General features: G+C 30.2%; 6 protein-coding genes and 1 pseudogene across 9 annotated transcripts; 4 read left to right on the top strand and 3 right to left on the bottom strand.

Annotated features, from left to right (window-relative positions):
* Positions 1 to 796: 796 nt before the first annotated feature.
* On the top strand, positions 797 to 1865 carry LOC124831273 (uncharacterized). 2 transcript variants are annotated; one of them, XM_088106989.1, is made up of 3 exons: positions 797 to 1002; positions 1108 to 1172; positions 1467 to 1865. In XM_088106989.1, exons 1-3 carry the CDS (start codon positions 915 to 917, stop codon positions 1635 to 1637), a joined length of 324 nt encoding a protein of 107 aa, XP_087963115.1. In that variant the 5' UTR covers positions 797 to 914; the 3' UTR covers positions 1638 to 1865. The 2 variants fall into 2 exon arrangements, with proteins under 2 accessions (XP_087963115.1, XP_047161164.2); XM_047305208.2 differs by having other exon boundaries at positions 797 to 1172.
* A 2521-nt stretch (positions 1866 to 4386) lies between these two features.
* LOC124831272 (uncharacterized) lies at positions 4387 to 6675 on the top strand. The gene is made up of 3 exons (XM_047305207.2): positions 4387 to 4676; positions 5674 to 5735; positions 6133 to 6675. The coding sequence occupies exons 1-3, from the start codon at positions 4580 to 4582 to the stop codon at positions 6340 to 6342; spliced, it is 369 nt and encodes a 122-aa protein (XP_047161163.1). The 5' UTR covers positions 4387 to 4579; the 3' UTR covers positions 6343 to 6675.
* A 6233-nt stretch (positions 6676 to 12908) lies between these two features.
* On the top strand, positions 12909 to 14916 carry LOC148204843 (uncharacterized). The gene is made up of 3 exons (XM_088107021.1): positions 12909 to 13121; positions 14001 to 14062; positions 14305 to 14916. Exons 1-3 carry the CDS (start codon positions 13025 to 13027, stop codon positions 14497 to 14499), a joined length of 354 nt encoding a protein of 117 aa, XP_087963147.1. The 5' UTR covers positions 12909 to 13024; the 3' UTR covers positions 14500 to 14916.
* Positions 14917 to 24260: 9344 nt separating this feature from the next.
* On the top strand, positions 24261 to 30011 carry LOC124831266 (QWRF motif-containing protein 2-like). 2 transcript variants are annotated; one of them, XM_047305201.2, is made up of 6 exons: positions 24280 to 26037; positions 26486 to 26605; positions 27145 to 27261; positions 27381 to 27470; positions 29234 to 29341; positions 29464 to 30011. In XM_047305201.2, exons 1-6 carry the CDS (start codon positions 24685 to 24687, stop codon positions 29545 to 29547), a joined length of 1872 nt encoding a protein of 623 aa, XP_047161157.1. In that variant the 5' UTR covers positions 24280 to 24684; the 3' UTR covers positions 29548 to 30011. The 2 variants fall into 2 exon arrangements, 1 of the variants encoding a protein (XP_047161157.1); XR_015782245.1 differs by lacking the exon at positions 29464 to 30011 and having other exon boundaries at positions 24261 to 26037; positions 27385 to 27470; positions 29234 to 29297.
* A 5155-nt stretch (positions 30012 to 35166) lies between these two features.
* Positions 35167 to 36935, bottom strand: LOC124831275 (LOB domain-containing protein 39-like). 2 transcript variants are annotated; one of them, XM_047305211.2, is made up of 2 exons: positions 36611 to 36935; positions 35167 to 35695 (listed from the first exon to the last, which is right to left on the bottom strand). In XM_047305211.2, the coding sequence occupies exons 1-2, from the start codon at positions 36792 to 36794 to the stop codon at positions 35397 to 35399; spliced, it is 483 nt and encodes a 160-aa protein (XP_047161167.1). In that variant the 5' UTR covers positions 36795 to 36935; the 3' UTR covers positions 35167 to 35396. The 2 variants fall into 2 exon arrangements, with proteins under 2 accessions (XP_047161167.1, XP_047161166.1); XM_047305210.2 differs by having other exon boundaries at positions 35168 to 35722.
* A 5598-nt stretch (positions 36936 to 42533) lies between these two features.
* LOC124831268 (zinc finger protein ZAT6 pseudogene) lies at positions 42534 to 43530 on the bottom strand (annotated as a pseudogene).
* An 8700-nt stretch (positions 43531 to 52230) lies between these two features.
* LOC124831274 (uncharacterized) lies at positions 52231 to 54591 on the bottom strand. Its single transcript, XM_047305209.2, has 5 exons — positions 53908 to 54591; positions 53055 to 53300; positions 52900 to 52965; positions 52714 to 52779; positions 52231 to 52601 (listed from the first exon to the last, which is right to left on the bottom strand). The coding sequence occupies exons 1-5, from the start codon at positions 54505 to 54507 to the stop codon at positions 52503 to 52505; spliced, it is 1077 nt and encodes a 358-aa protein (XP_047161165.1). The 5' UTR covers positions 54508 to 54591; the 3' UTR covers positions 52231 to 52502.
* Positions 54592 to 58814: the final 4223 nt, after the last annotated feature.

A 58814-nucleotide genomic window follows, 5' to 3' on the forward strand; every position in this document is an offset into this window, starting at 1 on the left:
AATCAATCTAAAACTTTATTTTCTCTAAATCCTTTTAAATATCAAAGAATAACTAAGATATTTTCTATACCTCAAATATTAGTATTTCAAAAGAGAAAGTCTTAAATTGTTCTGTTTTCTTACATTTAAAACTATTTATAAGACACTTTATATCTCTTTAAAATGGATAATTCTTAAGGGCACTGCTTTTCTATATCTTAAAAACCATATTCTTGGTGTTCAAGGATATGGATTCCAATTATTAGGTTATATGTTTTGTTTGTGAATTTGGAGTTTGGTTGAAATGTTTTTTTTATACAAAATAATATATTATAAATGTATTTAATTTCATTAAATTAAACAAATGATTTTTATTAATTTAACCAAGGTGAAAAATGAGACTAATAAAATACTCCAGCTTCTCCAAGTAATCCTTTTGTTGATGCATTCATTCATCGAGACTCTTCCATAACAGGCATTGAATGCACAAGAATCTTCTGTTTCAAAAGTTTTTTGCATTGAAATTGAATTGAGCAGGTTTGAATTTAATGCAGTCACCAAAGGTTGTAGCGGAACGAGAGTCCCCAAGCACACTGTCATAACATAACAGAGAAAAAGCAAATTTCTTAAAATAGGTAGGTTTTGTTTTAATAAAAGAAAATGATATAAATTTACACATTACGAGGTAAAACAATTATAAAAGAAAAATAAAAAGTAAAAAAATATATTAAATTAATATAAATAATTTGTGTGTTTCAAAGCATTATTTCTATTTTTTTTAGATTCTCATTTTTTTTCAACCCCTTCAAACTTATCATCTCAAAACACTGTTCCTCTCTTCCTTCCAAGAAGAGTTATTTATCAGTAATTCACGTGAAGAACATTGTTCTCTTCAGGTTTATTGTGTTGGTAACTGGTTAGAGCAACTTGAAAACATGAAGCTTTCTTGCCTCTTTGCTTTGCTCTTGGTGGTTGGAGCAACCGTGATGTTCCTTAACATCTTAAGTCCTACCAGGGCCTCCGGTGCATATGTTCTTCTGCTACTTGATTTTGTTACTCTTTATTTCAATAAAGCAAATCTTCAAACTCTTTTTGTTTTCATTTGGTCTTGTTGTGCATGCATATCAGATTTGATTGAAACCAACAGTGGAGATAAAGCCACACGGATTGCAGCAGTAAGCAGGAAACTGAAGGTATGAATGTTTTACAATCCTTGGATTTAAGCTCACGACACTTGATAATGCTGGTGAAAGCAATCAAAACCTAGTTATAATGATGTTATTATTACATGGTAAATTTGATGTGTTAATATTAAGTACCTTGGAAGTAATAATACCCAGAATGAATGTTGATTACTTGTTGAATAATTGATGTAAAACCTCTTACACTTACAAAATGAATGAAAATTTAAACTTTTCTTGTCAGCTTATTTTAATTTCAGTTGAATTTGTATCTTACAAGTGTTTGTGTTTGGTTTGAAATTTTAGGAAAATGGGAATCGTAACAACATTGGTGATATGGGTGAAGTGAGTCTGACTGATTATGATGTTGATCCAGTGCCAACTTCATCAAAGTTCTTGGAACCTGGACCTATTCAACATGGAAGCCCTCTGAATCCTTACATTCCAAAACCTCCACCTCCTGGAGATTATGACTAACTTTCTACTCTCTTGAACCATGTTATGTTAAGTAGATATTATGCTCAGAAGAGAAAGCTATTAAAACTCTTTTAACATATTTCTTTTGATGAAAATAAGAAATTGTTCTTTTACCAGTGTATTTTGTGCCTTTCAGCATCTATGTAGTTATCAATGGACATACTAGGATCATGCGAATTCCTACTTTTGTTGTTCAGTGTTTGTGCAACTCAGAATTTTTATGTTCCTTATGTCTATCCTTCTTACTTACGAAGTATATGAATTTATTTTTGTTACAGATTCTTTATTATTACCAGTCTAAATTCTCATATGGAATAAATAATATATATTTTGAAGATAAAAAAACTATCAAAAGAAAAATCAAAGTTTTAAAATAAAATTAGGATGAGATAATCAAAAAGGATAATTGGTCAACAGCAAGCAACATTCATTCTTCTTTCATTGATATTCATTTTAGCCTATAATGAATAGTAAAAGATATCTTGGAACTTTGTGACTAGCAAATTTTATCACTGATTTATTGGTCGGTTCTTTGAATGTTTTTTTAGTGAATGTTTCAATGAAGGTTTCTTCATTATTTGCGGTGGTGGCTTAAGCAATAGCTGCGCAGGCATTATAAGAATACTGCCATATTTAAAGAAAATGACAGTGATGCTGTACAAGAACTTCATAAGTCAACTCTACGGTTTACAAAATGCATGTATATGGGATATTTATGAATATGGAAGGAAGCATCTAAAGAATATCTATATAGCAATAGATGTAGTTAATATTGTAAAATCTGAGGACATATTTTATCTTTGCAATACATTTTGTTTTACAACAATTCCCTTCGTGTTGAAAAGGATAAGATATAAAAAATAAAATAAAATAAATCTTAATCTTATATAATTGTTTGTCTAATTTGATATAGTATTTTTATTATATGATACTATTAAATATATATTTTAATATTTTTTAAGAACCGATATTTAAGAAATAGTATTTAGTTAAAATAACTTATTTATGTCAAACTTAATAATATATTATGAATAACTGAAAAGCTATCGGTCTTTTGAGATCCATATTTCAAAATGAACTCTAATCTAAGTAAAGCATGATGATGATAACAAGTTATAATTGATGCTTTAATATTACTAAATTTTATTCGTGTACTTATAAAGTTAAATATTTTTAATGGAAATAAAGGATTAACTAAAACATAAGATATAGTTAAGGGTAGCTTTAATTTACAAAAAAAAGTTTATTAAATTATTAATATGACTAAAATTAATTTGTACATAATAAGGTTTTCTGGTGTATTTTGGAGTCGTTCATAAGTTTGGATTAGGGTCAAGTAGAGATGACAATATAAAACAAGTCATATAAGTTAATTCGTTAGTTTGTAAGAATAAGTGTGAGACGTGTTAACATTTGATTTCGTCTGAAGTAAATAAAATTTATTTTAAAAAAAATGTTTGAAAAATAGGTGGTTAAGTAATTTTTTTCCTTTCTTTAATTAAGTTTGTTAAAAATATTTTTGATGAAAAACTTGGAGAATCTCTTTTTAGAGAAAATAATTAAAAAAACTAAAGAAAAATAGAAAAAGAAAAAAAAAACAAAAGAAGAAAAAAGAAAAGAAAAGAATGAGTTGAGGCCTTTTCTTTTTTCCCAACTCTCTCTAAACTATTTGCTATTTGCAATCCCTTTTACGATTTTGAAACCTTTATCTTTCCTTTTTTCTTTACCTCTATTTTCAATCGACCAACTCATTTTACTGTCAACACCCCACCATTTTCATTTCTACAACCTCTCTAAACAAAGCCCATAACATTCTTAATATCCCCACCATTCTCTTTTGTTTTTCACACCCTTTAGACCAAATCTAATATGTTTTAAAACTCTCACTCCCTACATTTCATTTTCATACCCCATTCTAATGACCCATCTCAACACTCATTCACCTAAAACTTTTTCCACTCATGTGGTGACACATGACACTTTATATTTATGTTCACGAGTAAATGTTTTAGGTGTTTTTAATCTATTTTATACTATAGTTTAAATTATATTTGAAAATTAGTAGTTAAAGAAATACAATTGTATGCACCATCTCTAATCTTAATTAATTGTTATAATATTTTTTAGCTTAACATATACTTGTAAGGCATAACAAAGATAAATCATTAAAACAAGAATTTATTTTTATTGCCACATGTCCACAGACCAACAAAATTAGTCCAAATTTTTTATATGGGTTAGACCAACCCTCACCATTTTTTGGCATGTGTCGAGGGTCTCTAACTTGAATAAATGAACCTCAAAACATTAATTTATAACCAATTTGGCATAGCCACTATTAAAGCGATCACTTATTTATTAGATGTTCTCAAAACACTTCAAACTAATCTCATAGATCTAAAATTATAGTGAAAAAATTGAATCCACCATTTTCTCTTATTTTTCCTTCCAATTGTTATAACATATTGGGAAGTGTGTAGAGAATTTATTATGATACCCCAATAATAATGTGTCAAGTTTAAATGAAAGAGGGCAGCATGGAAGTTTCATTGCATTATTCACTCTGCGGTGCCTGCTGAGATTTTATTGCCATTGCTGTAGCTGTAAATAGAGCATTGGGGAATGAAGAGGCTGATGAGTGACGAGTGATGAGTCTTTAATGCAGTCACTAATGCTTGTTGTGGAATTCGAGCCCCCAAACACGTTATCATCACAGAAAAAGCAACTTCACAAAAGTGTTTGATAATAAAATATTGGGAAATAATTATAGGTAGGTTTTGTTTTAGAACCTCATCTTCTCATTATCTTTGCGCGTTTTGAGGTAGACTTTTTGATTCATCAATCAGCAGTGACTAAAACCACTTTCTTCCAAATAAGAGTTATATTATATCAGTACTCCACTTCTAGGACATTGTCCACTTCAGGTATATTGTGTTGGTAACATGAAGGTTTCTGGCTTCTTTGCTTTGCTCTTGGTGGTTGGAGCAATTTTGATGTTCTTTAACATCTTACTTCCTACTAGTGCATCTTGGACACCTGGTATACACATCTTTCCTTTATTATTTGAGAAAATTTTAGATCTCTTCCAGTAATGCAAAAATCTTAGATTTCTTTGTCAAGTGTTTTGTTCTTATCACCATGCAAGACAAGCTCATCTGTTAAAGACACATGGGGTGTTTTGAATTTTGTGTTTGAACTACTTATGTCTCTTCTCCTTTCAGCAGTTTTTTTTTCTTCCTTTTTTACTTTGGATATCTTTGAAGAGATAAAGGTATGCATGCATTAGTGATGGCAGCTTCCAATCCACAAACTCTTAGAAAAAATCTCATTTTTTTTTCTTCTGTACGATTTTCTGCAGTAGACAAACTGTTTTTGTTATTACTCTGTTGATTGTTTTCCCACTACCAACATGATCCACTGAGTTGAAATTAACTTGGGACAACTTGGTCGCGTTGCTCTAGAATTGTACGACTAATTCATGTATTTAAAGGTTTCAATTTCCAACTACACTATTGATAAAGAGAAAACGGCAACATGCTTTTAAGTTTTAAACATGCAGTTGTAATTTTGTGAGCTAAAATGCATTCGTGTATAGAAATGTAACCCATCTAAATAGAGAATTTTCCCTGTAAGCATTACAAAAATGAAAAAAAAAATATAAATTAAAAGTAGTTTATGTAAATGTTTCTCTGATATTGTTTCCAATTTTTTTAATGAAAAATGTCTGTAAAGATACTCAAAAACCTAAAATGGTACTTAGTACATTTGCTCTGAAAATTAAATTGATTGTATTAACGTGTTCATATACTAGTTGGTAAAAGACACTGATGATTGAGTTCCTATCTTCATCTGCATTTTGATGTTGTGTGTGGCAGCATAATTCAATCATGCATCAATTAATATTTCTTCCCCAATTACATATTACTTTTCTTAATTTTCTTCTCTCATTTTGACTAAGGAGATTATCATGCAGATTATACTGTTCAGATTGTTGAGAACTTAATGTATAACCTGACATTTTTTAATACCATCTCAGATTTCATAGGGACCAATTATGGTGATAAGGCAACTCCGATTGCAGTGAACAGGAAACTGAAGGTATGAATGATTTATAATCCTTGGACTTAAAAGCTCTTGCCCTTTACCTTTCTGGTTAAAGAATCAAAACCTTATTATAATGGGATAAATTTGATGTTAATATTAATCACCTTACAAGTAAAACTAAGATGAATTTTACTTGTTGATTATGTAAAACTTTGTACTCTAACAAGATGCAGAATTAAACTATTGCTGTGAGATGACAGTTTATTTCAGTTGAATTGTATCTTCTAAGTATTCTAATTTGGATTTACTAGACTTTTCTATGGTATTTCTGATAAACACTAATTTTGATGTTTTAAAATACATTAAAAAGATTTTTAAAGTATCAATATCAGAATAATGTTAGTGTTCAACTGAGATTTCAGGATTCTAAGCATTCCCTCTGAAATTTCAGGAAAATGGAAACAATATGAAAAGTGGTATCAAAAACAATGGTGACATGAGTCAAGTAACTCTGACTGATTACTATCCAGCTGATCCACCACCAAATTCTAGAACAAAGGCCTCTTTATATCCTGGACCTATTCAGCATGGAAGCCCTCTGAATCCATACATCCCAAAACCTTCACCTCCTGATCATCCTATACCTGGAGATTCTGACTAACTTTCTGATCTCTTCAACTACGCTAGTAGATGCTATGCTAAAAAGAGGAAGGCTATTCACACTCTTTGAACATATTTCTTTTCATGGGGAAATAAGAAATTGTTCAAAGTATGTGTTGGTAGCATTTCTCATGCTGAAAATGAATATAAGACTCATTCTCACACGTTGTTTAGTCAGTTTTTTGTGCGTTGTTTTGCTTATATTCTGTGTGCTAGTGTTGTGAAAAAACAGTTGTGCCTTTGAGCAGCCTATGCAGTGGCCAATGTACGTACTTATAACTAAGGATCATGCAAATTTCTATTTATATTAGTTTGTGTAAGTGCAACTTGAGTATGTTTATTTTTTCTCTTAGATCGATATATATATCGATATATATATATATATATATATATATATATATATGCCCTTCTTCTTATGTGATGTTGAATTTACTCTGATATATATATAGCTAGCAAGCCTAGACCCTTTTGGTTACTATTACTTTTGACTGGAATTTTGTCAACATGAGACAGTTATTTTAGCTTTGATTGTTTTTTTCACTCATTTTGCACCAGAATAGCAAAACTTCAAAGAATTTATATGTTTCCTCGTATGACAGTAGCCTCAACTTTGTACTTGACATTTGTCTTCCCCCACCACTCCTTGCACTTGACTAAATCTGCAGATGAAATGTATAGAACTTGAAATAGGTATGTACTCCAACAAGGAATTTTTGAACTGTAATGTTGCAACGTTGGGACAACATCTCACTTGTATAACTGCAAGATGTAACCCTCTAGGCTATGCCGCCTGAGTTTGGTCATGTATCTCTCTGCAATCTCTTTCAGTTAATTCAGTTAGTCCACCTAGAATCTTGTTTGTGCTATCTTGTTTTCTTATTTATAGGACAAAACCACCAATCAGAATATGAAAAATTTACTTTTTGATATTTGCTTCTAATCCATACACAAAATCTCATCTGGGTTGTATAGTATTTCCTTTGCATCCGCCAGTGAAGAAGTCCTTCGATTCGTGTCCCAACAACTTCATCTTTTTCCATTTCACTTTTCTTCACTTCCTAATAATACCTAGCATGTCATTGTAACTTCCTTTCAAGCAATGCATATAATAACTTTTTTAAGCCCCATTGGGAGGTACGAGTTCTTCAAGTGAGCAAATATTACTTAATTAGCATGCTTGGTGAAAAGTTAAGCTTTTAGAAACCTATAATTATTGTTTGAAGTGTTTCTCAAGTGATGATTGTAACTAGTGCAATTTTGTAGTGTGGGTTTGGTTAAATTTAAGTCATCATAAAAAAATTAACATCACACGCTTTTTAGTGGACCTCTTAACCAACCATGCCGCATATATCACTTTTTCTCCCCAACGTCATTCGATACTCTCCGTTTCTTACAATGTTCTCAACCAATCTTTTGGTCAAATTAGACCACCTTCTCTTCTATCATGCTTTCAACTTCAATAAAGTTATAATCACTCATGCTTCAATAATCAAATTTACCTAAGTCTGCAACATTTTTCAGAAAACTTATATTGTATTATTTTAAAAAATTTAGTTAAAAGTAATAATAATTTCTTATATAAATCAAGTCTAATTATTGTTGAATCACTTGATATGTTATTAATTTATCTTCCTTAATACGGAAAGAGTTTGGTGGTTATTTAAGAAAATCATGGCTACATGAGTTGGTCTTATCCTTTTGGTCCTACCATGAGAGATTCTCTATAGGTAATGTATAACTGAATTTATGATTGTATCAACAAAATTAAATGGTATGAAGTTATAACCAATTTTGAATTTTTAAAATTTCTCCGTAATAATTGTGTTCTTCCTTCAAATTTTACTCACACGACAGAAATTTTCAAGAGGTAAGAGAAAGTGAGTCATATGCAGGACATATCGATAAACCCCATGATAAGATGTGCCGAGGTAAGAGATAATAAAGAGAAAAAATAGAGATTATATAAGTGCTATAAGTAATATGAAAAAAAAATAGAGATTTTATATTAAAATTTTCATCTGAGGAATGTTATTTAAAAAAATATTACAAACGTGTGTTTGAAATTGAAAATTTTCTGTTGTACTACTTTATCATGTGATTGGTATAGAGAAAGGAAAATCGAGGAAAGAGAAAATTGAAAATTTAGAACAGACTAAAAAATAAAATTTTATAAAGTTTTTATTTTCTTCAATGAAAAAAGTATATATATTATTAGCGGCATTCGAGCGTTGCCCATCCAGACGTGGACAACCCCTTCGCACAATAAAATTATGCTCGGGCTTGGGGGCTTATGTACTAACAGGACCTCCCGGCATAAACCGAGCGCACAGCCATTCAGTAAATGGACGCCCGCCCAAGATGTCAATCAGGACGAGCGTCCAACCACTTGAGAGGGGACGTCCGCCCAAGATGTCAGTCAGGACGAGCGTCCATCCGTTCAAGAGGCGGGCGTCCGCCCAAAATGGGACGTCCGCCCAAGTTTACTTTCACTGAGCTGAACATCTTCCCAAGGATGGGACGTCCGTCCGAAATGGCGAGCGTCCACCCATTCAAGAGGGGACGTCCGCGCCCAAGGATTGGACGTCCGCTCAGGAGCTGGACGTCCGCCCGAGATGGTGAGCGTCCAGCACTTCATGAGTCGAACGACCGCCTAAGAGCGTCCGTCCAGTGTGACAAGTAGATCCAGGCGGACGCTCACCCAGGGTAACGTCCCTGGCCGAACATCATTCTCAACCGACCGCACTTTGCTGATTACACGGTTAAATGCTAATGACACGTTAAAGTCCTTAATAAGGATTAAGGCATTATTGGGCCGTTCCCAGGCCCCCAAAAGGTAAAAGCCCATTACGATCAGTATAAATAAAGGTCTCAGGTATGATTTCTGGACAGATTGCTTAGAACGCAACACATGCATGTATTATATAACGCTCTGCCATATTACTAACTTGAGCGTCAGAGTGCCTTTAGCAGGTACCCGGCCCCTCCCCAACTGGGAGTGTGGAGCAGCGCCAGTAGAGGAAGGACGCCCGTCCAACTTGGAGCGTGGAGCAGCGCCAGGAGAAGGAGGACGTCCGTTAGCAGCCTCTCACTCCGCATTAACAGAGAAAGCGTTCACCAGTCGGTACTGTTCGTGTTCGACCGTCCGTTCTTCAACAGCGTTCGTCTTGGAGTACGAGGACGTTCGTCCAGCTTGGATTGGGGAATAACGTTCGTCCATCACTGTATCGTCCGCCCGGTCTGCATCAGTTGGAGAGAGCTTCATGGAGAAAAAGCGTCCGCCAAATCCGTAGCAGCAGCGCTCGTTATTGTACGTCCGCCCGGTCTGCATCAGCGGGAGAGCAAGCGTTCGTCCGACAGCCTCTACCGTACGCCCGCCTGCACCGTTCGTGATCCTTCGTATGTTTTAACAGGGTCCGCCCTGATCCAGTCGAAACAGTTTTTGTTGAAATTGTTATTGTTTTAATGTATCAAACCAATGACAAGTCATGAGACCTAATCGAACATGGATGTTACAAAGAAAGGATTGATTTGGGATGATAAGGGAAGAATTTAAAAATGGAGATGATGATTTCATTCGAATAGGTATTAGAGACCAAACATTTGCTGATATAACAGGACGCATTTCCTGTCCTTGTACATGGTGTAGAAATGGTTATTGAAAGACATCATTTGATAACGTTAAAAATACGATGACGCAACATGATATTTTTTTAAAGAAAAATGATTATTTAACCTTCATAGTTGTAACTTGTAAGAAGGTATCAACTCTGGTACTTGCATATCGTTATTATACTGAGAAATTGTTATATCATAATACAATTAAAGCAAATAATTGTAGTCGGAGGCGTCAATTTTAAACTTCATTGCAGAATCCTCATCATGGGTTAATTCACACAAGCTTTTGGAAATAAAGTTACACAGAAAATGAGTTAATTCACTACATGGTCCTCATCATGCCACAATCCCAATGAAACAACTTATTCCGTTGTATATTTTTGTAATATGCACTGCCAAAATGTTTTTTGAATAGGTATTAATATAGTTTATTATACTAATATATTGTTATGTCTGCTACGTTAATATATAATAACACACTGCACAACACATCATATTTTTCTCAATTAGTATAATAAGAAATAGAGTCAAATAGAGTCAATTAGTATAAAAAGATTGAACCTTGAGATAAGCTATGCAGAGAGTGCAACTTGAGTAGTGAGTGAGCCACCTGTCACTGAGGGTTGCGGTGTCTAGTCTTTGAGATTGCGGGAGTGACAGCGTAGGCAACGACAAAAAACATTGTGGTGGGAAGAGGCTTCTGTTAGCGACAGACCTGGTGCGTACATACGAAGAGAACTGTGACGAAAAGGATAACGGAGAAGAGTATGATGAAGAAGAACAAAGTTCTTTCTCGTATCTCGGGTGACGAGGATATTTAAAAAAATATTTAAACAAAACTATATTATATTTCGGTTATAACCGTAATCAAAACATTAAGGGTATTTGTCTTGGGTTATAAGCTCAATGAAGCTAAATCCATATTTTTTTAATTTTTTAGTTTTTATTTATGACTTAATCCTTTACTTCTTAGTGAATCAAAGCAAAATATTGAACTTATAACTGAGATCATAAATCTATCATTTTTTACCTTGTCTTGATATGTTTGGGTTATAGAATGGAAACAAATATCTAAAATAATCTTTATCATAGTCATTTGTTACACTAGTGCCACTATCCCACGGTGGATTGAGTTAAATTGTAAAATTTTTACACCATCCCATGGTGGATTGAGTTAAATTGTAAAATTTTTAGTTCACCATAAAGTTAGCCGGGTTGGACTCACTCTTTTTCAACCCAACATGTGGTGAGCCAACCCGAGTCACTTTAATATGTCTAGAAGAAAATAGTTAATGAATTGGGATTAGGATACAAGAAGATAAATGCATGTGTTAATCACTGCATGTTGTATAACAGAAAATGGTGACAAGAATGTTTGTTGTACAGTAAAAAAAACCACAATTTAAATTGAAGACATCTACAAATAAGAATGATTTTCCTTACTCAATATTGAGATATGTTCCCTTTGTTCCCAGACTTCAATGCCTATATATGTCTAAGAATACTTCAAAATATTTGCATTGGCATGTAGATAGAGTGCATCAAATATGAACTAGTGATGACACATCCATTTGATGCATAGGTTTGGAAGCAATTTAACCATACAAATTTATTATTTTAATCATGTATGTTGGCAATTATGATGTTAAAAGTCCATTTTCATTATGTTCTTTACTTTGATTATTTTGAATGTGATAAATTTGACATGTATCCTATAAATTGTTTGGCAAGATTTATTATATTTTTAATATTGTTATATTTATATTAAATGCGTTTTATAAGAGTATGGAATATTTTGGCCTAATGCATTTTGCTATGATTTTGCTAGAGATTAGCTAATAATAATCTATTACAATTTGCTACGCTTATAGTAGAGATTAGCTAGAGATAAGTTTATAATTTGTTAAGGATCAATTGTTTCACTTTGCTACGGATTAGTTAAAGATTAGCTAGAGAAGAGTTGCTATAATTTGTTACATATCAATTATGGATTAGCTAGGGATAAACTATTATATTTCGGCAAGAAATTTGCTACAAAAGTTTGTTACAGATCAATAAGAATTTGCTACAACCAGTTTGTTATAGATCAGCGAGGAATTTGCTACAAGTTTACTACGAATTAGCTAGGGATTCAGTACAACCAGTTTGCTATTTATTAGTTAAGGATTAACATGTTTTCTTTAGTAAGGCTTTAAAGAGCATTTGCAACGAAATTTCAAAGCATTAGCAACCGAGTAGTTCTTTGCTACTTAACTACCCTACATTTAGCTATGACATTATTGTTTCTTTGCTGAATTGTTTTGTAAGGGATGAACGAGAGATTAGTTAAAGATTATTCCATTGCAACTACGTGATTTTCTTATATTGAAATGTATAATTATGGATATCATAAAATAAAAAATACTTTAAAGATCTAAATAAATTTTTTCATATATCAAATTAATCAAACTATTGAGAGATAATAAAAATTGATTTAGCAAAATAAAAAGAATTTTTCAAATAAAAAAAATAAATATTTTGAAATCTGAATTAATTTTATAGTAAGTCAAACATTAAAAAAGAAAAAAAAATAAGAATGTAGGTAAAAAATTATAAAATTGAATACTAAGAATACTATATATATTACTATATAATAAACTGTGAGTTTGTGGTAATTTAAATTAGGACAAGAATGGAAACGAGTGTTAATGTGGCAAGTTTAAATGATAGAGGGCAGCATGGAAGTTTCATTGCCACCATTCACTCTGCGGTGCCTGTTGAGATTTTATTGCCATTGCTGGAGCTTTAAATAGAACATTGGGGAATGAAGAGGCTGATGAGTGATCAGTGATGAGTCTTTAATGCAGTCACTAATGCTTGTTGTGGAATTCGAGTCCTCAAGCACGTTATCATCACAGAAAAAGCAACTTCACAAAAGTGTTTAATAATAAAATATTGGAAAATTTTGAGGTGGACTTTGGTTTCATCAATCAACAGTGACTAAAACCACTTTCTTCCAATAAAGGTTATATTATATCAGTACTCCATTTCTAGGACATTGTCCACTTCAGGTATATTGTGTTGGTAACATGAAGGTTTCTGGCTTCTTTGCTTTGCTCTTGGTGGTTGGAGCAACTTTGATGTTCTTTAACATCTTAATTCCTACTAGTGCATCTTGGTCACCTGGTATACACATCTTCTTTCCTTTATTATTTGAGAAAATTATTAGATCTCTGTAATGCAAAAATCTTAGATTTCTTTGTCAAGTGTTTAGTTGCTATCACCATGTAAGACAAGCTCATCGGTTAAAAGACACATGGGGTGTTTTGAATTTTGTGTTTGAACTACTTATGTTTCTTCCCGTTAAAACTCTTGCAAAAAATCTCATTCTTTTTTTTTTCTTGTGTACGATTTTGGGCATTAGACAAACTGTTTTTGTTATTATTCTGTTGATTGTTTTCTCACTACCAACATGATCCACTAAGTTGAAACTTCCGACAACATGGTAGCTTTGCTCCAAGGACGAGTTCTTGAATTGTATGAGTAATTCATGATTTGACATAGGTAAAATCCATTTTTAAAGTTTTAAAGTTTTAAACATGCAGTTGTAATTTTGTACAAGCTAAAATGCATTCCTGCTTAGAAATGTATCCCATTTATACAGAAGTTTCTCAGTAAGCATTAAAAAAAGAGAAAAATTATGAATTAAAAATCATATATCTAAAAGTTTTTCTAATATTGTTCCCAATTTTTTTATAATTAAAAATGTCTGTAAAGATACTCCCTCAAAAACCTAAAATGTAGTCGTTGATTTACTCTGAAAGATAAATTGATTTTATTAATATGTCAGTGTTCATATATTAGTTAGTAATTTAGTTCCTCTTGATGATCTGTGTGACAGTATAATTGAATCAAAATATTGCATCAATCTGCCATAATTACATATTACTTTTTTTTCTATCATTTTGACTAAGGAGATCTGGTAGATTATTTTGCATATTATATTGTCTACATTGTTGAGAACTTAATTTATAATTAGGCTTACATTTTATAATACCATCTCAGATTTCATAGGGACCAACAATGGTCATAAAGCAACACTGATTGCAGTAAGCAGGAAACTGAAGGTATGAATGCTTTATAATCCTTAGACTAGAAAGCCCTGGCTGGTCCTTGACCTTTCTGGTTAAGAAAATAAAAACCTAATTATAAGGGGGTTTTACATGGTAAATTTCATTATAATATTACTACCTTGCAAGTAAAACTAAGATGAACTTTACTTGTTGATTATGTAAAACTTTATACACTTACAAGATGTATAATTAAACTCTTGCAATGAGATGACAGTTTATTTCCTTTGAAATTTCAGGAAAATGGAAACAATGTTAAAAGTGGTATCAGCAACAATGGTGATATGAGTCAAGTGATTCTGACTGATTACAATCCCGTTGATCCAACACCAGGTTCTAGAACAAAGGCCTCTCTATATCCTGACCCTATTGAGCATGGAAGCCCTCTGATTCCATACATCCCAAAACCTTCACCTCCTGGAGATTCTGACTAACTTTCTGCCCTCTTAAACCATGCTATAGTAGACACTATGGTCAGAAGAGGAACGCTATCCACACTCTTTAACATAATTCCCATTATGGGAAAATAAGAAATTGTTCAAAGTATGTGTTGGTAGATTGCTCATGCTGAAAATAAACATAGGACTGTTCTCACGTTTAGTCAGTTTTCTTTGTTGTTGTGCTTATATTCTGTGTGCCAGACAGTAATCCTAGTTTTCACGTTTGCTATTGTGAAAAAACCTGTTGTGCCTTTGAGCATCTATGTAAGGATCATTGTACGATCTTTAACTAAGGATCGTGCGAATTTCTATTTTTGTTGGGTTGTGTTTGTGCAGCTTCAGTATGTTTATTTTTTCTTTTAGATCGATTTGTATCCTTCTTATGTGATGTGAATTTACTTTTTGATCATATATTCTTTGTTATAGAATTGCATATAGATGTGCTTGTATCTCATTGAAACATGAGGTAGTTTGTGTCAAAAGAAATAAAATATGTACTTTAAAACTGGCGAATATGTGGTATATATATAGCAAGCCTAGACCCTTTTGATGACTTTATTTTTAACTGGAATTTTATCAACATGAGACAGTTATTTTAGCTTTGCTTAATTTTCACACTCATTTTGACCATGAGAGGGAGTTAATAGTTACTGTGATTCTAATAACCATGAGAGGGAGTTAGTAAATGAGAAGGCTGTGAAAGACTAATCTCGTTTATCTATGATAATTGTTTCTTTTAACTCCCAGTATCAATCTTACTTTTTATCTGTAAGAAAGAATTATATATAAATAGAGTATTTGATGTCAACCCATGTATAAAAGAAATGTACATATAAAGGTGTTGGGAATCTAAATTTGAATATAAGTCATGAGATATAAAAATCAGAAAATTAAATATCATATGTAAGAAATATCTATAAATCCGTTCTTTTAAAGTTTTTTTTATTCAAAGTGTGGTAAAAGTTGATAAAATATAAATAAAAAACTTCTTGAGACATGTAAATTTACCATCTTTAAAAACTTATGTGATATATATAGCATAGGTCTTTACGATACAATAAAAAATTTCCCAATTTTTTTTAAACATCTCATAAACTAACAAGATTATCTCTTAAAAGAGTATACCTAGGATATAGAAAGTGTTTCAAAGGTGAGCAAAAGCCTCCATTTATGGATGAATGCATATAGAAATCCACAACAGATATTTAAGTTGTTTCCGATGAATCCCGTGAGTTATGGAAGTGGTGCAATAGATTGCAAACGAGGGATCGTTCAACAACAAATTTGTTATAAAAGCCTTGGTCAATATCCGAAAAAGAAGCAACGTTATGGTGGCAACTTATATATATTTTGCAATATATTTATAACATTATTATTATAATAATCCCCACATATTGCAAAAGATGAGAAAAGAAAGATTGAAAGAAGAGAATCATAGGTCTCATATAAGATATAATGCATTTAAGTTGGTATAACAAGTTATATAATCAATCTTAGATGGAAGAACTTAACACATAACATAATTGGTAACAAATTATATAAACCAAAGAGACTTTATGTGTGTTAACAGTTTATCAATCACAATACATCCTCATTATTCTTGTTTTTGCTCTAAAAGTGACATATGTGTGTGTTTCAATTGTTCTTTGTAGTCCGTCCAAGATGACAGTAGTTTCTCGATATGAAGTTCTGAGACGAACACATCCGATTGAATTATTTTCTCTGTTTTTATATCTTCCTACAACTTGTGATGCTCATTGACTTGGATTTTGATGTCTTTATCCTTAATCATCTCCATACGATAACAGTTCCCTACGACAAATCTTGGTCGAACGATGTCTTCATATGCATATTTGATAATTAACGAATGTCTTTCGCTTTCTTATCGCTTTCTTATATAAGAAGTACACATTGAACAACTAATTAGACAAAGAACTAAGTAAGATGTGTCAGCATACCTTTTTCGCATGAATCCAATCTTCAACTTATTTTGAAGGGAAATAAAGTCAGGTTTTGAAGATGTGAGAACAATAACAACTTCATACATGTCTAATAGGATAGACACACATTCTTGCTAGTATCAAAAGTTCTTACTATAGAAGATTTTGATTCTTCACACATCCGAGGACAATTTCGCAAAGACCATCTGAGTTCCAAAAATGATGTTTTAATTCTACAAATTTGGGTTGTTGAGATTAATCATAAGTCCTTAAAATTATTGTAAAAGCTAACAAAATCACAAACAAAAGGACTTTCACAGACGTGTAGATTCACTATCTTTAAGAACTTATTGCGTAAGCTTCCAGGATACCACTACAACTTTCCAAATTTTCTATGAATCTTAAAAATTAGCAAGATTATCTCTTAATAGAGTAAATATACACAGGATATTATAAAAAAGAATATAAGAGAGAAAAGAGAATGCCAGAGTGACACGAAAAATAAAAGAGTTTTAAGTGTGTTTCAATGGTGAGCAAAAGTCTCTATTTATAAAGGAGATGGATCAAAATCAACAGCCCATTGAGAAATCCACATCAAATCTCAGTTGTTCCATATGAATCTCGTGACTTGTGGAAGTAGTACAAGAGCTTACAGAAGAAAAATTGTTCAACAAAAGTTTTTTATAACAAGACCAATATTTGAAAAAGAAGTAACGAAACTTACCATTACAACAACTTCAATGTATATATATCTTTTCCAATATATTTATAACATTGTTATTATAAAAGAAAGTGAAATCAATCCCTTATATAAATTAGTCATAGTTCATATAATCTTCTTTCAAAAAAAACTCATCAATGATATGAAAGTGAATAGCTCGCCTTGATAACTTATAATATTGTGATATAAATAACAAAAAAAAATTAAATATTATGTAAGAAAAAAATTCATAAAGGGTATTATTTGTAGGGAGGTCTAACACATGCACATATCTCCACACGGATGAGGAGACACAAACATTAATGAAATCTAAACCTATACAAGGATTGACATCACTCTTTACCAAAAATCTTAAAACAATACATTATGGGGTCTTTCATCCATATATATAGTGCTCTATTTTTTCATTTTTATCTAATGTGGGACTTAATCTCAGACTTGGATCCCCAATCTTATTCGGTCTAAATGTGTATAATCACATCTTAGTTATTATTAAATAGTTTTGTTGAAGATAATCGAAACCTGAAGTGAAAGCATATGAGCATTCCATTGAAATCGAAAATTGATTAAGAATAATACCACACTTGGGCTAAACTGGTTGAGTAACTTACTGCTTAAGATAAAATTATTGTCTCTAATGTAGCTTCATGACTGAAATTTATTCATCCGCCAGTGCCACTGGGATTCCTACTATTACAATTAAAGATGTCCTTCAATTCGTGTCCCATCAACTTTTTCTTTTCCCACTTCACTTTTCTTCACTTCCTAATAATACCTAGCATGTCATGTAACTTCCTTTCAAGCAATGCATATAATAACTTTTTTAAGCCCCATTGGGAGGTAAGAGTTCTTCAAGTGAGCAAATATTACTTAATTAGCATGTTTGGTGAAAAGTTAAGCTTTTAGAAACCTATAATTATTGTTTGAAGTGTTTCTCAAGTGATGATTGTAACTAGTGCAATTTTGTAGTGTGGGTTTGGTTAAATTTAAGTCATCATAAAACAATTAACATCACACGCTTTTCAGTGGACCTCTTAACCAACCATGCCGCATATATCACTTTTTCTCCTCAACGTGATTTGATACTCTCCGTTTCTTACAATGTTCTCAACCAATCTTTTGGTCAAATTAGACCACCTTCTCTTCTCTAATGCTTTCAACTTCAATCAAGTTATAATCACTCATGCTTCAATAATCAAATTTACCTAAGTCTGCAACATTTTTCAGAAAACTTATATTGTATTATTTTAAAAAATTTAGTTAAAAGTAATAATAATTTCTAATATAAATCAAGTCTAATTATTGTTGAATCACTTGATATGTTATTAATTTATCCTCCTTAATACGGAAAGAGTTTGGTGGTTAAGAAAATCATGGCTAGATGAGTTGGTCTTATCCTTTTGGTCCTACCATGAGACATTCTCTATAGGTAATGTATAACTGAATTTATGATTGTATCAACAAAATTAAATGTTATGAAGTTATAACCAATTTTGAATTTTTAAAATTTCTCCGTAATAATTGTGTTCTTCCTTCAAATTTTACTCACACGACAGAAATCTTCAAGAGGTAATAGAAAGTGAGTCATATATGCAGGACATATCGATAAACCCCATGACAAGATGTATTGAGGTAAGTGATACAAATAAGAACAAAGAGAAAAAATAGAGATTATATAATAAAATAGTGAGTGCTATAAGTAATATGAAAAAAATAGAGATTTTATATTAAAATAGTATATTTAAAACTAAATTTTCATTTGAGGAATGTTATTTAAAAAAATATTACAAACGTGTGTTTGAAATTGAAGTTCAAAGAGATTTACTTTTTATATTTTGGCATTTTTTATTTTAGAAAAAACAATTCTATTTTTTCTTAGAAAGTAATGAAACACACATCGAAAGGAAGTGAAGTTTGGGCAAAAAATTGCGTAATATGAAATTGATATTAACCAAAAGTATGAATAATTAAAATTTAGAACGATAATTGGCATCTAATCACATGAAAGTTCAAGAACATAAAAGAAAAACAAGTTTTAAAATAAAAACTAAGTGATGAAAAAGTGTAACATAGGTACGTAGTTGTTGGAGAGAAGTTGGTTAAGGACCTACCAAAGATGAAGCAGACAAGCACTACTAAAGCAAAGAGAAATATATAAAGAGAAGAGAATGAACAAAGACAGTTGATGCAGGAGCATCCTGAAAAGTGGTTCTTTTCTGCTTAGCTTGCAAAATCATGTCAAACAACATGTCCCTTCTTTCGCTTGTTAAAAGGTTACTTATTTATTTAATCACAACAACGAAACAATTAGCATTTTCATTAGCTAGCATTTTTTAAGGTAATAAAGTTCGTGTTTCTTTATTCTTCTTGAGCCCCTTTGTGCCCTTTGTTTCCTTGCCCATGTTTTCTCACTGTGGACAACATCATTGTTCCTCACTAAATGTTCTAGAGTTGTCATCATATCTCTGTTGAATTATTAATGTTTTCCAACTCTTCTTATAATTATTAATGATGTTTATCATCAAGTCTTCATAGAGAAATTATGCTTCCTAAACACATTTTTTTATCCAACTTCTTAAATCATCTATCTTATTACTAATTAACATAGAATTTAAAGTGTGAGAAAAGTGTATGAAAAATCCCAGATAGAGGAATTTCGGTGATGGTAAAACTGATCTTTAATATTCTTGTATGGTAGGAGGAAAGAAAAGAAATCATAATGACATAGAGTGTTGAAGAAGGAAGTAGCTTTTAGTGGTCCTATACGCGTTAAAAGTGAATGCATGCATGTGTTCATACACCATTTTTATTGAATTATTTGGTTTTCGAAAGTGAAATGAATAATGTCTCTACATTTTCAGATCCAAAATCCAAAAAAACATGCATATATGACGCTTCAATTTACCTGCTGTAAAGCATTAACTCATGACCCCAAAAAGTTACCTGTAACATGGTATTAATGCACACAGAGATGTCATATTTCTTATAAATGCAAATTAAATAATGCTACGTTGGTCAGAGCTTTAGGTGAAAGTAAAGTTTAGGTAAGACAATCACACATGACAGAACCTATTAAGAGCTATAACTGTTACCCTGCCCTTAATTACAAATTTTGCTGCAAGAAACACAACCAGGCAACACTCTTGATTTTTTTCACTTGGTAGTTAGTAGTACATTCTCACGATAACTTCAGGTGCTTTAAGAATACACCTGAGAAATTTGTTGCAGCAACCTCACCCTTCATAATCTAATGGCTTAGGTTGCAACTTAGTGTTCATTTTTCTTTTCCAAACTAGTTTTATAAAATTAAATTAAGTTTAAAGTTTTTTTTTATCATAATATTAAAATTATAAGTTAATGTTTATTTTAACAAAAAAATTGTTTATTCGATCTACTATATCATCTGCTATCAAAATATTTGTTGTTTGTTAGACATGTTATTTTACACATTATCATATCACACACATTAGTATCTAATATTACGGTTATTTTTATATATAAAAAAGTATTTTTATATATAAAAAAGTTATTTTTATATATAAAAAAGTTATTTTTATATATAAAAAAGTTATTTTTATATATAAAAAAGTGTTATAAGTCTTACGTTAACCAAAAATAAGATCAATTTAAAATATATAATTGAATACAAATATTACGAGACTAAATTAGATTTAAATTTAATTCTTAACACTTTATATGATATGATGCATTTTATAAATTTATTTCAATTGACATTTTCATTCTCAATGAAATTGTGAATTTATGAAGAGTTTAAGTTGATAAAAAAAATGTGATTAATTGGAATTAAATAAGACCTGTAAAAGTATTTACACTGTCAATGATGTTGTAATTTAGTCATCGATGATGTTGATTTAGGGAAAAGTATATGAGGTTCGTTCTTAAAGTTATTAGTTGAAACATTTAGAATTGGGTGATTCTATTCATATATTTTATAAGTTTGTTAGTTGGTAGTTGTTTTTATGTTTTCGAACGGACCAGAAATAACAGAAAATAGTATTAAAACATAATGAATGACGTTAGATCTTGTATTTAATGTGCTAAGATATAAAAATAACTCATTTAACAATTTAAGATAATAATAATAATATTTTATATTTTGAAATATGAGGTGGATAATTTTTTTTATAGTTTTCTATCTATTATTTTCCAATAAGTATATACAGTATTGTGCCGTTTATTTGTCTACGGTGTAAAATCATGGACTAAATGTCTGCAGTTGATTAGTTAGTTCATTTTGTAGTCCCCGTAAGTGGACATATACTCATTATCCTATGTTTTGTTTTATTACTAAAACGAGAAAAGGAAAAGATAAGAAGAACAAACTTGCCCCAATTCAATTAATGACTCTGAAAATTAGTAAAACAACACTTTCACTAATATATTTGTGTTGTTATTATTATATAAAATAATAAATGAAAAGTACCAAAAATATAATTTTTTAGAATAATTAATATAAAAAATATATGAGCCTGTCGTTTATCTAATAATCTCAAATTTGAAGCTTAAATTTTCTTTTGGTTTTCATAGTTTTGGTAGTGTTTATTTTTGTTCCAATAGAAATCTAACTACATATTTAATTTTTAAAATTAAGTGCATTTTGACATATGATGACAATGTGAGTTGTTTATCAAGTTGGATATTCATAGCAAAGTCTAACAATAAACATAAGGGTTAAATATGTTTTTAATCCCTAAACTTGGTCGTTTCTGGTTTCGTCCCTCTTTTAAAATAAGGTACAATTTGGTCTCATTCTTTTCGAAACGTTCGTTTTAGTCCTCGGAATTTTGGTTTTAGTCCTCATTTGTTGTTAAATGAGGACCAAATTTTTAAAGAGTATGAGAACCAAATTGTACCTTACTTTGAAACGGCCAATAGTTTAGGGACTAAAAACATATTTAACCCTAAAAATAATGATAGATCAAAGATTTAGTTTTTAAAAAGAAAAATAGACGTGTAATTGATTTTTAAGAAACTAAAATTATACATTTATAAAATTATGGGACCAAAAATATATTTACTAAAATTAATGACGAAATTTTCGGATGACATTTTTGAACATCCTCTGTAAAGGAATCAAAATGTAACAACCAAAGATATAACAATAAGATAATTTGTGACAAATACAGTGACATACTTGTTTCTTTTTTAAACATCCATCACGTTACAAATATTATAAAATTACTAAAATATTTGAAGTTACAAAAAAAAACATATAATACCTAATTATTCTGTTCTATAAATTGGACATAAAACCAAAATATAAATAATGTCAACTAATTTTTACACTAATTTAAGAAGTTAATCAATATATTTAATTCTTCTAATTACATTTTACAATATTTTTCCTAAATTACGAGTCATTAAACTTACCAAGAATAAAAAAGGAACAATATTGAAAATAGAATAGCAATTAATCAAAAGATTAGGAAAAACTAATTAAAACTAGTTTGTTTAAACGTTTTTATATAAAAGAGTATATGTTCTAAATCATATATATATATATATATATATATATATATATATATATATATATATATATATATAATTATTATTATATATGACTTATTGTGTATTGTATGTTCATACAGATCAATCGGACAAGACCACTCAAGAGGACAACCGGTCGAATGGTATGTCATCTACTAAATGTTAAACAATTCAGATACTTAACATACACATTGTTCGGTCATAGAAGGATGAAGACCGAACGGACAACCTACAACGTTAATTATTTCTAAACATTATCTCTAATGGAGATTACTGGTAAGCGTTACTTAGCGAGTAATGAACACTGATATGACCGAGATTAGGGTTTCACTAATCTTAAAACTTACCTATAAATAAAAATCAAAGGTTAAAAGGTGATTGATTGCATTTATTTCGAATTTAATATTTTATTGTGAGTCCCGATCAGATTAATTACTGAGTTAAACGTCAAAGTGTTTTTGACAGATACATCAAGACTTTTTGGAGTGCAAGCAAAGAAGAATCTTTGACTAAGGACATCATCCTATATTTCCTAAGCTAGCTTAGATCAAATTGTAAAGAAGTGATGTGTTGAGATCCTCAATCCTACACCTTAAAAATAAATTACATGATTATCAACTAATTATTTACAATATGAATCTCAACATAATTTCTTAAAATAAAATAATATCGTTTAATAATTATTTTTTTAATCAAATATCTTTGTAACTCATTAATATTGTTTGAGAAAAGAAAATTGAAAGATATAGAAAAAATAAATAAACATTAATTTTAAATATATTAATATAAGGCTAATGGTAAAACTTACAAGTTTAAGTATAATACTCAAGTCAATAAATTTTGTATTAGAATAATTTTTGTGTAAAAATACTATTACTTAAAGTCATCCAACCTCGTGACTTCTCGTGTACTACTATTTATAATTTTAATTTTGCTTTAAAATAGCTCGTGTAATGGAAATTAATAGCATAATAAATCTGCTATAATTATTATTTTTTCAAACAAAACCTTTTTTTATCAATAAAAACACTTACGATTTAGGCCCTTGTGTTGCGTCAAAGGTGAAAGGTTTATAAAGGTTAAAAAACTGAAAAGTTAAAGCAAGCAAGGTACTGCTTGGTCCAAAACTGAATTAATTATATAGATAGTTATCGATAAGAGGCTACTAAGTTCCTTTGAACTTTTCGTACCTTGGTCCAATTCCATACGCTGAAAAGGAAAAACGGCTACTTCTAATTTTTCGCCTTAACGACCAATTATAAAATTTGAGCAGTGTCGTTTGCGTAACGTCTCTCCGAAGATTCATTCCCTCACCCAAACGCAAATATCCAATTCCAACTTCAACCCTTGTTTGTACTTTCCATACTTGTACTCTTCTATCTCTCCTTGTCGTTTTCATGTTTACTATTTTATTTTATTTATTTTATTTATCTATTTTTATTAATTTTATCAAAATTAAAAATGCGTGTCAACAAAGCCTCCAGCGCCACGAAGAACCGCAAACTGACGTAAACCATTGTATTTACTGCAATGCCCTTAAGGTCACGCGAGTGCATTTACTCTCCCTAAATCCGCGCGTGCTTTTGCTACAGTGCCCGCGTCACTCTGATGGTGGCTGAGCTTGCTTCTTCTAATTTTGGAGTTAATTTTCACAACCGAAGCACAATCGCGCAGCGTGTGACTACTGCTTCGACAGTTACACTTCTTACTCGGTCAAGCCCCGGCAAATCGTAACGGTCATATTTTCCTTCCCATTTTCAACCTTTCTCGCAAATTAGCAACACCAAATTTCTCTGCACACGCCCGCAATTTTTTCTCTGTTCGAATTCCGTTCAATGCTTCCCGTAGCTTGTTCGTTTTTCAGTTGGTTTCTAGGGTTCTGAAATTCGGCGTGAATTCCAACAACGAGTTTTAAGTTTTGATTGAGTTACCAATTGAATATTGTTGATTGTTTGACTATAGCAATGAAAATATTGTAATTGGGATTAATAGAATTTTGGAATAAAAACAATGGTGGCTGCGATTTCTACGGCGATAAACCCCAAACGAGCGCAGACTCCAACTCCAAGGAGAACTCCTCTGTTACCTTCTGAATCGGACAATGCACTCGCTCCTCCCCGAAGGCCCAAAGCACGAGAAATTACTTCTCGCTACATGTCGTCTTCGTCGTCTTCGTCTTCCTCCGTTTCGTCTCCTCCTCGACGATGTCATTCGCCTCTGGTGGTGACAAGGACGGTCAATTCTACAAAGCAAACACCGACGCCGGCGTTGAAGCGGTGTCAGTCGGCGGAGCGCCGGCGACAAGGCACTCCTCGACCTACTCTGACAGACGCTCCTGCGGCTCAGAAAGTGCTCTTCACTTCCACAAGGAGCTTGTCTGTTTCGTTCCAGGGCGAGTCGTTCCCGATCCAGGTCAGGACAACGAAACCGCCGCCATCACAGAGTTTGCGGAAGAGCACGCCGGAGAGGAGGAAGGTTGCAACGACGCCGACACCGGTGAGAAATGGCAATTCGGATCATGCAGAGAATGGCAGGACGGGGCTAGATCGGCACCGGTGGCCGGCAAAATCACTGCCGCGACCACAACAACTGAATTGCGTGAACCGCAGCTTGGAATGTGTTGATTCCCCTGGGAGAAAACAAACGGACGCGCCGGAGAACGTTGTTAGGTCATTGCAGAATGTAATGGCGGATGTTCGAGCTTCTCACGACGCGACGCTAGGATCGGAGAGTAACAAAATTAACGGATCTAAGTTTCGGCCTGAAGCTGAGCTTGAGCCTATTGCTTCTGATACCGAAAGTGTAACCTCTGGAAGTTCCTCTGGAGATGGAATTCGAGGTTCCCGAGGGATCGTGATGCCGGCGAGGTTCTGGCAAGAGCATAATAACCGTTTACGGCGCCAAACAGAGGCTCCGTCTTCTAGAAACAGCGTAATTGGAAATAAAGGAACTGTTACTACTACTCCTAGTCCTAGGATTTTAGTGCAGAAGAAATCAGTGTTGGATTCTGCTGTTTCATCGCCACGTGGAGTTGTGAATAGCCGTGTTGTTCAAGGTTCTCCTATTCGTTCCGCGGTTCGTCCTGCTTCTCCGACTAAACTAGCGACACCTTCTGTGTGGTCTCCTTCGAGAGGAGTAAGTCCGTCACGTGCGCAAAACGGCGTCGCTGGTGGCATGAGTAGTAGGTTCGGAAGTGAACCTTCTGTTCTGAGTTTCGCGGTTGACGTTTCCAGGGGAAAAGTTGGGGAGAATCGGATTGCTGATGCGCATTTGTTGAGACTCTTCTATAACAGGCTCCTCCAGTGGCGTTTTGTTAACGCCAGAGCCGATGCTGCTCTATCTGCGCAGACATTCAATGCAGAGGTATTTTTTACTGCGAATTTTTTTGTATTGAAATTAAATTGCGCGGGTTTGAATTTGCCTGCTTGTGCATTATTCGTTGAAGCTGTATTGAGTGAAGATTGTGGATTGATAACTTCGTTTTTAACTTTTTATATTAGTTGGAATTTAGCATATGATCATTAGCACCCATGTCATCAAAGTTTTAAACTGCCTGTTGTGGTTTGTTACATCCTTGATATCGAGAGAAATTCCAGATAAACGTTGCCAGTTACAGATGGAAACCGTGGCCGAAGCCTTGTTGTTGTGGCTGAAACTGTGGCCATGAGCTGTCTTTTAAACGTGATCATATTTGTAATGTAAAGGGTGAAGTCATGTAAGGCAAGACAGAGTAGAGAAGGATTTTATGTTTTGTCTGACTGTTTGCTAATGTTTTGTTTATATTCTTTGTAAATATTCTTCGTTGTATCAGGAAAGCCTCAAAGCTGCATGGGTAGCTATGTCAAAAATACGAGAATCTGTTAGAGCCAAAAAAACAGAGTTTCAATTGCTGAAGCAACAATTTAAGCTAATAAACATCCTGAAGGATCAAGTAAGATCTACAACTTCCCTGCTCTAAGTTTCCTGGTGTATATGTAGGTTTTGGTTCGCTTGATTTGAAGCTTTATCATTTCTCCACTAGGTTGATTGTCATTTCATCGTGTTCTTCACTGTATAGCTGGCATCTCATGGCATCTTGTTTCATTACTATCATATTCAATATTGAAGCTTATTTTGGGTTTAAATACATTGACATTGCTCATTATTTCAATCTTCTTTTTCAGTTATAGTTAATTAGAAAACTCCGGGTAGGCAGGCTAATTGAAATTGTTCCCAAGTACATGTGTTTCATTCATTTATTTTATAAGATCATAGAACCTCTTTTTCTACCACAGGAAACACACACACACACCCCTCTAATGAGGCAAAGCAAGAAAGTATTCATTTGGGAAAAAGTTAGTTTGCATTAGTCTGTGACCAGAATGAAACTCAAACAGACAGTTTGAGAGATATTTTTATTTGCTTTGGTTATGATGACATAGAATTTTGTGTTCAGCTTTGACAGAATGTTGATGAAAACTATTTATGCAGATGTTGTGTTTGGAAGATTGGGCTACTTTGGATCGGGTTTACTCTACTTCACTTTCCGGAGCAACCGAAGCGCTAAGGGCTAGCACTCTTCGTCTTCCTGTTGTTGGTGGGGCAAAGGTATTTCTCCTTTCAGTTTCTTGTTTATTCTTTATTATCTAATTATGGATAGTGTGTGACATAGCAATTCCGTACCTTCTTATCTGGGACTAATATGAAGAGCTCTGTGCTTGCTTCAGACAGATTTGCTAAATTTGAAGGATGCAATTTGTTCAGCAATGGATGTGATGCAGGCAATGGCGTCTTCCATTTGCATATTGTCACCTAAGGTACGTATTTCTTTTGCCCTGCCTCCTTTTTCCAGATGTTGAGTTTCAATTATGTCTGTTGTGATGAGTGATCATATAGTGTTATTTTATTTTCTAGATAACTTTCTATGAGGCTACATTATGATTGTGAAAAAAAAAGAAAAAAAAAACTGATTTTGTTTTATACTGTGAGTGTAATCTTATCAAGTGTCAAAAAGAGAAAAAATTAGGTGTTATTTTTATGTATAAGCGCGTAGTAATCTGTGTAAGCATGTCTTCCTTCTTAAAATTTACCACATAGCTATAATGCTGATGGTTCCATACTCGAAGATCCTTGGTGTTATTTGTTGATTTGTTTAATTGCTCGCTGCCTATAATATATTCCGGAGAATTATCTTAGAAAAGACTATATTTTTCCCAAATAAATATCAATTTGTTTTCTTGAAAGATCCTGACTTTCATGCATTTGTTTGAGATTCTTTCCTCACCTATGTTGTGTTGAATGGATATCTTTAGTATGTATAAATTGTGGAGTAGCAGCGGAAGTGGAGACATTATTGTATAAATAAAAGACAGTTTATATTCAGCAATATATAATTGGATAATACTGTAAAGTGAAAATAATCTGATCGTGCAATTTAAGCAAATTCTTGTTCAGATCAAGTGAGATATTTGACGGAGATGCAGAATAAAAAATATTTTCGCAATTGTATACTTTTATCCTAATTCCGTCATTGTATTTAGCCAACATAGGACAGAGTGCCTATGTTTGTGCAGCCAAGAGCAAAAATGGTGGTGGAAAAATAAGGAAATTAGAGTATATCACAGTGGTGAAGTGAATATTTTTATTTTATTGCTCAACTGAAGTAAAGTTTTCTGGATCTTTTGAGGAAATGAAATGATGAGCAAAAGTTGTTTCGTATCCTCGTTATTGAACAAGTAAAGAATTTCCCGTCACGGCCTCCATCTTTTTGGACATTATCATTCAATTTGGTCAAGGGAGCAATATATAAAAATAGTGTTTAAAAATGCAGAGTTCACAGAATAAAAAATACATATTATTTAGGGAGGAAAGTTTTATTACGTCCGGCATATCTGTTGAGTTTATCATTGATTTGTCTGTTGAATTTATCATTGGCATATTTATTGAAATTATCATTGGCATATCTGTGGAGATTATCATCGGCATTCATTTTTTTCCAATTTTGTTCCACAATTGTATGAGTGCAAGATATCTATCGTGGTAGGTTTGGGATGCAGTGTTAGGGATCCATTTGTGAGGAAAACAACTAAATCCAGTATCTAATGAGTTTATAATTGACTTGAATCTTGTTTTACAAACATTGGTTAATGAGTTTATTATCTTTCCCGAGTTTTTCTTCTCTTGGTGTCAATTAAAGGTACTGAAAAAAGCATTGAGGAGTTCACGGATGATTAATATTTACATTAACCAAGACACTGAACACTAGAGCATGCCATTTTTAATGTAAATCGTTTTGCTTTTTTTGTTAGGTTCGCTCAATTCAATCTCTGTCTAAAACTTGTAAAAGTAAGATAAAGGGAGGGAAATTGGGACTATTTTTTTAGGTATTAAAAGTTAATATTTAAATTAGGTGAGAAATTCCAATGTCTTTGGCTTTAAATTTTAAACGAGATAAATATGACTGGTGCTCTTATCTCTGCTTCTTTGGTTTTATTCTGTTATCAATCAAAATACTTGTTATGGATCGGAGTAATGTAGCAATTAGGATGCCAATATGTCTGAATTCGTTTGCAATTGATAGGTTGGGCAACTAAATTCGATGGTTGTCGAAGTTGCCAATTTAAGTGCGAAGGAGCGTGTTTTGCTTGAAGAGTGCAAAGACCTTTTATCAGTAATTACAACCTTGCAGGTAAATTTCATATTTTGGAAACGTGTTATTGAAGCTTAAAGTACTTTTTGATTTTCCTTGGATGATCGTTAAATGTAGTTGCGGTTATATGACTAGAAATTGGTTAATAAAATCTTGAGCAGGTTAGAGAATGTAGCCTGAGAACGCATGTTGCTCAACTGAAATGTCAACCTAGAAGCACTGAAGTAAAAATAACAAGCAAATAATACATTGTCTGACCAGCCAACTTTCAGTGCTAACATCATAACATAGGAATGGTTGTTTTGGCTTTGATTTCAATACGTGAAACAGTCATTACTGATGGAGAAAAGCTAGTTAGTATGAAAAAGGAAAAATTACAGATAGTACAGATATTCTGGTCAAACAGGATTTCATCATATTGTACAAAGAAACTCGTAACAAATAGTTGCTCTCTGATTATTGATCACGTGCTAGGAGTGAGGATTGAAATTTGTCGTTCGGGAGATAGTTTGTATACACATTATTCTATTTGTTTTTTTTGTTAGAGGATGTATATAAACTGTGTAGCATTTTACATTTTAGTTTATTTGTTTTTATGTTTGTGTTTTTGAGTTTGTATTAGCTTATGGAAAAAAAAATGTCAAAATGTGGATACGATTTGCTGTATTTTCTACACTCCCTTGGAAAATACGCTTGCTTTGATTTCTGACATCCTCGTCATTTAAAGTCAAGTAGAAAAATTATCTGTTATTGACATAAATGACTCATCTTTCAGTTTTTTTATCGTCCGTTACTGAAATTGTCGTGCATTTGATTGATTTGGTAAATATTAACGTTAAAATTTTGAAGTTATTATTTACCCATTAAAGTTCTACACGGTTGTCTGATTAGTCAGTTGTCGAACAAATTTAGGAGTAATTGCCTCAGGTAAATGTAGAGATAGATACAACCTGGGTAGCTCTAATATGGTCCCATAACTGATTGTTCATAAATAGCTGAACTGCCGATTTAATGAGCCTGAACTTGGTTCACGTAAGTTCGTGGGTTCTCTCTTCCCAGGTTGAGCTGTCACCTTGTGACTATTTCTGGCCATTCATTAAGGTTATTTATTCATTGATATATTCGCTATGGTTATTTTCTCTATTTCACTATTTGTTACTCTCTGTCAGCCTCCGTAGCTATATACGCTCCATTAGAATTATTAGTTTTTGAGATTTTTTTTTAGTTTAGGCCAAGTTGAAAGAAGAAAGTTGAAATGTACTGAGTTTCACTTTATTCTTTCTCACAATTTTGAAACCTTAAGATCCTACATTTCATAATTTCAACTTAGTGTAACATCCCAAAAATACAATGGAAAACCATATAATAGAAACATCACATTCATAATACTTCAATTCAAAAGATGATCGAACGGTCATCGTACAAATAAACTAACTACTGACCGAACGGTTCTACAGTTCGGTCTTAACTTCTACCTCGACCAAACTTTTTTCTTCCAGTGCTTCTTCCAACAACTCTTCTCCTTCTGCTCACATCCACACGGATGATCATTGCAACAGGACAAACGATCGAACGTACAAAACGGATGACCGTTCGGACTGTATGAATTCTGTGTAGCTACGACGTTCGTGCACCCGAGTGATGTAGTAACTAGGATACCCTCAACAGCTGTCACCCGAGGTTAATCCTATCTGTCCAAATTAACCATAAGGACTATGACCTCCTGCCGTTCTCACACATGACTTATCCTTCTCTACGTGAGAAACAAGTAACCACGGAATATCAGGATGAACCGCCAGCTTAGCTTTATCCACATTCATATTTTACCATTCCAATATCAAATCATGAGATATTCCTCCTCGGAACACTCTTTCGTAACCAAAGTCATTTCATCCATATCATATTCCATCATCTTTCATTATTAAAACTTCAACTGAACCAATTTGAATAAAGATCCCGTAGGATACCAAATATCAAACGTTAGTTTTTTAACCCAGAACAAGACTGAACACTTGGAGTGAGACCAAGATGTCTTCAACTCAAAACAAATCAACTCAAGAGAGTTACTCACAGGTTGTGAAAGGGACCGAAACAATAATACTTCTCAAAGATTAATATAATCGAACGTTATTTACCAAGTGAGCCAATTTAATGAACTGACTCTTGAGAGTTCAACCGAACACCGTAAAGCCTAAGCCGAGTACTAAGACTCTAGGCCGAAACCAATTAAGACAGATACTGTAGGACATCAAATAATAGCACTTGACGGAATCATATGAAGAAACCGAACGCCAATAAATACTTCGCTTCTTAATGAGTTATTGATTTTGGACGAATGTCAGTCGAAGACCGGGCACTGTAGAGAGCGAACGCTATTGATTTTGGACGAATGCTCTTATTATAAAGATAGATTACGAAAATGTGAACAAGCGCCTGGTGTAAGACCGAGCACTACTTAGTACGAGCGCTTGGTGTAAGACCGAGCACTACTTAGTACGAGCGCTTGGTGTAAGACCGAACACTACTTAACTTATAGAATCAAGGCTTGATAAATATAAGATATCGTTTAACTAGTGTTCAAGAACGAACGAAATATACAAATACATATAGATATACTGAAGTTTATAACCAAATACCAAGGAACAAATATCCTTAGTTGAACGCTTAAGTACAAATATTACAAAACAAAACGAAGACGCTAGTCTTCAACTAGAATTCTCTCCAAATGAAAGAATTCAGTTCCAACCGAGTCCACAGGAAAACCGAACATTATATCGAACAAGCGCTGGTCTAATACCAAACACTTATTAAGAACGAACGCTATTGAGAACGAACGCTTGTATAATTGAATGGTCAATACTGACTCTCGACAACATCCCTACCCATTTCATAGCTTTCATTAATCATCAATAATTTAAACAACATACAACATTTCATCATCAACCAAATCATTAAACACAATATCATTCCAGTTTCTCATCTCTTAGATTTATATACTCATACAACCAACAATGCAGTAACAATCGTACTTCATATTTCATCCAACAATCAACGAACATGCCAGCATTCAAAAACGAGAATAAAATCAAATTATATAAGTTTTCCTTACCTCTAAGTGTGACCGAGCGTTCACAATTTGTACATAATAGCTCACCACCAATTTCTTAGAAGACTACGATCGTGATTTACGAAGCTAACCAAATGCAAGACCAGAAAAGCGTTCAGAAAGGTTTTAAGAAACTCATGCAACCAAAAACTGAGTTTGCATGTACAGAAAAACCACTCGGCTGAGAGAGAGAGGAACTTACCGGATCAGAACCAAAAACTGATCGGTTCAAACTGAAGCCCTTGACGCCGGGATAGTAGAAATGGTGCCTGAGTGGTGATCGGAGGAAGAAAAAATGAGAATTTCTTAAAGAGAAGTAAGAGCTTTTTAAAGAGAAAGAGGAGAAAACGAAATTTTCAGAAATCTGGGAAGAAGGTTTGCTTGCAGAAAGTGGCACAGAGTTTAAAATTTTGCCTTAAATATTGCCCTCCCTTAAAACCGAACGTCCACTTCCTTGCAGCCACTTGTTTTTTACTATGAGAATTTTTGAACTCTCTCTTGACACTTGTAATCCACTCAGCTGGAGTTTTTAGTGGGTTTTAAATGGGTTCTAACACTTAGGCTCTCATAAATATTTTAAAATATATAATTTAGAATATAATTTTTTATATACTGGATTTTACAATTCATAATGTAAAATAAAAAATGTATTTTGGATTGTATGATTTGAAATATAATTTTTATATTTTAAATAGTGTATTTTGAAATAAAAAATAAAAAATGTATTTAAATTCTACATTTCAAATTTCAAAATTTATATTCTCAATTGTAAAATACAATAATTTATGGGAATGGAAAAGAAATTTTGTGGAGGGGTCAAAAGACCGAGAGTAAATTTCTGCAGGGGTCGATAGAAAGGGGAAGAGAGAAAATGGAGGTGCAACGCTAGGCTTCGCAAGATGAGTAAAATTTGGTGGTTGTAAGTGGGTGGGGCTAATTATAAGAGAGAGAAAACATTCCCCTGGTCAAATGGGTACTTTTGTCATTAACAAAAAATTTGGAGGTGTATGGAGAAGGCTTGGAGGTGTAAGGAGAAACCCTCCTTAATTTTGGCATCAAACTTGAAATTTAGTTTATAAAACTGCTAGGCTAAAGCTTCCTGCACCCCATCAAATTTTACCTCCCACCCCCATGAAAATATTCTAAAAATTGTTTTATGTAAAAGAGCGTCATTGATTTCCAAAAATTTTCGTAAGTATTCATTGTGTTGTTGAAAATAAATTCCCAAAGTGATAAAGTGTAGGAAGAAAATAATTAACTTTCAATTATTAGAAAATGTTATCAATGCATCAAATTCATTTTCATTATTAATCATTCCTAAAAAAAAATTGTTTATTAATAAAAATACAAAAAAGTAATAATAATTATGGTTAAATATGTTTTTAGTTTTTTAACTTTAAATAAAAATTGAAATTAGTTTATCTTTAAAACTTTGACGAATTTAGTCGGTAGTTCTTTTAATTAAATTTTGTATAAGTTTATTTAATGTTTCAAACATAATTTGCAGTTAGTATTAAAACAAAAATATGTCAAATGTAAACAACTTAAATACTATAAAAAACACATTTTGAAACTCCAAATAAACTTAATAAAATTTTGTTAAAATGATTAAATCTATGTATTTCTAATGTTAGAAAACCAGATTGGACCAAAGTTTTGAAAAAAAATTATTTTTAATTTTCACTAAAATTTAAATACTAAAAACATATTTAACCTTAATAATTAACAATAAAAAAATAAAGAAAAAAAGCTTAATGTTTTATACCAAGTATATGTCTTATAAAAGAATAATCAATTTCTTCTAAAACGTGCCTTATATTAAAAGTAGAAGGGAATATAATAAAATCGTATCTCACATATTAAAAAGTAAAAGAAAATTAAAATGGTAAGATTTTTATATAAAATAAATATTAGAAATAGTGCTTAAAAAATTATAAAAGAAACTCGTAAAAGAAATACAAAATAGATTACGTGGAACCCACCTCCAGTGGAAAAGTCCCGTGCCAAACTAAACTTAAGAAGCTGACGTGCTTCGCACCATTTTCACCTTTTTTTTAAGCTTTTCTTTTCTGTGAAAAATTCTATGCCCAAACACCGTTCATTTCCAATCTATTCATTCAAACAACATTCAAACGTAACATAACATGATTCAGTTATATGATCTTATTTTTCCATCACTTTGATAAACTTATTATATATTTTTTCAACTATTTAAGTACAAACTTTCTATTTGTTTAGATATTTAATAAAAATAATCTATTTATTTAGAGTAGATTATGTTATGCTTAACAATATGTTTTATATATTACCTGTACTTAACTTTTATATACTTTTTCTTGAATGAAATTATGACTTAATGAAATTATGGCTAATCTAAGGGCCTTGTCAAAAGCATACCTACACTCTAATACACTTCCAAGGTGGCCTATACCCTAAAAAATAATTATAATTATGATCATATAAATATTGTTCCATTTGTTTGGAGAATAAATTCTGGCATATAAACGCATCAATTGCACGACAAAATATTCGGATAAAAGAAAAAATAGTCTCCAAAAAATGTTCTGTTTTTTTTTTTAATTTTAATTAATTTAAAGTTCTTGTTCTTATTATTTGATTAAATATCAAATATTACCTAACAAATAAAAGGTATAAGTTTTTACCGAACTCAAATTGAATTTACATATACTTACTTTTTATTTAATTTTTATTCTATTTATCTATATTTATTCCACTTATAATATATTTATTTCTCTCAATTATTTTCACAAGTTCATCATTGTGGAAATAAATCTTAAAAGTATGAACAATCCATACAAAAATTAACATGCTCCTAATTATTTTTCTTTTATGAATTACTTTTTCTTTATTTCGAAAATCAAAGATTAACTTTTTCAACCACTGAAATTTATTTTAAGAATTGATATTTTTTTAGTAAAATTCCAAAGTTTCTCATGATAATGCCAACATGTATAACCCCTTGTTATCTTACATGAACAAATTTAAGATCTGATTTTTCTTGTGACCACCGTAACGCACCGTTTCCTGTTCCTCTGCTCTGTTCATCAAACTTGACGAGTTCTCGTTCATCTCCCTCGCATCATGTTCCAATCTTAGTGGCCGGAAAGGGCGGCGTATACCAGTGGAAGCTCCAGCCACTGCATCCGGCTGCGCTCGAAGAACGCCTCCGGCGAGCACGGTCTCCACAGCGGCCTCACACAGGTGCCAGTTTCCGCTGCACAGAAGTCCCACGGCGCCGTTCACCGGATTTACCGTTCTCCCGCACCCTTCAAACAGCAGAGACTGAAACAATGCTGATAATAAAGAATAACAAAAAGAATAAAACAAATATCTCTAAAGCAAATTCAAGATATACTTTGATTCCTAAAAATGAAAAAGTTAATCATTTTATAGTATGTATTTTTTTTTCTATTTTTAGAATCATTTTCTATTTTTCTTCTTCTATTTAATAGCGTCTTTACTAAAACTTTGAGTAAAAAATGCATTAAAAATTATAAAACAACACAGTTTGACTATCTGAATTATATAGTATAGGGCACAATGAGAAGTAAATTTTTGTATTAAAATTTTTAAAAAAATACTTTTAACTCTTTTTAATCACACTACCAATATTTACCTTTTTTTTTTTAATATAACTAAAAAGTTTGAGATGTTGTAGTAAAGAAGGTGGTGCAAGGCAGGGAAAAGAGTGAAGTTAAGGAAAAAGTGAACAAGGAAAGAAGAAAAAGAACATAAAGATGAAAAAAATATCATGTAATTGTTGTTTTAATTTTTAATATAATTGCTCTAAACATAATTAAAAAAATTTAGATGACAAGTTGATCTCTGGATAGTATAAATTTTTATAAAACAACAGTAAAAACTCTAAAATTAAAAATTAAAAAGAGAATCACACAAACCTTAATCACCTCTTGAATTATACATATCTCAAAATATATTTACTCAAACAGATACGTAATGTTGATCAGACATATCCAAGGACTGGTTTATATATACCTAATTCCAAAGAATAAAGTTGATCTATATATATATATATATTAATAAATTTATATGAAATTAGGAATTAAACATCCTTAAATAGAGTATTTTTTGAAACGTAGAGAAGCAGAAAATCTGAACACAAGTGTAGAATGAAAGAATGAGAGTACAGTAGAAGGTAGTAGGTTAGGTGTTTGGATTACCAGGTCTTCTGGTTTGGGGAACAGAAGCAATGAAGGACATTAAATCGGTGCGGCCGAAGAACTTAGCAAGGAAAAGAGTGGCATGTCTTTGCGATTCAGCGGATTCGATCCATTGCAGACACGACCTCAAAGGACATGTTTCACTGCAACCTTTTCGCAGCACTCGACAACCGTTGCAACTCATTTCACAGATTGTTTCCTCTGATGTCTTGTTTGGGTTTTCTTCCGAGTTTTAGCAGACGATTCGTTTTTTGTGTCAGCACTTTACTTGCTGTGTGATTAAGGAGCGTGGGAAAGCGGAAAGGAGTTAGAATTAGGGAATAACTAACTCGGGTTGAGTTTGATTTTCATGGTGCTTTTTTCTGTGGGTTAGCTTCTTTCTTTTTTAACTCATAAAGTATTATTTAATTTTATAAATTAAAAAGGTTAATGCTTATTATATAAAAATTAATTTATAAGACTTTATTGTTTGTTGTGATGATGAGGAATAAGAAGTGTTTTCTCAGACTTTTCACATGCCTCCATTCTTATTTCATTTTATTCTTCTAATGGATTCAAATTACATTTTTCTCTATCTGGGTCGTTGAAGATGCTACTGGCCCACTTATGCAGGCCAGTTTCAATTTTCTTTAAGGCCCACTATTTTGCCCTTTTTTATATCACCACCTCTATCTTTTTGTTTCTCACAAAATTCTAATTTTACCCCTCTCTTTGCCCTCGTCTCATTTTTTTCAAACATCTTTCTTTTATAGACACTAATATTTATTTTTCATGAGATTTTGTATTTCTATTGTTTCTTCCCTAACACCGTTCTGTTATTTTTAACTAAAACTAGTTTTCATTAAAAATACTTTTGTAGAAAAAAAAAATACTAAAATAAAGTGATGGAAAGATCAAACAAACAAGGATGTGTCAATATTATTGGCCTTATTGTCTATCTTTTACGAATCTCATTTTTCCATCACATTTCACCTTCATCGTATCTCATTTGTTTCAACGAAACCTGTAAACGGTAAAAGATACATTCTTCAAAAGTTATCAAAAAAGTGTTCTAAGAAATATGTAGAATACCAGAAGAAACTCCCAGAAGTAACCAAGGGAAAATGAAGATTTTAATTATTTTTTTTCATTTTAATTCTCACAGTAATAGGTTACTTTTAAAATTGTAAGATTTTATAAAGTTAATACTTTATTAAATTTTTATTTGATTAGGATGAAGAAAACATAAAACAAAATATTTTTTATCTTTATGATATATAATCTTAAAATAATTTTTATGTTTCTCTATTAATTTTAAACACTGTAAATTTAAGTAGTTTTAACTTATATTTTATTAAAAAGTTTTGTTCAAATTTGCTTAGTATATTTTAAATTGATTTTTACTATTAAATATGGTTATTATTTTTGTTTTTCTATTTTCAATTCATCCATTAAATCATTTTTCTTTTAACTTGTTAGTCAGTTTATCTTTTCGAGAAACAAATTAAAAATATTATAAAGAGAACAAGTTAAACTATAAATTGAGAAAAAAAAATATCAATCACGTTGTTGATAACAAAATACTTAAATAAAAGAAAAACATTTTTAACAGCTACTTGAGTATATTAATTAATTTTGTGATTTTTTTTAAAGTATTTTACATTTTGATAGACAGAATATATGAAAGCAATTAAAGAAAGAAAATGAAAGTTGATGGGTTAAATATGGTGAAGTAGCAGAGGAAGGAAAGGTGTGTGTGGATTTGAAGACAAAAGAGATGCAAATATGAAATGGACGGCATCACAGTATGGAGACAGAAGCACACTCTCATAAAACGTGTTTTTGAGGTCCAACGTCCAAACAACTTAAGGAAGAAGTGCGTTGTGTTGTGTGTTCTTCAGTGGTCATTATACAAGCCACCTGTAATGTAAAGGAAATGAGTGGATGCCAACCTTTTACTCACAAAAATGCAATATATCATTTTTAAGAGTATGGTATGGAGAGTAATAACCTTTTTTTTAATAGATTTATGAAAAGGAAATTTTTAACCAATAATAATTGCATCTAATCATATATTTTTACCTAATGTAAAATGTATAGCATAATTTTATATTAATTTTTAATAAATTTATAATTTAATTTATCATTAAAAGAATGTGGAAACAGGTTTGAGTTTGTTATGTAAATAATAAAATTAACTGCACAAATGTGATTTTAAGAAGACTTTAAATATATTTTTGTTATTTTTCCTGATCTAGTATAAGTTATATTTCAAAAAATTTATAATTAATTTGACACCTCATCATATCTTAATATTATTTAATGATAATTACAAAAATAATTTTATAATAATTATATCCTTAATTATAAACTTAACATACAATTTTATAATTTTAACTAGTCTGATAATTATCTTAATATATATAAAATTTACGAAGTTTAATATTGACATCTTCATGTTTTCTTTCAAAAAATTATAATTTTGGGATATGGAATTTTACTTTCTCAACTCATTTAATTGGATTGAGTTTTCGTTAGAAATCAAATTCATCTCAAATGATTGGTTCTTTTTAGTATTATAACTTTCACGATTTGTTTTTTAAATCATTTTATTATCTTAATGTTTATTTCAGATCTTTTCATAGTTTATTTATATATATATATATATATATATATATATATATATATATATATATATATATATATATATATACTCTCATATACTATTATAAGTATTAATCAGTTACATATATATCCATCATCACATAATCCTAAACATATTCTTACATTATAATAAAGTTAATTCTTATAAAATGATTTAGATAAAATTTAATTACTTCTTTTAAAAATATTATAAGTATTAATCAGTTACATATATATCCATAGTCACATAATCCTAACCATAATTCTTCAAATTATAAAACTAGATAAAAAAAACAAGTTTATTATTACCTGATTAAAAGAAAACATATTCTTACATTATAATAAAGGTAATTCTTATAAAATGATTTAGATAAAATTTAATTACTTCTTTTAAAAATATTAAATTCGACCACCTCTTTCTTAATAAGTTTCACACACGATGAAAGTGGTCAAAAGTATAAAATCTATTAAAACTATATATTATGTAAGAGAAAGATAATGGTAATTTATCATCAAAAGTTAACAGAAAAATATTGTTCTTATTGAAATTTCACCATAAGTTCTTATCGAAGATAACAATTTGCTTATGTGAATCACTCTTATTTAAAATTATCATGCAAAGGTCATAGAAATTCCATTGCGTCTTTAATTAATAATTAATGAATCCGCGTTTTTGTTGTATTTGACGTGGGAATAAAGAAAGAAAACATAGTTAAAAAAATGTGCATAGAAAACAGCCAAAAGATTCTTTAGACTGTTTTTGTTCCAATGTACATAGAGAGATTCTTGGAAATGTAATTATTTGAAAAGAAATAATAGATGGGTGAAAGTGTTTTTTAATTATAGAATATTAATTTATTTTCTCTTTTTAAATATGGTTATTTTAACTAGTCTCAGCATGAAAAATAAGATGATGATTATGAAAATAAAAATATTATAAAACCAACCAGTTTTAGTAAACCAATGTTTTGTTAAATTTAAAAAGTTCGATAATATAAATTAAATGAAAATAAAACCATGTTTAAGTTATTTATTTATTTATTTCTTTAGAATATAATAGTGTAATAGATAATAGATATATTTGTTTATTGATAAGTAAAGTAGAACGCCGCCTTAAGCAGATAGAGGAAGATTGGAGTAACCTGGACATCGTTGGTGGCAGTTGGAGGGTAGGTGTCTGCTTCTAACTTAGTGGACCACATTACTGTTCTCTTTTTAACTGCTAAATTTAATGTTTTTCCTTTTTTCGATGAAAGCTTTGCTTATCTATAATGAAATAAGTATATTTATTCATTAAAATAATAGTAGATATTCCCTAATAGTTTATATATATCTAATTGGATTATTTTGCTGTAAAAAAAGATACACTAGATTTTCTTAATTCTAATAAAAAAAATTGTTTTACTTTTTCTTTCTTTATAACTTAACATGTAAAAATTTCCTTACAATATAACTCCTTTTGATAACCTCAATTGATTAGATACATTTCTAATTATTGACTATAATTAAATAACTTAACATGTAAAATAATCACTCTCTTAATTTGTTTGTTTAAAACAAATAAGATTTATATAATTAAATATATTTCATATATATTCTAAATAAAAAGTATAAAATTTATATAACAAAAAGTGAGTTGTTTGTTTTTTATCATAATAATCAACTCATCTCAATATATTCATAGAATCATATATTAAAACTTAAAATTTATCAGAACAACATCTATATTGAAAAGAATATACAGCAAACAGTGATAACAAGAAAGAAATTTTACCAACATATCTCCAAGTTTAACTTATAATGCTGGTAAGTTTGTTACTTTACAGATGTAAGTAATAAATTTGATTGTTAAGTATATATACAATAAAACCAATACTAATCATAGAGAATACACCAATAATTTTTTTTATTGCAAATATAGTTATTTATAATTAATTTTTAAAATAAAAGATTATAAAAGGAAATTGATATATTAAATATTAGATCTGATTGGAGGAGAAACAATGCACAGATAAGAGAGATTATATAATAAGAAAAAATGAATGCTTATTTAAAAATAAAAAAAATGATTTAGTAGATCTAATAGCATCCATAGCCTAATCAAGTTTAATTGGAGTCTTAATCCTGAAAAATTACGTGACACCACTAACTTTTTCTTCACTGACTTCTAGATCTATACATTATTAAACATCCTGAATTGGCATGCCATATAATGTGATTTATTCCTAATCTTGTTCAAGAAGTGAAAAGTTTAAAACGTGTGTTGACCGGAATTAGAAAAAACGTGCGAACATGGAGAAGGTGAAGATCCACGCGTCGAGTCCTATTTAGTAAATTGGAAAGAAACATGGTAGTATGAACAAGAAAGGATTACTTTGTCCTCTATTATGCAAAGAGAGTTAGAGGTAAAATTGGGTACGTCGTTAATTTTCTAACTTCAAGAGATAATGTCTCTTGCTCCAATTCTTAGTACTTTTTTTTTCTACATCATTCCATGTAAAAGAAAACCTCATATCCATGTCTTACCTAATACGCACACAGGTAAAACGAATCAAACCACAAATTATTGTTAATGACACTTTGGCATTTAGCAATGTTAGGACCATTTGCATTCAATGCATTGGATATAAATGCGAGTAAATAAATGAACAGAGTCAACTATCATTTTTAATTAATTTACAAATGTAATATATTAAAAAAATACATAATTGAACATATATAAGTATTTAATCACAATGTGTAAAATGCTCAAACCTCATGCTTATCTATAAACCATACTTTATACACCAAACATCCTTCAAATAATTTCATGCTATATTTTATAACAGAAAAGTTACTGTGATATTTTTTCTCTCAAAATTATTCTCTTAATATAAGGAGGACGATGCATGCACTTACATGCGTGAAACGCAATACAATTTAAGTGTACAGACAGCGTGTCCGTGTTTGGTTCCGCGTTTTCTTGCATCTTTGATGTGAAAATTCAAAGCTATAAATACACGTTTGGCCTTAAGTTAGAAATTGACGTGATTTTAACTGGAAATGAAACCAAACAGCTTCTAATTCTTCAAGTGGTCACTGACTCAACTTCAAATTAGATCCACATTAAATATATTAATTATTGGGCACCTTGAAAATGAATGAATCGGTGTTGAGTTCCACTGACAATGAGAAAGATGCAAATCGAGGATTCAACTGAAATTAACAATGAGACACTATGCCCACCACTTGCTGGCGGACCAAATTAGATAAATGTATTTTTGATTATTTTCAATTATATAAAATTATCGAATGGAATAAATGAATAAATAAATAAATTGAATTGAAAATCTGCAGCGTAGAAAGTACAACCTAAACAGGAGAACTGGCCCTGTAAGATCCAACAAAACTCCAAGCACTATATACAAAATCAAGTAATAGCACTCAAAATTCTCCCAATAATTGGAAAATCAAGATAAACAAAAATCATGTCATAAAGAGAAAATTCAACCCAGTTTTACTGAAATTGAGGGATTTCAATTTTGGGAATCACAAAGAGACGCTGCTTCTTCATCACAGGGTGAGGGCTCTCCACCTCGTCTTCTCCCACCTTCGTTGAAAATTCGGGAAAAGCCGGGATATTGAGATCAAAATCACGGTGGTGGGGGTGGTGGCCGTGACTCACGGTGTGAGTGGACCCCACAGAGGCGGTTACCACACTGTTTCCGTTACCGTTATTACCTTCGTAGTGACAACGTTTGTGTCCACCGAGAGCCTGTCCGGTGGGGAAGGACTTGTGGCAGATGGAGCACTCGTGGGCACGACCGCCTCCGGCGGTATTGACGGTGCTGGTGGCGGTGATGCCAGAGGAGGTGGGCTGGTCGTCGGGCAAGGCGAGTTTACGGTGGCTGGCCTTGTGTCCTCCGAGAGCTTGGTAAGAGGGAAAGGTTTTGTCACAAACAGAGCATTTGTAGGTGAGCTTGGAGGAAGGATCTGGGGTGGGTAGTTGTGGCGGTGGTGAAGCGGTGATGTGGCGGTGGGTTGGTGTGGGATCGGTGGCGGTGGCGGCGCCGCCACGAGCGAGCATGATGAGGCAGAGAGCGAGATACTCTTCCTCGGAAGGGTGGTCGCGGGAACGCTTGGAGCGCTTGCGTTTTGCCCATGGGATGGTTGGGTCGTGAAAAGGGAAAGACGGAGTGGTTGCTGTGGGTGAGTTGAGAGCTTGGAGAGCCATGTGAGTGAGTGAGTGTTTGATAGGATACGAATAAGAGAAAGAAGAATGAAAAGAATTGAAGGTGTGAGAGTGAGTCAGGAGTGAGAGTGGGTTTGGTGTTTTTATAAGGAGAGGAAGAATTGAAGGAAGTTGCGTGACGAGAGTGGTGTGGTGTGCAAGGTAAGATTTTAAATATAAAATCATTTATTTAAGTTGTTTATTTTGGAAATAAAAGATAGAAAAAGAGGTCGATTATAGTGGAGCACGTTTTGGGGAGTTTCTTGGTGGGCAAGAGTGAGCTGAGGTGGGTCAATGAGGTGTCACTGTGGGAGTGTGAGAGTAGACTGCTTCCAAATTCAAAGCTCCTAGTCAAAATCTAAAACAGAGAAACTTCCACCCAAAACAGACTTCTTCTTTCTATACAGCAGCCTCCACACGTAAGCTCTACTTACTATTTACACACACTGTTTCTTGAAATACATTCAAATTACATTTTTTTTATTTAAATAATTTCAAAAAAAAATCAAATCTATTTATTCACTTTCTTTCAAATCTTTTTTCCAATCTAAACAAAACCGTAAACTCCGATCTAAAGACAGCCGTAAAGAATCTTCAACCGAACCATACTTTTCTTTGTCAACATCTTTTCGGCCGACCTTTAAAAGCTCTGTTATCTTGCAATTTGGAAACTCATCGTTCATTCTTTTTATTTTTCTTTTTTTTCTTTTACTTCTTCAACCTCTCTCTCGTTTCATATTCGACACTCCATGTCGGAATTTACATCACAGAACATTTTCGCTTTCTTTAATTCTCACAGACTTTTTCGTAAGCTCTGACTTACTACTAGGTTAACATTTTAACATTTCAACATACTTTTTTACTATAAATTATGTTGTTAGATTTATTTATAAATGAATAAATTATCTAGGTAATTTATTTCAATTTTAAATATTCATATAATATATTAAAATAATATTTTTTTAGTTTTAAGTATATTCTTTTTATAAATGGGCTCTCCTAAATTTTAACCAATTCCTCAATTATCAAATATTTTATGATAATTTATTCTTTTTTGTGCTTGATTATATTTGTATTTCCATGACATTCTTAAGATGATGTTACTTATATATTATATTATGTTGTATTGTATATCAGTAATTCTATATGTGTAATGAGAGTACAATTATTGCTTTTGATGAGCTCATAAAAAAAAAACCTGGAAGTTTGTGTTATTAAAACGATATCATTGATAAGCAAAAGTAAATATAGTGATTATTTTAACTGTACTAATACTTAAAAGTTTTCTTATTTGATTGATTTACATATAAATATACATTAATCATGTCATGATAGAAATTAGACATAATTTATAAAAGCCCAGTTGTCTTATTGTCTTGTCCCTGAACTGATTTAAAGTTGCAATCTTGTGCACAATAATTTAAATATAACGTGTTATTGTGTCTTAACATGTAATATTATAATGTTTATTGTTATAATTATAAAAATAACTATCAAATAACATTTTGGAGATATCCAACTACTATGATGTTTTAGAAGAAGAAAAATACAATTAAAATTTCTTTCATCAAGAAATACCCAGAATATCACTGTATTATAGATATCATTATCAAATCACTTGTTGGATTTTTCTTGTCAATTTAAAGAAAGATGTATGTGAAACATGATATTTATCTGAATTTTAAATGGTACATAATTTTGTAATGGTAATCTGAAAATGAATAAAACTAGCATATATACCTAAAACTTAATAATACTTATTTTTTTTATTTTCAAAGTTATATGATTAAAAAAACATGAAAAAAAATATTAAATATGAGATGTTTGGTGTATGAGGCAGTATGATGTGGTATGTTCTTAGAGAGGTATAGAAAAAAAGAGGAAGGAAGAAGCATCTAGATGTTTGTGTACTGTGTGGGTTGAATATGTGTCACTAAAACACAAGTTGAGTAGAGTGTAGCATCCTCTCACCTAACACAACATTAACCATGTGTGAGAGAATATAAGAAAAAAAGGGAAAAAAATAATTGAAGATTTATTGGTTTGTTTTTTCTTCATGAAATTCTTTTTTTAGGAGAAATATTTACTAAGATGTTGTGAGTTCATCTTTCTAAAATGATCTAAAGAATCAAATTTATTTAAATATATATACAACATCGTCAAAATGAGACTCAACACAATATAACTAACACAATATAACTTTGTGTGAGTTGTTTCTCACTTAAATCATTTACAGATTTGTTTGATTTTTTATATAAAACATACAAACATTAAAATTTTATAATTAATATTTATAATCCTAAATTATTTTATATCTTTTTATATTTATTAATTTCTTAGTAAAAATTAAAATTAACTCTTTTAAATTTTACTCTAATTTAATCTTTCAATTAAAAAAAACATAAATTTAACTTTTTTTAACTAAAATTTTATTAAGATAATTTATTAAGTTTATCTGTTTTTTCAAATGTATTTATAACTTAATATTAAAGTTAAAATTGTAAAATAATATAAATATTATCATAAAATATTTAAAATATTAATAAAATTAATAAAAATAAATTAAGATAAATTAAAATATTAAATTTACAGAATTTTAAATTAAAAACTAAATTAAAGCTTCATTTCCATTTTTGTTAAAAGTTACGAAAAACACATATTTTATCTAATAATAAACTCATCTATCCTTGTTTACATTTGTCACAAACTTTATGAGTATCAATGCATGAATTCGTCACTACCATTATTTGATATAAATCTTTTGCGCTCTAAAATGGATAAATATAAGTGTATCATACATACCCACGGTTCAAGAAAGACAACGTATGATCAACCTAACCGGACGGGTCATTAAGATCATGATCAAGATAAGCTGCAATTAAAGCTACTGGGTTAAAATTGGACCGTGATTAATTTTTCACTAATCTCAAGCCATGGCAAAAACTATAAATACAGGCCAAAGGTAAGTGGTAGGTATGTTGCATTTACTGCACATTTATTATTGTTCTATTAAATTACTGAATGATTCACATACTGACTTTGGCATCGAATGATCTTTGATAAGTTTTTTCCCTAGCGGAAGAGGAAGACAACGAAGTTTGAAGCAAGACCAAACGATAAAAAGACAAAATGTAAAGATATCCAATTACTCAACTCACAACCAAAACAATAAAAAATCAATAAAAGAAATTTATGCATCATTAATTAAAAAGTAATTAATGTAGCTGACAGTGTGCATAGTTTAATGAATGAGACATAAAAGGGTGGGCCGAGCAACAAGAAGTCCCAATTTCATTCCTGGAAAATTCCATCTTTTAAACTTTAGCGTGTAGAAAGTAAAAACTGAAAAGAAAACTTTATGAATTGGAAAGCTACCAGAAGCATCTGTTATAGTTAACTCACTTCTTCTTTCTTCCTTCTCCACCAATTTTCAACTATCTATTGTGTGAATCACTTTAGAGTGAAATATTTAATATTAAGTTTAAAATAGATAAATAAAATTATATTATAGCAACCTTATTTATTATTTAAAATAATAATTCAATTGGTTAACAAATAAGTAATTAATTAATGTAATGGTAAAACTTTTTAACCTTTAAAGAGATCGAAATCAAGATTGTGTTCACTTGTGATACTCATTCGTGTTCGTTTTCAATAATTTAAAGGCAACGAAATAAGCAGATTTGCAAAATACATTATTTTTTCAATCTTGCTTGAATGGAGATGATGGGAGAATGTGATATAAAGTTTTACCATATTACTCTCATCAAAATCACGTTGATTATAAATGCATTGTTAAGTTTTAGCAGTAGAAATCGATCGTAGATAAAATGGAATTGATTATATGTAGTTTAACAATAATAAAATAAGTGTTGTATGTTCATAAAACCAAAATAAAATAATAATTGACAAAAAACCATTTTCATATTAAAAAAAGTTAACAAAATATTGTGAATGTAGAAAAGATGCATGGAAAAAGTATATATATATATATATATATATAAATGATAATAGTAATAATTAATAATTAATAATAATAAATAATATTATTAATAGCAATAATTAATAATAATAATAATATATTAATTTTGATTATAAAGGTAAAATTGTAATATTATATTTTAATTTATTAAAATTTTATTTTTTATCTATATCGTACTTAAATTACTCATAAACTTTCATAAACTTCATCTCAAATCCATCTACATTCATCTCTAAATCTCTTAAAAGAAATACAAAACTTTAACTCCAAATTTATCAATTAACTCATGCTCAAATCTATTTTCACAAAATAAACTTGTTAATAAGATCTAAACAAAAATTTACTCATATTACATAAACTAAAGATATATTTTATTTATTTAAACATAAACATTTACATACTTATCCGTTACTATACAAAATATCTCATAGGAAGCATAATTGTAAAAAATATTTATAACTATCATTTAAGCCCTTAGTTTATGAATTGACGCTCTCTTCCTCTAAAATTAAATGTTATTTTTATGACTCAGGAATTTTTTTAAAAGTCTCACTCTTCAAAGTCTCATATAAAGTGGGTTGGAGCAAAGTTAGGATAGGATGGTCCCAAAAAAATAAATTATTTCATTTATTTTTAGTTATTTCTTTCATTTGTTTTGCAATATCTTTATCAGTTTCCATGTTTTAAATTTTCTTTTTCTTTTTCACTTCAAACATCTTTCTACAATATTGAATATTTAAGAAAAATTCTATTTTAAGAATTTTATTACACAAGTAGTTTTTTATTATTTAATAAATAAAAATATTTTTTGATAGAAATTAGTGTAATAATTATTTTATACTGATTTTGAAAAATATAAGTCAATTTATATATATATTTTTTAATCATGAAAACTTATTATTCCTAAAAAATATATAAATATTGGTTTTATAAAAATTTATTCAAAATAATGTTTTAATTGTAAGAATATTTTAGATACATAATTTCATTATTTTCAAAAATTAAAAATATAATATATGACAAGTTTGTTTAAGGTTTAAAATAAAATAATTTTAAAAGAAAAAATGTTCAAAATAAATTACTTTTTATAAATTCAAAAATTATTTATATTTAGATGTAATCATAAAAACACATTTTCTTTTAATTTTTATGTTTTTTAAAGATTTTTACGAACTTATTTTAATAAATTATTTAAAAAATATTATACATAAATAAGTTTTTAGCTTATTTTTAATTTTTACATATAAAATATAATAAGCATGTTTTAGTTAAAAAAATAGTATTTTCTTAAACGAATTATCCATAAAAAAAATTAAAAAATTATTATTTTTATATAATATAAACATTTTCATATATTAAAATTGAATAAAAAACACATAATTTTGTAAAAAAGTTTTAAAAAATTAAATGTTAATACGATTGTATAGTATGATTAAATAATGCATAACAAATATAATTAAGTTACAAAATCAATTAAATCAATATGAAAACTTTTAAATTATTTGACTTTATGGACTTTTTTAATACTTTTTTTACTTTTCGAATATTTTTGTCCTAACTCATCTAGAATAGGACCAAATCCTATTAAATGAACTAATTTGATAATTTAGATACTAATAAAAATAAAAATAAAAATATTAAAAAGGTTAAAAAAATTCCCATTTTGCACAGTGTCTAAAACATCAATATATTTGATTTAATAGATAGATGTTTGGTCTAAGATAGATAATAGTGTGATTCTCATTTTCACTAGAGGAACATACTCGTAAGTTTCTGTTGGTCATACATGTAAAAATCTCTTTCATATATTTAATCAATAACTTTGATTACAAAAATCAAACCTGAAAAGGCTTAAGTCACTGCTTACATAAAAAAACATTGATTAAGATTAGGAACCGCATTAGACCTACTCAAATAATCTATTACCCATTACATGTAAAATATAAAAGAAAAACCAGGACTCAATCAACCACCTATAGTTAAAGAAAAACGTGTGATTTTTCTGGAAAAAATTTCAGTTTTGACAATGAAGGATGCAATTTATTTAAGAGTTTTGAAAAGGCAAAACACGTTTAAAAAATATGATATTTGAAAGGATAATGATATTTTGACAACATTTTTTTAAATATCATCTACGTGTCATTATGTGATTGGTCCAAAATTACTCGACAATCAGTAATAATAATAATCATAAACACCAACATGGATCAATCACATAATAACACGTAGATGATGTTAAAATGTCGTCAAAAAAATATTGTCAAAATATTATTATTCTATTTGAAACCAACCCTTTCTGTCCAATTCAATCACATAAACTATAATAAATAATCTTTCTTTATTTTCATCATTATGGCAAAAACACAAAAAGGTGAGTGAGATGTTAAACTTAATTGAAAAATTTGTGAGTAATTAATAATTTTGTTGTTTAGTGGGTAAAAGCAAATTGCAAAATTAAAAAGTAGGGTGAAGGAGTTGAGGAAGATGATAGAGATGAGTGAGTGATATAATAAATGGATAATAAATGGATATGGTGACGTACATTGAAGCCCACATGAATGTGACATTAGGTCATTGTCATCTTAGCCCAAATAATACTATGGGCCGAGAGAATCTTTTCATACCAAGCTGCCTTTCTTTTTCATGAGGTATCATTTTTATTCTCTTCTACTTGTTACATGAAAATTGAGATAATGATTTAAATTTAATCCGGAAAAAATAAAAAATATATATTATACTAGGAAAATAATATTTGAGAATTGATGAGGTATTTCTTTAGTTTTAATTTCAATGTTTATTTATTTTAAAGTGATTGTGATTCTCAGTTTTTTTTAATGAGATAACAGTGTCTCATTTATAATTCACATCATGATAAATAATGTAAGAATGAGATTATTTTATTAAATAACATATTTATCATGTTTAATTAAATTGCACATTTTTTAATGGAGACTCACATTATTTAAAAGTATTATTATTATTATTGTTATTCATTATTAAGTTATTTACATAAAATACTTGTGTGTGGTAATTCATCTAGTGAAAAGAAAAAGTAACTATGTAGCTAATTAGTATATTTCTCTCAATATTATTTCTTTCATTCATAATCTTAAAATTAATTTTTTTACTTAAAAATAACAAGTTGAATGGTATTTAATGAATACCTTAATCATTATTTTCTCTGCAAAGAATAATCGGGTGATTGGTAAAACAAATAGTTTTTTTAAATAAACCTGTTTTTAAAACAATATAACCTTGTCTCATAAATAAAAAATTGATTTTGATTAGAGTTTAAGTTAAATATAACACTATAAATGAACCTATATAAGATAGATATTTGTAATTACTTATATACTTTAATTATATTTATATTTAATGTGATATGATTTATGTTAATTAAGTTTATAATTTATATACACTGAAACATTGATTTTAAGTAATTGATACATTCTAAATTAAAAATTAAATTCTAAATCATTTATAAATTCGAGTATTTTCGACTGAGTTTTTATTCATTTTATTGGGTACGTCAAAATTTTATATTTTTTTTATTAACTATCATTTGATGGATAGTGCACTTGGATTGACTTAAGTGTTACTTTGCATTGTCATTAATAACCGTGAAAAAGAAAAAGAAAACAATATAATTAAATTTTAAGTTCCATGTAAATTTGAGTATTTTAAACTAAGTCTTTGTTAAAAAAAAGTTAATTGTATGTTTAAATTACTTATATTGTTCAATTGAATTCTTACTAGTATCATGGAACGTAAAAAAAAAAAATTAAAATCTTATTTTTTTTTTATCAAATGACATTGTTTCATATCTATAGGTGATTGATTTCATTTTTGTAATTTTAGAGATTATTTTTATTGTTTTTCACGTTGGGACGCTTGAGACTGCAAAATTAAAAAGTTACATTTCTCTACTTATAAAAAAAGCAGAACCAAAGGATACTCAATTTTAAAACATAAATATTCCAAATACTTAATATAATAAATATATTTAATAAAAATTAATTAAAGATACTTACGATTATGATAAACCTAAAGTTCAAGTGTGATTTCTTATTTTTCATGTTGAGACACGCAATTAGAGACAATACAAGTAATAACCACCTGAACACAGTTGACAACAACTTCACATGATAGTTAATCAATTGAAAAGTATAAAACTTTTGGATAATCAATAAAATGATATTTTTTTAATAAAAACTTAATTAAAAATAATCAAATTTATAAGAAACTTAAAAATTAATTAAATTTAAATAAAATAAAGAAAACGAATTTGATTTAATAGATATTATTTTAATGGTTTGATTGGACAAATATTATCGTGGTTGAAACGAATATGGGAAAATGGATTGTTTTAACGTTTATAAATGATTAAAAAAATCATATATACAAAATGATTATTTAACACACTTAAATATTTTATATTCATTTGATACTTTAAAAAAATACAAAATTTTATATTTTTTAGACTATTTAATGCTTGTATACTGTGTTAAATGAATAAAAAATATGTCGTGATACTATTTCTCTCTACAAAATAAACAGCTCCAGCTTAATTTAATGATTTTTTAATTAAATCATCTTATTTTTAAATATTAAAAGTATGGTGTTATAAAAAACATAATATTTAACATAATGTTAGGTTATGTTAACTAAATTTTTTGAATCGATTTTCAACAAATTGCGTTAGATATTAGTTTCAATTTTAAAAATATGAATACTCAAGAAAAAAAAGAAAATCTTTGTCAAAAATGTAGATTGGTGGTGGAATTATATATAACTTGTCCATTTTGGTTTTACAATGTTCTTTGAACCCAAGGCACCCACCAAATTAGAGCAAAAAGTTGGCTTCCAAATAGTTTAATGATTATCACAAAAAGTCAGAAACAGACCCCACATGATTAATCCTTCTCTATACGAATGAAACTACTATTTTATTCATACTAGTTAACAATGAAAAGTTAGAACAACAATCTTATTTTACACATTTTTTTTCTTCTATGTAGTTGTTTTCCGTTTGTTGTTAAAACGGTAAACATGTCCTCTAAAGTCTACCCTCTTTGATCTCAGAGTGGTAGGGAGTTCTTCATGTTCAAATTGATTCCAATGTCAAGCCCATTATAAGCAAGTGGAGCATACATCCATAGATCATCAGAGCTTAAAAGCTACACCAGAAAAAACCAGACAAAATTGTTACAATTTGATTGTATAAAGGTTAATCTTTCCAAATTTGAAACATGGTTTTCAGTTCTATATCTGCTGTTCTTATGTATATACCTTGATTTGGAGCTGCAAAAATTTCACATAATTCACTGCCTCTTCAAGCATTGTACTTATATCAACCTGCAGTACACACATCCATCCATGAAATCAATACAAAACTCCATTACGCATAAAGTTAGATACAATTTCATATATTTTTTGTCAAATATTAGAAACAAGAGTTAGATCAACATTATTTACCTTGGTTCCATTGGGGACAAGATTCTGTAGGATTCTTAATCGTTCATTTATTCTCTCTCTTCTTTTCTGCAAGATTTAAGAGTGTAAGTGCCATGAAATGAAAAGAGGTTTTGCATTTGAAGTGACTGATTATATGTCTATATATATATATATACCCTTGCATACAGGCTCTGGGGATCTGTTGCTGATCCCCTACTTGCTCTTGTTTTGCCATTTGAGTTGAGAACAGATTTAGATTCTGAAGTAGCTCCTCCAATATTTTCCTTGTTATCATCCTCTGACATGTTACTACTAGAGCTTTGTCCATCTGATCCTGCAATAGTCTCTTCTGCATCTTCCCTATTGCTGTCATGTTTCTGATTCTTCTTGGACCATGTGCTGTTCTTCATACATCCTTGCACCTGATATTGAAACACACAAGATTGTTATAAATTTGCACCTTCTATGTAGACCAAATATTAAGTTTTGATCAATTTTAGCCTAAAATCACATAAACATGACTCTAATCATTGATATTTGAAAATGCTAATCTTTATTATGCAATTTCAAGGATTGATAAAGTACTTCAATTTTATATGCACTTTATGAGTCTTTCCGAGAGATTAATCTCACTTTTTCATTTTCATCCAATATAAAACTTAAATGATTAAAGTCAATCATCAGAATAAAAGGTGATAGATTTTTTTTCGAAGAAAAATTACTTAAGGAAAGATTATATAAAATGTGATTTCGATCCAATTTATACAAAGAATTGACACCATCTTCCATCCAAAATCTTATGAGAGTGGCTTTATGGGTTTTCTCTCTCTAGTGATGTTCAACTTTTTAATTTCTGTCAAATGTGAAATTTAACACTCATACTTAAATTCCTAATAACACTAAGTGAGAAAATTTTACATCATTAATCAATCAGACATTGTTGTTAGTATGACGTTTAAGTAGTTAATGTAATAATCATTTGTAATTTTGGAAACTAATTTAGCTTGAGAAATCAGAGACAAAACTTACATCTTCTAAAACACGAGCTTTTTTCTTGTGATTCTCTGATCTGTTGTTGATTTTACCTTCAGCAGGAACATCAAGCCTCCTCTTGGAAGGAAAAACAACAGGTCCAATTTGATTGCATTCGAAATTCTCCAATCTGTTACTTGCCAAATCTTCACACAGCTTCACACTCTCCTGGGTTGCTATGTTAGCAAGAGATGGAGCAAAAGGGGCAAAATGTTTCTCATCCAAGGAATATACACATGCATTATCTGCTAACATATGATCAGGGTAACAAAAATAATAGTTTGAGCTACCCGGATTGGCAATGAAGACAGTGTCATCACCACTACAATTGCTACTATTACTATAGCTACTTTCCTGAGAAATATACTGCGAAGAATTTGAGTTGTTGTGAGCATCTAAAGAATAAAACATCAGCTCGTTTTCAACAGCTTCAGGAGCAGCACAAAAATTGGCATGCTGTGTTACAATGTTCAGTTCATCTCCCCCACCAAGCAGAAGAGGAAATTCCTGGGTGAAATCATGCTCATGATCCTCAATGCCAAACATTCTGCGAAAGCAATCCCATTCTCCATCAGGGAAGGCTCCAACAGGTTCCATTCTGTTGTGTGTTTAGGAAAAAAGAAAGGCAAAAGGGTTGGTTTTTTTCTTGTGTGGTCCAATGCCACTGCAACGAGAATTGAAGCTAATAAAATGTTGGCTTGGCATAAGCAAAAACAATAGACATATTTATAGTGAATCCCAAGAAAAGTGCTAGTGTAAGCATTGACTTCATTTACAAATAGCATTTTAAATTGGTAATCATTGTGTCATGGATAGGTCCTAATTCTCTGTAACTGAACTCAGGAGTCCACTGAAGGGCAAAGTACAACTCATATGGGACCAAGTTCATGCGTGATAATTTAGAATAATGATAATTTTTGAAGGGCTTTATAAACAGCTTAAGACTGAATAAAAGTGTGCTGAAAACAGCAAAGGGGTCTAAGTAATGATTAATAAGGGTGTTAATTAATGGTGACAGTGATGTAGTTAGGAGTTAGAAGTGGAGTTAACTTAGCATGCGCGTGGTTGAGGTTGAACAACGAACGTGGGAGTCCCATATATCAATATAATAAACGCAAAGGAATTCTGTGAGGGAATAGAAAATTTAAGGTCCATGGACGGCTACATCGTGGGATGATCTCACTTTCTTTAAACCACTTCATGGACCGACACATCAACCGTGTACAACGCTCTTTGTCTCCTTGGTGTAACAAGCTCACCATTGCTTCAATATGTCTGCACCATTTATCAACCAAACATATATACATCTTTTTATGCATTTTTTGTGTTATAAGAAATAAACTTAAAATCTAACTCAATTTTACAAAGATTTTAGTTGATGGAGATCTTTAACACATTCAAAGGGTGAGACTAGATATTAGCACTAGTTCGATCTCAGTCTGATAGAAGTGTCATGATACATGATAGATCCAACAAATAACAAATATCGTTAGAATAAAATTTAGATAAGTAAAACTTTACAACTAATTTTAAAAATAAGTTTGCACACATTTATATATTATAGATTCACTTCTAAGGATGGTTAGGTGGTGATCCCATGTCAACTAAAGATAAGATAAATTTACAGTATATAAATAAGTATAAACTTTATCTTAAAAATCAGTTTTGTAAGATTGAATTAGATGTAAAGTTTCTTTAATTTTGTATTTTTTAACTAGACTTCACCTCTAGTAACTCATGTTTTGTGTTTGGTGAAAATTACTAACGTGAAAAACAAAGTTAGAAACCACATATGCGTGATTGTTCTAATTTAGTCAATGATATCGAGTTTGTTCTCCAACTACGTCGCTGTGTTGTTTTTTCTTGGCCAAGTAGTACTGTCTCTTCATAAACTATACTAAACATATGTAAGGTATTGTTGTCCAATAATAACATAGGCTTGACGTAAAAAGTGTTCAAAAGTTCACTAGAATAACTGTCTGTTAAAACAATCTGAGACTGTGTTTGTTTCTCAGTTTTAACATTAACATCACTGAACAAGGATTTTTCACTTCTGAGAAATGTTGTCACACACCATTATGTTTAAGGATTCCCGTATCTTATATAGTATATAATGATGAACAGAGCGGTTTTTGTTTAGCCTTATTCCAGACTTAGTATCTTATATATCATGTCCTCCAGGCTGTATCGCTTATCTACACTTCGCATATATTATAGCCAAGTTTTATTCTAGGTAGCAGGATTATAATTTCTGCACCTCGTATACATATAATAGTTTGACTAGGTTATGATTAGATATATACCTGGAGTGGTTTTAAACAAAAGCTTGAACAATGCTTTGGAAAAATATGGTTTTCCTTAATAATCTTAGGAAGGTTATACAAAATATAACCGAAAATGTTAATTAACTTAGCAATAGTAGAACAATTTATGTCACAACTAGTCTATGTAGATTAGTAAAGGTTATGATAATCATAGAAAAGCTGTGTATAGAATTAGCAAGCTTAAACCCATAGCCTTGTATATGTTTGGTTGAAAAAACAAAAAGTAAACTATTTTTATACAAGGTGTAAGATGTTTTCATTGGTATAATATTATTAGGCAACTTATTGGAATATGTTGAAAATAGTTTATGGGTATTTCAAACTAATTTCGCTTTTAGTCTAATTTGCCTTCTTATATTTAAACTGCTGTAAGGAAAAGCACAAACGACTGAGGTTGGAAATACCTTTCTTGGAAATGAGGAATGCTCAGTCCCAATTTCCCTTTCTATTTGGATAGCTTAATTTTATTGGCATAAAAAATTAATAAAGGTTAATATTTATTTATACGTTTAATTAGTAATTCGATTTATATATTTATATTTTCATTTATTTATTTTAGTTTTTAGATTTTTCTTTTCTTGTAAATTACAATTTTTTAAAAGAATCCATGCATACTATTTTTTAAAAAACACTCAGTGTATTTTTTTTAAAACTAACCTTTGTTCACTTGAATGAATGGGAGAGATGAGAAGATTTGAGAGGATTTAAAGGTAATTTTTTTTTTGTTTATTTGAGTGGATGTGGAGGTAAGTGAAAATGGATTTAGAAGTAAATTTTTTTAATTTTTCATATCAATCATATCCTACACTAATTCTCAGAGACTTTACTTTCAAGTCCACTCTTGTTTACTTCCAAATCCACTTAAATAAATAACAAAAAATTTACCTTCAAATCCCCTCAATCACTCTCTCCTAAATCCATTCAAGTGAACAAAGCGTAAATGTAGTTAATTTCGTTGAATTAACCTTAACTATGTTTGGATGTTTGGAAGATGTCCAATCTCAAAATTCTATGTTTCAACCCGTTAGTTTTTTTTTCTCCCTTTACCTCCTTCCATTTTCTACTACTTTCCTCTACCATTTTTCTCCGCCTTCCTCCGTCTCGCACCACTTCCCAAAAGCAAGGTAGTCAACCTAAATCTTAAAAATGAAAAACTTCATACAAATTGAATTCAGCAACTTGTAATTGAATTAAAAGTTTCTTTCCTTTAAACATAATCTCAACACAGTTCACATTAGACTTAACATTGTTTGCATTTAAACTCCAAAACTCTTCAAAGACCTCGACAACCACACAATTACAACTTTTTGTTAAGAAAAACTTATTAAAGGTTGGGTGGAAGAAGATGGTGAGAAATAGAGAGAAAAAAGATGATCGGATATTGATACATAACACGTTCTAAATAACATACATTAAAGTCAATTTAATGGAATGAGCTTCATGAAGTTTTTTTTTTTAAATACAATAATTCAATTGAGTAAAAAAAAATTATAAGAACAAAAAATAAATTAAAGACTTTATGAACTTTTTTTTATCAGAAATTTGAAATGATTTATAATAACGATGTTTTTTTTTTGGATAAAAAAATAAATTACAATAATTTATGAAAACTATTTGATTGCTTTAAAATTAAAAACTTTCAAATTATATGTAAAGGGTGAGAAATTGAAAATATTCATGTTATCTCATTTTTTAAATTCATATATTTTCTTTCATATTCTCCCTTCCATCTGACTTTAGTCATGATATTATCGAGTCAACTTTATTTATTTGGTTGCTTGATCAAAATCGATATATCATTAACTTAATATTAGGTTATTTACTTTTTGACATATAGACAATATTATTTTTCAATTGATGTTAATTAGGATATTTATTATTAACATAAGTAGGATATTTTTATCAATTTTTTTTTTCAATTAACATTAATATATAATATTTTTACTAGATGATAGATGAGATTATTTTCAAACAATGTTGATAAGATCATTATTCAGAGTTTTTCGGTTAACAATTTTATTATTAAAAGGAATATATATATATATATATATATATATATATATATATATATATATATAATTTTTTTTTTAATTCTAGAAATTATCTTCATTAGAGACAAACGAGAATAATTTAGAAAATCTTATTCTCTATTGTATGCCATCAACGATACTGATGAACCTAAGTTAAGTATGCTTTTTAATTAATAAATCTAAAATTAATTGATTTTATTTATATACAAGTCCATAACGCTCAAACTCAAGATCATTGTTAAGCTTAAATAATATCCTATAAATTAATCCAAAGTAGATACTTTTCAAACTTTCTTCTTCTCTCTAAACTAAGTTTCTCTTTTTTAAATCATTTTTTATGTTGATTAATGATATAATCAAATTTAAAAGTGAGAAAAAAAAAACTATGTTTTTTATCATATATAGACATATCATGGTTGGCTAAAGAATTTTTTATATATATTTTTCCATTTTCAACAGAAATGGTGTTATCTTATTGCTTTCACGAAAAACAAAACTATATCATTTTTCTCTTTCCTTTCCTTTTAGTTTAATAAAGATTAATTTGACA

This window comes from Vigna umbellata, chromosome 1, assembly GCF_029865625.1.
Source record: "Vigna umbellata cultivar VRB3 chromosome 1, Vumbellata_1.0, whole genome shotgun sequence".
Taxonomy (NCBI): domain Eukaryota; kingdom Viridiplantae; phylum Streptophyta; class Magnoliopsida; order Fabales; family Fabaceae; genus Vigna; species Vigna umbellata.

Excerpts from the sequence above, each read along its gene's own strand:
- LOC124831273 (XM_047305208.2), top strand. The coding sequence starts at position 915 with ATGAAGCTTTCTTGCCTCTTTGCTTTGCTCTTGGTGGTTGGAGCAACC. Across the intron at positions 1,173-1,466 it reads CAGTAAGCAGGAAACTGAAG|GAAAATGGGAATCGTAACAA; the intron begins GTATGAATGTTT and ends TTGAAATTTTAG.
- LOC124831272 (XM_047305207.2), top strand. The coding sequence starts at position 4,580 with ATGAAGGTTTCTGGCTTCTTTGCTTTGCTCTTGGTGGTTGGAGCAATT. Across the intron at positions 4,677-5,673 it reads TAGTGCATCTTGGACACCTG|ATTTCATAGGGACCAATTAT; the intron begins GTATACACATCT and ends ATACCATCTCAG. Across the intron at positions 5,736-6,132 it reads CAGTGAACAGGAAACTGAAG|GAAAATGGAAACAATATGAA; the intron begins GTATGAATGATT and ends CTGAAATTTCAG.
- LOC148204843 (XM_088107021.1), top strand. The coding sequence starts at position 13,025 with ATGAAGGTTTCTGGCTTCTTTGCTTTGCTCTTGGTGGTTGGAGCAACT. Across the intron at positions 13,122-14,000 it reads TAGTGCATCTTGGTCACCTG|ATTTCATAGGGACCAACAAT; the intron begins GTATACACATCT and ends ATACCATCTCAG. Across the intron at positions 14,063-14,304 it reads CAGTAAGCAGGAAACTGAAG|GAAAATGGAAACAATGTTAA; the intron begins GTATGAATGCTT and ends TTGAAATTTCAG.
- LOC124831266 (XM_047305201.2), top strand. The coding sequence starts at position 24,685 with ATGGTGGCTGCGATTTCTACGGCGATAAACCCCAAACGAGCGCAGACT. Across the intron at positions 27,471-29,233 it reads TTTGCATATTGTCACCTAAG|GTTGGGCAACTAAATTCGAT; the intron begins GTACGTATTTCT and ends TGCAATTGATAG. Across the intron at positions 29,342-29,463 it reads CAGTAATTACAACCTTGCAG|GTTAGAGAATGTAGCCTGAG; the intron begins GTAAATTTCATA and ends AATCTTGAGCAG.
- LOC124831275 (XM_047305210.2), bottom strand. The coding sequence starts at position 36,794 with ATGAGTTGCAACGGTTGTCGAGTGCTGCGAAAAGGTTGCAGTGAAACA. Across the intron at positions 35,723-36,610 it reads TCCCCAAACCAGAAGACCTG|CATTGTTTCAGTCTCTGCTG; the intron begins GTAATCCAAACA and ends CTTTATTATCAG.
- LOC124831274 (XM_047305209.2), bottom strand. The coding sequence starts at position 54,507 with ATGGAACCTGTTGGAGCCTTCCCTGATGGAGAATGGGATTGCTTTCGC. Across the intron at positions 52,966-53,054 it reads CCCAGAGCCTGTATGCAAGG|AAAAGAAGAGAGAGAATAAA; the intron begins GTATATATATAT and ends TAAATCTTGCAG. Across the intron at positions 52,780-52,899 it reads TTGTCCCCAATGGAACCAAG|GTTGATATAAGTACAATGCT; the intron begins GTAAATAATGTT and ends TGTGTACTGCAG.